Here is a 60948-nt window from a genome sequence, read left to right as displayed (position 1 = left end):
CCCCCTCACTGTTCGGGAGGGGGAGATTGTTGGCTTTATCCCTCACATGAGAAGAGAAAATGATTTCATTCTGCGTTGAGATGTCAGAGTGCGACCCGCGCCTATGCTGTAGAAAACCTCCAATACTTTCAGCGCGACCCGTGCTCAGATTGCTCTTGCCCGAGGCGCGACCTGCGCCACCAAGCCTATTTTTCGTGGGCTTCGCTACAGTAACCGCGAAATTTGTTTTTTCTTATAAAAACAAAATCAAGGTTTTGGAAAACAAGGACTAATGCAAGCAAGCAACAAGAGAGAGAAAACCCAATCTTGAAAGCTATCAAGATTGAGAGATAACATTTACAAAAAGACAACCCTGTAAAGAGATAAGAGTGATCGAGTAAGGTGAGAGACTGAAAGGAAAGATTGTAATCTTCCTTCCCACTTTATAAAGAACTAGCTCTTGTGGAAGTAGACACCATTGGCCGAACCACAGTATATCTTTGTGTTGTGGTTTGCTTTTACTGCTTTACATTATTATCTGTTGTTAATAGTGTTTAGCGAGTTGGGCATGTTAGTATATGTTGTAGTTGATATTTAGAATTTGTCTGGAGTTGAATTGTGTTCATACAAATTATCTGTGTAGTGGGGGAATCGATTGGTATTGGTATAAACCCCAACACATCATATATGACAACACAAAAGGATATAACAGAAAGCCTTGATGAAATATCACTAGTCTAAAAGGCACTTCAAGTTTTAGTTAACAGTTTGGCTAAGCCAGAATGTAAACACCAAAGCTCAAAAAATTGTGAAAATGCGGAAGCTGGACAATCATGTTGATTGTTGAAGTCTCAAATGATCATCTATGATGTCATGACTTTATGGACCCTCTGTTATATTCTGCATAGCGGTTTCCACTAGTTAACATCCTTACTTCCCGCGGCTTGAACACGGTGCATCTCCAAGTAGCTAAGAAAACTAGCCTCGACTCCTAATAATATAGCGAAGAAGTGACCATAAATCCTAGACTTTTGAGATTCAGAGGCAAAAGCAAGAACAGCGCGCACCAAAAAGACTGCCAATGGAAGTATTTTGCACAATCATTGGCACACAACCAACCATAAAAGGTAGCAGAAAACCACTAAATTAAAGAACTCAATTCTGAAAGCTGCTGAGGCATAGTTGATCAAGTATGTAACAGGGTGTTACCGTGCAATGAAGATAAACATCCAGCCGTATCTTTTAATACCTTCGGAAAGGGTGTTGAAGTTCTTAGTCTTCTGGACCAGCTCCATCAAGCTTGGACGCCTCAACAGTTCAAGAACACAGACAGGCGAATTACATTTTACAACAATCATAGATCAACACTTGATATAGTAAAAGCATCCTAATAACTCAGTTATTGAATAAAACAAGAAGGTAGGAAATGCATAGTTGCGACATTCCATGTAATCACTTTCTGGTCAATGAAAGTTTCATTCCCAAATAACTAACAGTACAGATAATAAAAAAAACTCCCAGCCCAAAACATATGGTTGCTATTATAAAGAGCCCGGCTATCACAAATATCCTCATAAGGACGTCCTACTAGGGCCATTAGATCTACTCGTATCCCGAGGGCAAAAATGACATCACAGATTTTAATATTTGACCAGAAAAATGAGAGAACAAAAGTATGGACTGTAGAAACAGAGTTTGTTCTTCTCGCCCCCAAAACTCCTCCTCCACCCAAAAGTACTATTAATAATATGTTTTCGACATTTTCATTATTTGCTTCTCATAGAGTTTGTTCTTCTCGCCCCAAAACTCCTCCTCCACCCAAAAATACTATTAATAATATGTTTTTGACATTTTCATTATTTGCTTCTCATAGTCAAATTATTTGCTGCAAAAAACTACCAAAAAAAAAATTAGAGGAAAAACCAAATTGAATTTACATCTCATGGAAAACATTATTGCAAATTCATACCATTATAACCTAAGTTTAGATTAGGTCATAGCAAGAGAAATACAAAATAAAAAAAATGAAAATTTGAAGTAACTAATTTTCTTTAGACACTTTTGAGAAAATAAGTCATTTTTAAGCTTTACTGAAACAAAAGAAGGAATTTTCACAGTAACATAGAAAACACTTTGATCAATATTTCTCAACAATGGGAGAAATCAGATGGAGTCATGAAAACCCGGTGCCGTTTAGGGGATAAAGAGAATTAGATAGAGAAGTCAACAGGTGGAAATGTGGAATTGGGAAGAAGACAAGCACACAAGCATGTATTATTTCGTCACTTTACTATCTTTTTCTGGCCGGTTATTGAATTGCTTATGTTTCTCTATTGCTCTCGGGATACGAATAGATCTAATTGCCTCAGTAGGACGTCCTTATGAGGATATCCCTGGGATAGCCGGGCTCTATTATAAATTACAAATATATGATGATGTCCCCATTCAAATAGGGTACCTATGATGCTAATAATTACTTTTGCAAATATATATATATATATATATATATATATATATATATATATATATATATATATATATACACACACTTTTGTTGGGGTTTAACACCGATACCAATCGATCCCCACTACACAGATAATTTGTATTTGAACCAACAACAATTTTCAGACAATTCTAAATATCAACTACAACCTAACTAACATGTTCAACTCTCTAAACAACAATTAACAACAAATAATAATGTAAATAAGTAAAACGCATACCACAACACAAAGATATACCGTGGTTCAGCCAATGGTACCTACTTCTACGAGAGCTAATCATTTTTATAAAGTGGGAAGGACGATTACAATCACTCCTTTTCAGTCTCTCACCTTACTAGATCACTCCACTCTCTTTACAGGCTTGTCTCTTTGTAAATGTTATCTCTCAATCTTGATTCAAGATTGGTTTCTCTCTGTGTTCTGTGTGTTAGGTTTTACCAAAAAACCCAACATATATTGCAAACTCGCGGTTTCACAAAAATAGAATTCATTTAAAAAATAGGCATGGGCGGGTGCTTCTTGCAAAGGCCAATGTCGGCCAGCTATCAAAACATTGTAAGTTGTCCACGTGCGCGCTTAGGCTTCTCCACGCAAATTGAACTCCTTTTCCTCCTCATGTGAGGGATAACTCCAACAATATCCCCCTCCCGAACAGTGAGGGGGATACCTCCATGCAATTTCCAAATCAATAGGAGGAGTCTTCTACCATTCCGGCGATAGCACAGCAAATATCAAATTTATCTTTCGGTAAGACTTTGGTCATCATATCTGACCCATTCTTGTTGGTACGGATCTTCTCAATACACAAATACTTGTCTTCGAGCACTTCTCTAATCTAATGATAACGCACATGTATATGCTTAGATTTAGAATGAAAACTTGGATTCTTGCTCAAATGGATGGCGCTCTGACTGTAATATAGAACTACAAACTATTTCTGTTTTAGCCCTAGTTCGTCAAAGAATCTCTTCATCCATAGCATCTCTTTGCAACACTCAGTGGCTGCAATATACTCGACTTCTGTAGTGGAGAGGGCAACACACTTTTGCAACTTAGATTGCCAAGAAACTGCTCCCCATGCAAAAGTAACCAGATAATCGGAAGTGGACTTCATCGAGTCAATATCACCTGCCATATCTGCATCAGTGTAGCCTTCAAGTAAGGGCTTACTTCACCAAAACACAAACACGATTTGGAAGTGCCCTTGAGATATCTCAATATCTACTTAACACCTTCCCAATGCTCTTTACCCGTATTTGACAGAAATCGGCTTACAACACCAATGGTAAAAGCAATATCCGGTCTTGTACACACCATTGCATACATCAAGCTCCCCACTGCGAATGCATAAAGAATATTTTCCATCTGACTCTGCTCATGCTCACCCTTTGGACACATTTCTTTGGTCATGCGGAACCGCCACTGGCGGATAACTGACCGGGCCCGGCTTGATCCATGTTGAATCTTTTCAACACCTTCTCAATGTAGCTTTCTTGAGAAAGCCATAACTTCCCACTCTTTCTGTCACGAGTTATCCGCATCCCAAGTATCTGCTTTGCCCGGACCCAAATCCTTCATCTCAAAGGACTTACTCAAGTCTTTCTTCAACTTGGATATCTTGTTGATGTTTGGGCCAACTACCAACATATCATCCACATACAACAAGAGCACTATGAAATCCCCATCTGGAAATTTTTGAACAAACACCCAATAATCAGAAGCAGACTTCTTGTATCCTTACTTTGCCATAAATGAATCAAACTTTATGTACCACTGTCTCGGTGCTTGCTTCAACCCATACAAGCTCTTTATCAGCTTGCATACTAGGTGCTCCTTGCCTTTGACCTCAAACCCCTCTGGCTGGTCCATGTAGACATCTTGTTCAAGGTCTCCATGAAGAAAAGTTGTCTTGACATCTAGTTGCTCAACCTCTAGGTTCATACTTGTGGTCATACCCAATACCACCCGGATAGAAGTCATCTTGACTACAGGAGAGAAAATCTCATCAAAGTCAATACCTTTCCTTTGACCGAATCCTTTCACAACAAAGCGAGCTTTGTGCCCTAGGTGTGGATTATTCTCCTCATGTTTGACTTTGTAAATCCACTTATTCTTGAGAATTTTTCTTCGTTTCAGTTTCTCAACTAAGTCATAAGTGTGATTCTTATGCAAAGAATACATCTCATCATGTATGGCCTTTAACCACTTTTCTTTGTTTGTACCTTCAAGAGCCTCTTGATAGTACATATGTTCTCCACTATCCGATAGTAGAACATACGTATGTGGTGGATACCTGGTTGAAGCTTGTCTTTCTCTGTCTGACCTCCTTGCCCCATCTGCTGGTGCCTCAGGAGGATGCACTTTTGCTTGCTCTGGTGGTGGTTCATGCACTTCATTTGCATCTTCTATATCAATAGGTTCTATCCCATCATGAGAAATAGGATTCTCATCATGAGCTTCAAGCCCATGGTTCTCTGCATTCGCAATGCCTTCTACACGTTCCACAGTAGGAACTTCGAGTTTTGAATCAACAAGATAATTAGTAAAAGCTTGTAGCTTCTCACTCTCCTCGAAATCTGTTATGGTTTGGTCTTCCAAGAATACAACATCTTGACTTCGGATTACCTTCTTGTTAATCGGATCATAGAGTTCGTAGCCAAACTTCTCATCTCCATAACCCAGAAAAATGCACTGCTTGGCTTTGTCGTCAAGCTTGGACCTCTCAACTTTCAGAATATGCACATATGCCCTGCAGCCAAATACCCTCAAGTATCCATACTCAACATCTCTGTCTGACCATACTCTCTCTGGATAATTACTATTCAGAGGTTTCGACGACGATAGGTTGATCACATGTACGGCTATGCGCATTGCTTCTACCCAGTAACTTCTAGGTAGCTTGTACTATTCATCATCTTGGCTATACCATTTTGCTGCGGAGTTTTGGGAACGGTCTGCTCATGACGAATCCCATGACTCTGGCAATACTCTTCAAATTACGGCCCAATGTACTCACCCTCATTATCTGAGTGAATACACTTCAAAAGCTTCTTTGTCTCTCTTTCCACCATACTATGGAATTTCTCAAACACGTCAAGTACTTCATCCTTGGTCTTCATAATATATGCCCATACCTTTCTTGACACATCATCAATGAAGGTCACGAAGTATAAAGCTCCCCCGTGGGACTTTACTTTTATAGGACCACATAAATCTGTGTACATTAGTTCAATGATGTTGTCCTTTTTGTGAGACGGGAATCTTTGGAAAGACACCCTGTGTTGCTTTCCTACCAAACAGTGAGTACATCTATTTAAATGTGTACATTTGATGTCTGGCAAAGCCTTTTGCTTGGCAAGAACTTCCATGCTTTTTTCGCCCATATGACACAGTCTCTTGTGCCATAGTTCGGAGAAAACTTCTTCTTCTGCCGCATTTACTTCTGCTTTACACAAACTTGCCTGTGTTTTGTAAAGAGAACAAGTTTTCTTCCCTCTGACTGCTACAATGGAACCTCTGCTCAGTTTCCATACCCCGTTACCAAACTAGTTTACAAAGCCATCATCATCTAACTTCTCAACAAAAATTAGGATTAGTCGAATGTCAGGGACATGTCTTACATCCTTGAGTGTCAAGGTGTATCCGACATTGGTTTCTATGCGAACATCCCCAATGCCTGCAATCTTAGAGACTCCACTGTTGCCCATCTTCATTTTACTATATTTACTACAGCTGTAGGTAGTGAAGAATCCCATGTGCGGTGTGACGTGATAGGATGCTCTTGTATCTATCACCCACTCTGTATCCTGATATAAGGTACTAAGACAACACTCACCACAATCTGACATAATTCCCACTAGACTATCATCGACTAGTGCGGTAGTATCTCTGCTTAAGTTTCCATTCCTCTTTACCATGTCTTCATGTACACAGTTATTCTTCTCATCCCTCTTCAAAGTTCTGCACTCATACCTGAAGTGACCCTTGATGGCACAGTAGTAACATTGCCTCTCTGCCTTAGGAGTTCTAGCTTCACCCCTAGATTTGCTTCTGTCATCACCTCTAGAATGAGATGGTTTTCTGCTTTTACCTCTCCTCCGTTTCTCTGTGACAAGGATCTCTGAGTAAAAGGAGCTGCTTCTTGAACTCCTTCTAGTCTGACGCGGTAGCCATCTCCATGGAAATGATTCCATCCTTAGCTGATCTGTGCAAAGAAATTGCTAACGTCTACCAACTTTCGGGTAGAGAGTTTAATAGAAACAAAGCCTCAACTTCGTCTCCCATATTAATCTTCATCAAATGCAAGTGATTGATGGTATTATGTACTTCATTAAGATGCTCAGATATTGAAGAACCTTCTTGGTACTTCGTGTTGGCAAACTTCTTAATGAGTAGCACTTTGTTTCCGCCCGATTTCCTCTCATAGAGGCCTTCGAGTTTCTTCCACAAGCCAAAAGATGTAGTCTCTTGAGATACATGGTGAAAGACACTGTCGTCAATCCACTATCGAATGTACCCAATTACTTTTCTGTCAAGCTTGCTCCGCTCAGCTGTAGCAACTGATTATGGTTTTTCTCCTCTATTTTCAATGGGCTGTGCTAAGTCATTGCAGTAGAGCAAGTTTTCCATCTTGGCTTTCTAAATGGTGTAGTTCTTCCTATTCAGACTCGTCATGCAAGTGTTCACGGATTGGTCCATCTCTACAAATTATTTTCAACTCAAACCTCCTCTCAGGAATTTGTTCAAACATCTTCTGGGCTAAGTTTGGATAACACCCTAGGTTAATTTAACCAAGGCTCTGATACCACTTGTTGGGGTTTAACACCGATACCAATCAATCCCCACTACACAGATAACTTGTATTTGAACCGACAACAATCTCTAGACAATTCTAAATATCAACTACAACCTAGCTAACATGCCTAACTCTCTAAACAACTATTAACAACATATAATAATGTAAAGAAGTAAAATGCATACCACAACACAAAGATATATCGTGGCATATCACAAAGATATATCGTGGTTCAATCAATGGTGTCTATTTCCACAAGAGCTAATCATTTTATAAAGTGAGAAGGACGATTACAATCACTCCTTTTCAGTCTCTCACCTTACTATATCACTCCACTCTCTTTACAGGTTTGTCTCTCTATAAAAGTTATCTTTCAATCCTAATTGCTTTCAAGATTGGTTTCTCTCTGTGTTCTGTATGTTAGGTTTTGCCAAAAACCCCAATATATATTGCAAATTCGCGATTTCACAAAAATAGAATTCTGCTGAAAATAGGTATGGGCGTGGACACTCTCTCGGCAAGGCCAATATCAAGCACGCACCCTCAAAACATTGTAAGTTGTCCACGATACGCCTTGAACAAGACTAATATTAGCGCGTGCACGCTCAGGCTTTTTCACGCAAATTAAACTCCCTTTTCTCCACATTAACTCCAACACCTTTTTCATAAGTAACACTACTATAAAAGGAAAAAAAGAGTAAAAAACAAGTTCATGCATACCCTATTTCTACGGAGTTGCAAATGACCGCAAAAAGACATGCTCGCAAAAAGATAAGACAACACCAAACATAGACTCCATAAAGCAATATTGAATATTACGCCAAGCATCGTGTAATCAGACATAACTGTCCAAAGCGATTGATTTAATCGTCTTTTGTTATTTGACCACTTCCACCTCTCTAGTCTCTCTTAATGCACTAGCATTGTTCATAATTTCATATAGTCCATGAGAAAACAGCATCCATCCATTTCCCATTCAATAACTGCATTTTTTGCCAGGGATGTTCTCATATTGCCCCATTCCAATCCAACCAATACTTTTGGTTTTTATCACTGTGGTGAACATTTTAGAAGCAGAGGCGGATCACCATCTGTCCATCCACACACACACAAAAGGAGATCCCCTCCACATCACCCAAGAAAATGCCTTTGTATAAGCCAAGTCCATAAAGATGGTGTCCCTTATTTTTCATACATCCCTCAAATTTCTCTTTTAAGAAATCAACACATATTATCTATTATGTTAAACAAACTTCAATTTTATGATCTACCCAATTACTTATTGTGTATCATGTATGTTACTTAATTAAGCTTTCAAGCAGATATAGAAGCATCGAAAGCCTCCATCAGACTGCAATCACCTTCCAATTCAATTAGACGACTGCAACACATCATCTATATTATTCTTAAACTGTTTTTCAATCAAGAAAGAAAGTACAGCACCACGTATTTTTGCACAATAAACGAGAATCATAATAGGAACCAGGTCCAATAACAGCAAAGAGTGATTGCAATTGTTTGAACCAAGAAGAAACTAGCCTTTGCCTTAAACCCTAACTGATTAGTTAAATCTTCAAATTTTTCAAGAAATTGACCTGTAGTGAAATTTGTGGTGGTCTCGGTTAGAGTTAGTAAAAATGCTATGATGGTAATGAGAATTGTGACCGTACATATTTTCCTCGAGATTCTCATTGAGAGATGGTGCATGAAAATGTGATGGTGGGAAACTTGAGAAGAAAGAAAAAAGCGTGGGTTTTTGTACAGAGAAATTGTGGGCTTTGACATGGGTCTCAACCATAAAATATGGGTCGGGTATGTATTTGATTCGTTTCAACTTTGTTTGGATCGTGATAACGTATCGTGTGGAGTCCGTGAGTAAAAATTGAGTCAAATTTCTTTAGTCTCCAAAACTTCTTCCCTACAACATTTTGATAACTAATGTTCCACAATACTGTTGATTACGCAGGTATGGGAGCACAAATTTGGGTCTATCTACCAAAATCAAACAAAATTAGTCTATGCATGCATGGTGGAATGAGGACATAATTAGTCAAGTCACCAGTGAAGACAAAAATTAGGTTGGCTAGAGAAGAAGAGGGTTCCATGTGCCCCAACACCAAAAGTCTTAATTTCAATTCAATTATAGAATATGAGTCTACCTTATTCACATTCACTAAGCCCGCTTGTCGGGGTTCGTGTTCTCAGCCGATCTTGAAAGTGATATGTTTTCTAATGCGTCATTCGTTCATCACGATTACCAAACAATTAGTTATAGTCACCTCCCAAAAGTTGGAAAAATCACTGGGCTTAGTCATATTTGGTTTCCAATTGCAATCCTTAATCCCAGCAATGAAAAAATATACATTTGATTTCTTAAAGACAAAAATTGTAAAAAAGAAATAGACTGGCTTACCAGCCAAGCAACGAGGTATCAAACAATACTTTCACTGGTTTTTTAAGGTCAGAAATAATATGCAATTGCAAAACAGACACAAAACAAAGCAAACATTAACAATAAACTTGCAAGTTTAATGCAAACATTTGCAATAGTGCTAAAATGAATAATAGATCAATTTAGACTCATTAGTCATATTGTAATGAAAAAAATAAGTAAACACTGTTCTCACTTTCAACCGAATAGATGACAAGGACATGTCCACTGTTGGTTTCCTCCCCCGAATCACTCCTTTTAGTCCACATAGAATCTATCAAATTAAGAAAGAGAAAGCATAAAAGATTTAAAATGATAATGGGAATACAACAAATCCGGCCTAATTTTTCAATGTGAATGGATCTATATTCGTTTTAATATTCTTTTGACAATTAAAAACAATAGGACTGTTCCCCGTCAAGTGGTTTAAATACTTCACTTTCCTCACTTCTAGTCTCCTGCATAGTCATTGTATAAGTGAAAGCATATCTAGCCCTTATGGTGTTTTAGATTTCAACAAAAAGTTTTCTAGCACTAAAGCAGATATGGGTAATTGCATGGAAGCCTATACATTGAAGGAACAAGGAGTAGTTAACGAACAAGAACAAGAAAATGAAAAAAAACCAAGTCATTCCCCAAGGGAAGACAATCATGGAAAAGGTGGCACTAGGCTTAAGATAGTGTTGAGAAAGGAGGATCTAGAGTGGTTGATGTATCAATTGAACGAGAAAGGAGGGAAAAGTTTGGAAGATCTATTGAGGGAAATGGAGAAAGGAAGAGGGAATGTAGAAGAAGTTAAAATTTGGAAACCTTCTTTAGAGAGTATCATGGAGAGTCCTGAAGTCCATGAGATGGATAAAACATAGATTTGTATTGCATCAAGGTTTCAACACTAATCTCCTTTTCCCTCTGATCCTCGACTTGAGTTTTAATTTGCCTTGTTAACATGTTGATTTCATGGCTTAGCCACACTAGCTTGTAATTAAAAGTTTTCCTCACTGGATTAGGTGACAATTTAATCATCTTTCTTTACTGTTTGCTGTTGTACATTTTTTTATGATCCTAGTACAGGCTTATCTCTTCTTGTTCTGACCAACTGATTCATCTTTACTTGTATGCATGTGTGTTTAATTTGTTTACTCATTAATTTGTTCTGTTTTCTGTAATCAAGCAAAGATAAAGTTAGGACTATACGATGATATATGTTGTGATTAGCTCAATTAAGAACCTTGATGCTAAGGAGAAAATTAAATTGGTTAATCGTCGAAAACTCATAAGAATTTCAGTGGGTAAAATTCATTGGGAGTACTGATGATCCAGGATACGTGTTTTATATGTTTATAGTTACGCATAAATCCTCCAAAGGCATTCTAACCTAGCTTTATGGTAAAAAAAAATGGTTTGCACAGCCATTGCGTGTATATACAGACATTTTGCTCTAAAGAACGCATCTAGCCAGTCCAGACATCTAGGAGAGAAACAAAGTATTTTTTGAAGTTCCAAAACAGACACCTCCTCAGTCGAGATTCAAGAGTCTTTAATCGCTGATATGTTCAATTCGCCTCCTTGTTGCCCCTAAGCCTGCATAGCAACGGTCTTGTAAACGCTAAACACAAGAATCAAGAAGACTGTTGAGTATTGCCAGGATAGTTTTTCCAAGCTTCCTTAATCCTTAGTAAGAAGATTGTTGCGGAAGTGATTGATTTTCTCATTTTCTGAAATCCATACAATTTTCTTTCTCTTGGTCAGTATAATAACAAATCTTTGTTATTTATTTTTTCTCGATAATTAGTCATCATTACTTGTTGTTATGTGCAGGTGTAAAGTGTAAACCAAATACCAATAATTCTGAGACTGTTAGAGATATAGTGTTTGCTATCCTATTAATTAACTTTCAACATTTTATCTGATCTCTTGAAATTTCACCAGTAAGAGTGGGGACCTCAATTTATATATATATATATGGGTGTATTTCTATTATGAGCCTAGCTATTATGATAATAGAAAACGGAAAACAGATTTAAAACATAAAAATCGCAATAAAAACAGGAAAAAAAAATTAACGATAGACATGGAAAATTTTGTTTGACTATGATTATAATTGAAAGAAATAACAAATGAAAATGTAACAAACTATAAAACCCACACTCTGAGCATAGGGAGGAAGCAAGGATACAAAATGAACAAGGTGCTAACTCTTCCGCCACTGAAGTTGAACTTGAGCAAATAGGTAATAGTACCTCACATGTACTTGAGCATCATGTAAGTCACGAAGTGGAGGTGGAACTCGTATCCCCTCCAATGGAGTTACTTGCTGCCAATAAAGAGGTGGATATTGTTGTAGTTACAAATGCTTCCCATTACCTGATTCGTGAGCAGGCTTAGCTCGTGCTCCCATGCAACAACAGACGAGATATAAAGTTCCATACATCTTATCTCTCCATCTTGTACAAGGTCGAGAGTTTAGAAGGAAGCTCAAGATGAGGAATGGACTACAGTTAGGTCAAAGAGATACCAAAGAACCCTCTCCAAGTGTGGTCAAGGGGAATTTACCTGGTGAAATTAGTCTTACTTTAGCTATGATTAAGCAAGCTTCTAAGAAAAAATATAAAAGTAAAAATCTTGATGGATATATCAAAGAGATTTCGGATGATACTCTTGGTTTAATATATTCTTGTTGTGAATAATGTGGATCCGTTTTTTTTATAGCTTTGAGAAAGCACATAAACATCTGAGGAATATATAATTATCCAGTCTTGAGGGATAAATTAAAATTATGTTTGGTGGTAGACATATATTTGATGTACATGTTTTATGTTGTGTTATCTCTGTGTGTGTTTGTGTTTCCGAGTGCATTGTTCATGAGTTTTTCATGATTGTAAGGCGTAGAGCCTAGTGATGTTGTAGTGAGGATTCTCCCTCTAATGATCATACTCTTAGAGAGATATGTAACTCTTTGAAGTTAAATCAACAGGTAGGGCTGGGTCTGCCTAAAACCCATAACCTTTTCCAAAATAAATAAATAAATAAAAAATGTCATTCTACAAATGATATTTAAAAATTTCTTGCCTCAGCACTACAAGACAATTTGACAAGTACCACTAGAAACAATTTTAGAGGTTGCAATTTTGTAAAGAATGTAGAGAATAAGAATATGGAAGTTTTAGATAATAAATTAAGTAAATTTTCAACATAGAATTATATAAATTTAAAACGGGATACTTTGAAAATATGTAATAAACGCATTTAAACCCTTTAAAACACATTTAAACGCGTTTTAATCATTAAAGACGGATTTTAAACGAGTCTTTTTCAAAAAAAAAAATGGAATACTTGGTGACAATGGTTGTCGGTGGAACCCCAAAAAATCCCCAAACCTCAACTGTAATATATATCTCTACTACTAGTATAGCCTATAATGATCGTGGCCTCTTAAATTCATCCGGGACTTTTTCTGACGCATAATACCCTTGATGAATAATAAAATCATATGCCTACCTATTTATTAATGAGGACTACTTTGTCTTTTGATGTGTTTATAAATTTTCAGTACCAATATTGTCCTTAAATAAAATATTTGCTTAACACCTTTAAATAGGGCCAATTAGTCTTTTCATGTGGGAATATATTCTAAAACCAAATCCACGCCTATTTTGAATTGTACGCCCCACCCCAGAATATAAATATGCCTATTTAATTAATTTACCTTTACGTCTTCCCTCAAAACAATAAATATGCCCATTTAATTAATTTACCTTTACATCTCCCCTCAAAATAAGTTTTGCAACAAAAGTAAACCGACCTATCATTCTCTCTCGCTCTTGCTTCAAATTGAGTTCTCTCATTGCAACAAATTCCAGCCATTCAATTCAATCGAGGTAAAAAATATGAATTTTCTCTTTATATCAATGTTATTCTTTTACCTTTTTGAAGTTTAATGCAAACTCCATCTCAAGCTTACTTTTCCATCCAACTCGATCTAATGGCCAACCAAGAGAAAAAAACTAGAGCTAATGAGTGGTAAGAACTGGTTAGCGAAACTGATGTGGACGACAAACCAAATGTGGAAAAACTGGTTAGCAGAAGAGGATGATGATGAGAAGGTGCAGGATGTTGCTTTGGCACCAAAAAGGAAGAGGTTCAAGAAGAAGAAGTTCAAAGATATCAACCACAAGAAAAAAGTCATTGGATTAGAAACCGATGCCCCTCCCATCAAGCCGAGAACCAAAGCTCTCCTAGCACTGAAAATATGGTAGAAAAGAAGAAAGAAAAAGTGGGAATAGATTTGAAGCCGTCATTCCCTTTGCCTGATCTTAATGTTAAAGATGAAAATGTTACTAAGAAAGGAAAAGGAAAGATGGATCATGCTTGGAACCTTCAGTGGTGATTGGGTGGCTATCCGTTGTGGCAAGTTCTTCCCCTTTCGACGACGAGTTCTTCATTGCTATATTCAATTTGTTAATCAAGTTTTGTGTTTTTGACTAACACTACTTTTACTTGATCAATAAATTAATTCGAGTAACCAGGGAACCCTTTCACGATCATTAGGCAATCCGACAGGTTCTTTTATTTTAGGTCATTTCATCAGTAGCTAAAATTTATTAGAGATGGAGCTTATGAAGTATTGACTTTTAAAACTGACGTGTAAAAATATGTAATTGGGGAGTCATTGAAGCAGCACAATTTACTCCGATTATGATTACTTTGGTTGCAAGACCCTTGAGAGATCCTATCTATTGAAGATGGAGGGGAAGGTTGTGGAAAGACCACAGCACATGTTGATGAGGGTTTCAGTTGGTATCCACAAGGATGACATCGAATCTGTTTTGAAAGCATACCATTTGATGTCCCAGCGTTGGTTCACCCATGCTTCTCCCACACTTTTTAATGCGGGCATGCCGAGGCCCCAAGTGTCCTCTTGTGTATACATTATTTTATTTTTTTTTAAATTCTCTTCAATATGACGTCTCTCTTTTAATGTGTGTTCTAACTGGGTGAATTGTTTGTATTGGGTAGCTGAGCAGTTGCTTCTTAGTTTGCATGAAAGATGATAGCATTGAAGGGATATATGATACTTTGAACGAGTGTGCAGTCATCAGCAAATCTGCTGGAGGGATTGGTGTTTCTGTTCATAACATTCGTGCTACAAGTAGTTATATTCGTGGCACAAATGGAACATCCAATGGCATTGTTCCAATGCTAAGGGTGTTCAATGACACTGCCCGCTATGTCGATCAAGGAGGTGGCAAGAGGAAAGGTGAATGTCACATACCCTATTCTATCCTGCTTAGACCATCTCATTGTGCCTTTTACGAGTTCCTGAATTGTCAAGTATATGCATGTGGATGTTTGCTATACATTATGTGTGATACATTTAGGTGCCATTTGTTATACATTCAATTGTTTTCTGAATAAGTTTTGACAGTTCCTTTTCTTTTATATTTTGATTGTGATTCATTTAGGTGCATTTCATGTGTATTTGGAGCCATGGCATGCTGATGTTTTTGAGTTTCTTGACCTTAGGAAGAATCATGGAAAGGTATACTATTGGTGCTACTTAAGTTCATATCTCAAAAAAAGTATTTATTTTTTATTAATTTTTGGTGGGTATTAATTCAACTGTTAATTGCATATTTGCAGGAAGAACAGCGAGCTCGGGATTTATTTTATGCTCTATGGATTCCTGAGTTATTAGTGTTGGCTATAAATTCAAGACATAATAAGATGATTAATTCTATCTCTCGAGAAAGTGCATCTTTGGTTCCTACATCTAGATAGGAGGGGCACATACTATCTGTTTGGTGGACTTGCAAAAGAGCTTCCTGATCTTCAAGTTCTTTCTCTAGGTTTTGTTACTACACAGGTGTGAAAAGCAATACATGTTTACTTTCCTCTATGAACATATTGTGGTCCGTCTTTCAAGTAACAGGTTGTTTCCCCCTTCTTGAATATAGGTACTACCAATACCTGTGAACATGACTGAATTCAGCCATCTGAAAGAACTCAAGTTGATCCTCATTTTATCATCAAATTTCGATCTCCTCTATGTTGCTTCCATTTTAAATGCTTCTCCATGTCTGCTGAAGTTTCATTTGTCGGTGAGTCAATACATGTTCTCTTTGATACGTTCTGTTGGTGTGGACTGCTCAATTATCAATATTTTATTTCTCATCATTTTCATATAGGGGACTGTTTTGTTTTAGATTTCTAGAGGTCCTGAGTCCTTGGGAGTCTGTTATTTTGGCAAGAATTGAAATGCTTTTAGATACCATTGTCATCCTTCTTGGTCTATCGAGGGATTATGATTTTCTAAGATACAACTATTCTGTGACAGAAAAACTCTTTTCGTTGCGTCAACCTGCAGTTATGCATGGAATTAACCAGTAATCATTTAAGTGGAACTCTGAAGTTACTCGAATTAGTGTTATTAATGATTAGATTCTGCAATGTATAGCAAATCGCAGTTGTTATCGTCAGGAGAGCGTCATAGAGACTATTTTCTCCCTAAGCCTTTCAGTCCCATGCGGATGCTCATTTGGAGCTTTGTAGCTATGTTTTATTTTCTTCCAATCACATATTAGATCAATGTCGTTCCTGTGATTTTTAAATCTATGTAAATAAACGATGTATATGCTTGGATCGCATCAAAGCTATATCCGATGCAGCAAAGCAATATCCAATGCATTTGTTTAAAATTTGCTTTTAAACACTGTTTCACTCGACCTTCCTTTGGTTTACCAGGCGTCTTAGCAACTGCAGCTTGCAAGGACCAGTTCAAGACATAAGCAGATTACCAAGTCTTGGCTACTTGTAAGTTTGTGCGTTTCGCTGGTAACTTCTTCAGTTTCTTATCGTAGAATGAATCAATGGTAAATCTCACCACTTCCACGGGTGGAGATATGCTGCATTTTAGTTATTGATGATGGGAATGTTTACTTTGGTTATGACATTCAATTTCCAGAGATCTCAGCTGGAACCAGCTCAATGGACTATATAGTTTGAAGGCTGCACCTACTCTTATAGTATTGTTATATAACCCCAATTAGAAATCCATCCTACTTTTGTTGCTATGGTAAATGTGAAGAATGAATGTGATTTAATGTAATCGTATTTGGTTACTTTCACAAGTTGTACATTAATTTTTAAGCTCTGCAATTTGTTTGCAGTGTCACTATGTGTCTCACTATATCCTCTGCTTTATTGTGTTTATAATCAATGGCCCTGAAATTCTCTTTTGAATTCTCACTTTCTGGAGTGGTTTTCAAAGCATTCAAAAATGTTGTATTAGCATTTCAGTCAATGGGCAAGACATGTTATCTGTTTTTCATCTTCATATGGTGCTTGATGCTTTGACATTTATGCTCTTTGAGTCCTTTTCTTACACACCCTTCTATCTAGGGCACCAGAGTTTTTTCTGAACTGATTCTTTTGCATATGCAGAACTTTGGATCAAGGACGGACCACGCCTTCGGGGGTTTTGATGGCCATGGTCCCTGCGGCCACATGGTTGCTAAGAGAGTGAGGGACTCTCTTCCTCTGAAGCTCAGCGCGCATTGGCATATAAATACAGGTGCCGAAGGTGGGTTTAAAGAGAACATGAGTGCGATGGGAAGCATGAACTCAGAAGAAACTGCTTCTTTATGTGCTGATGAGGAATCTGGTGCCCGCATGGACCTTGAAGAAAAGGAGAAGCATCCGGAAATCTTCCGCATTAATCGAAAGAGTCATTTCTAAAGGCATTTAAAGTTATAGATAATGAGCTGAGAATGCACCGCAACATCGACCGTCTGCGAAGTGGGGACAACCGCAGCTACACCGGTCAAACAGTAATATATATTGTTTTTCTTTTCGTGGCTCCTCCAAATAATTTTTTTGTAACATTAAAGATTTTGGTTGATTTCATTAATTTATTTGTATTTTTTTCCCCTTCCTTAATTTTATTTAGGGTCAAGATCTTGTAATTGGAAATATCGGGGACTCAAGAGCCATACCGAACTAGAGATCAAGATGGCTCTCTTATTGCGCTTCAGGTTGATCACGATCTTAAACCAAATCTCCCCGGTTTGTCTCCAGCCTTTCTCCTTCTCTTGAGGCAATTTTGTATTGAATGTGCTCTAACTATTGTTATTCTATTTTATAGCGAAGCAGAGAGAATCGAGATGTAGGGGGGGTTTCGCCTCCGATGAGCCGGTTGCTCGAAGTCCGGCTACCAAACAATGACTCTCCGGTCTAGCGATGGCCAGAGCGCTTTGGAGACTTTTGCCTCAAGGATTTTGGTTTGATCTCTGTGGCCTGAAATTTCATATCGGGCGCCTCAATCGAGAAGGATTAATTTGTTGTCTTTGGCCAATCGATGGGGTAAGGATTTTTTCTCCGTTCTCTATAAGGGGTCGATCTTTTTAGGATCATTATTTATATTTGGAACTTTTTGAAATTACTTGTGATTGAGACCGCTTTTACTAAAAACTACACATGGTATCTACTTGAAGAAATTTCGTTTACACAAATACAGTGTCTCAGAGATAGGGACATGTGTGAACGCATCTATCTATGTACGGGCACGAACATGGTATCACTGAAGAAAATTCGCTTTACACACAACTACATGTGTCTCTATGTATGCCCGTAGAGTGGATAATTACTTGAATACAAAAAGTTGCAAAATTATGTTTGTGTGCAGTTAAGCATTTTATGCGGTCGGTGCCCATTTGGACACATGATAGGGTCCTAACGCTAGAGATGTGCTCTCTCGATAGGCAATGAAACACCGGAAAGTCGTCCGAAAGTGACTCCATGTACCGCAGTAGAGATGGTTGGTTATTCTAACCTAGCAGAACTGAACCGAAGTCAATGAGTGCTGAAACAGGTCCACTACTAGGTTGACACAATCTTAAGGTAGTAGAAGGTGTCTAGAAACTAGAATCTCCGACTTATTCCTCATCGACCAGGCTCTCAATGGAAGTCTAGCAGCTCAAGTAGGCAATTAGGTCCCTTCCTATATTTTCTTTGAAAGAAACTTCTTGATTTGTAGTGATCCTCAACTAAATAGGAAGGAGGATCACTGCCTATATTAAAGGTCAAGGCTCTACCACTGAACTACGAACAAGAGGATAGGTAGTGATTCCTCCCCAGTTTGTTCCCAACGTATTTAGCCATTCATTATATAGGGGTCCATAAGAAATACGGAAATGAAAAAATTGGGGTGATGTCAGTTCCACTTGTGGTTCTGAATGAAAACTGAATAGCAAATTTCAAGACTTCAATATGGCCAGCATCCCATGTTAGTATGACATGTCATGAGCATGGTGAGATACATTGGGTGGGTGAAAAAACAATAATTCACCTAATCTACTATATAAGACCCAAAGAATGATTTCTTAGTGAAAGACACCATTGTTGACGAGGCAGAGGTTACTGTCCTGGCTTAGTTACCAGTTGAAAATGTCGTCAATTCAATTTTTCTTTCTATTGATTACTGTATATTGTAATCATAGTATGACGTTAAGCGGGGGTGACATGAAATGCAAATCATTATAGCATATCTCTTCGCCTTTTTTCAGAGTCCATGTAGCATATATAGACTACTTTTCCACTCTATTGATATTTGATTTACTGCTTCATTAGCTAATTTGTACAAATAATTTATATGTCATCCTCTTATCCGCAGGAGTTGGCGCTTTGATTTGTTTGGGGTTGGTTAACAAAAAAAAAAGATTTGTTTGGGGGTCCGACAACAAGTCTGAAGATGGTGTTCATATCAGAGGTAATATTTGAAGGAGATTGTAAACATGTCTTCTCTTTTTGGTATGTTAACCCAAAATTATTGTTTATCATTTTGTGTACCTCGCAAGATCGTTGGAAAACTATATTGGCATTGAGTCACTTGTGTGCTTAAAGCATGAAGTTTTTCCAAGCTATTTATCAATGTTTTTCGAGATTGGTTCGTTATAACAAGATTTTGTCGACAACGCCGCGTACGCTGAACTCTTAAGTGAAAATGAAATAAGTGAGGTATCTATCATATCTTTTTGTTATACTTGAATGCAAAGAATGGGCGTTAACAACAAGTAATATACACAATTTGGATTATCATATTATTCTTTTTCCAATAATACATGTGAACTGGAAACATTATTTCTTAGAGAAATTCTTATCACATAATAGCGTTATGGCTTATTATGTAATACTGCAAACTAGATGTTGTTTCTTATGTCAACCAATTACTTGATTAGTAGATATCGATGGTTAGATGATCTCTTGAAATCCTTGCTTCTGTACCAGATCCTGGAGCCATGGCTGTGGCAAAGATGGTATGTAGAGCCGACTCTGGCGGTCAAAGAGCAAGCATCGCATATATACATATATATTCTTATGCTACACACCATTTTCCTTCCACCCTTACATTTTGTCACTGTGACAATGTTACAAAGTCAAATTAGCACATAATTTCACAAATTCGGGTTCTCCGCTTTCTTGCTTATGCATTGTGTGTAAACCGAGAGAGCAAGCTCCTAAGAATAATTTGTACATTTAATAAAAGATTTATAATGAATTTATTACATATTAATGCTATATAGTTTCCTCGATAAGTGGGTTGGCTAATTTTTCTGCATGGTTTAGAAAAGTTGCTAAATATTCTCGCTTCTTGCTTTTAGATGCAATAGGTCGATGCTTCGCCTCCAGATTGTCATTAAAATGTGTTCAACCGAACTCAATTGTCCGATCTTTGCATGACATTATGGCGAAAATGGAAGGTACCCGATAGGGGCGTGGTCATGGCCAAGTTAAAGGGCGGTCCGAGGTCGAAGATCAAAATCAGCCTTCGAAACATTGTTTTTGCTTTGTTTGTGAGGCAGATAGCGAGCGCTCTTCTTTGTAGCATTGCATTGTCATCGTGGCTCTTAGGTGAAATTATTTGTTAGTGGTAGACGTTAAAAGAATATGAAAACGAAGGGTTGGAAATCCAAATATTATTTCTTCTCGCCTGTTAAAGCCAAAATCTCCCCTCTCTCGGCTCCTCAATCTCTCCATTGCCGATTTTATTGCCATTTTTATTTTTTTCAAAAGGTAAAGTATTTTCCTCCTAAGCTTTTTTCTATTCTTTTTCAGTTTTCTTTCATGATTCAATATATTACTAATTCGAACAACCCATTTTTCATTCTTTTTATATTACTTTGACGCATTTGGCTTTATTTTGTCGTCGCTCGAACAGTAACATCTTAACCAATTCACTATCTGTTGTGGCAAGTTCTTCCAATTCAACAGATTTTGTACCCATAAAATGTAAGTTATTTCTCGCATCAGCAACTCATATTCGTTGAAGTGCTTTGTGGTTTGAATTGTGATGATTAGTCCCTTCTTGACTATTACGAACAAGAGCAAGTTAACTCTAGAGGGCCCTCATCAAAATCTCTCAAATTCTTGAAAAGTTCTAGGGTACAAAATTCACATGTGAATATCAGTATGGCGGTGAACATGCTCAAATACAGGAAGATGGTTATGTTGAGATATATAGTCGGAATGGTGAACGAAATACAAGAAGTTTCCAGACATGGTAAATTCAGTTAAAAGATGAAAAAATCCTCCATAAGGTCTTCTGTCTGCTGTTGCCTTCGATGTGAAGAAGCATTAAATTATGCATTTTCAGATCCTCACGTATAACTGTTAGCATCAGTGACATAACCTTCGCTAGAGCCATGTGACAGACTATAAAATTATTTCAGTGGTGGTCACCCACTCTGTAAATGTAAACAAAATCTCTTACAAAATTTATATATCCAGGTTATATTTTGTTATCAGTTATTACAATGTCCTTATCAATTCGTAAAGTTGTGATAGTTCACAAGTTCGCCATAATCACATACACTTCAATGTTTTTTTTTAAAACATTATCACATACCCTCCAATATATGTATTCCTTATCATCATCGTGCAAAGCACGTGCAACTTGCTAGTATATATAATAGACTTCGGTTCACCTTAGGGGCGATCCAAAAGGTAAGGCCGCTACTCCTCTTGTAGCCCCTTGTCCAGCAAATGTACCACATTTAAATCCTGAAGGCAACGTACTCATCATATAAACAGTCATGTGGATTGTTATCTGCATAGGCCTCCTCATCAACAGGTTTAATTTAAACACAGCCACATACTGTTCACATTCATAACCCTTTATGAAATAGGTTCCCGAACTACCAACTTCACTTGGGTAAGGTTCGTTCCCCTTCGTCAATCCCTCAAGAGTGCAACAAATCATGTGTAGTATCTCAAGCAGTGGTAGAGCTAGGAGGACCAGGGTATGCCCCGGCACACTCTCACTTTCCAAGAAAAAAATATACTATTCACCTCAAGTACTCTCTCTCTCCCTGTATTTTAGCCCAAAAATTAGTGTTGTTTACTTGTTTTTGAAAAGAGTAATAAATTTACTTTACTCCTTATCTAATTCAACCGCGAGATGAAAACTAAAGGTTAACCCTCCGCAAATTCCCTCACTTATCGTCTCATTTTATTTTGGTAACTTCTCATTAATAGTTTAATATATTTGTATTTATTATTTCCATCTTATTCATCTCTTTGTCCAATTTTTTTGAATAATGGTGATATTTTAATTGATTAAAAAAATGTCGTCTTTGAAATTGAGAAATTTGACCAACCTTTATATCTTTATGTGGTCATATTTTTCAGGGTTAATTGAATTAATCAAATAAGTAGATATTTAAATGTAAATTTGAAAATTTGATTTAGAAGCAACTTGAAAACAAAATAATTTTTTTTAGAACAAAAAACAATGATACAATGGAGAGACGCAACAGATCGATGCAGTCTATTATTTTTGTACGTATTCTTGTCCGGCTTTTAGATGCAGTCTCTACAATCTACATAGATCTAACTAGCCAATCGCACAATGCTCGTCATCAGACTCTAAAATGATATAACTAATAGTTGTATACGTGTCTATTAATTGTGATCCTACTTTCGTACACACTAGCAATATGATTGTAAAGGAGCGTTTTGGTCTTCTCCTAATTACAACTAGGATGAACGGGAAGGGTTAGGATTTTGGATGTGACCGAGGTCGCCAGTGAAATTAAACCTGCCACGATCTTCTCTTTTGCTTTTCCTTTTTCCGGGAGAGAAGAATCGTCCGGACGTAGTTCCAAGAGGGTGGTATTTATAGAGTTTTGAGAGAGGAGATCCTTCCCGACACGTGTATTCTTTTTACAAATGTAGGGTGGAGATCGCGGATGAGTGTTGAATTGGATCTCGTTATGATTGGGGGTAGATCACGGTAGTCCCTATTTCCGGTGTTGAGATTACCACTAAGATTTTGGCAATCATTACCCAGGTGGGGCGTGTTTCTATTCGGCCGCTTACGATTTGGCGAAGTGTTCGTGATCGGGAGATATCTCCGTTCGCACCACCTACTCGAGCTGCTTTCGCAGTCGGTCTTAGAGGTCGATATCTTCGGTTAAACTTATGCTCCTCGCGAGTCACGATGCCCTATGATGATATCGCTCCCCTCACCCTCCCGGTTAGGGCGTTGGTGTAGGGAAACGCTTCTTTGAGAAATAGTCCGACGGCGTGGTGGAGCGTGAGCGAAACAAGTAGTGGATGAACCGACCGGTAGAAGCCCACTTTTGAATGTTGTGGCCCTCGTGAATTGGCGGGGAAAGGTAGTTTTAACTTACGTGCGCGACGTAATCATCGTAGCGGTTTAAGCGAAACGTGTCGCCGCGTTATCGCGGAATCGCTTGGAAAGGATGGTGCCTTGGAACACGCAATGCGGGCTATAAGCGTGGGCTGTAATGATTACACCTTGGTAACCGAACGGGCGGCTTTTATACAAAATCAGATTTGGAATCTGAAAAAGTTACTTCGTGTTTTTTCCGCAAAAAACGCCAAACTAGGGTTTCCCGGTGAGTGCTCCCGCTTGTTATCTTTCCCATTTCCATTTGCTTTCCTCTCTGTCCGCTCGTTATTTTAAGTAGGTTATTGTAAGGCTATAGGTTTTAAATGAATATTTGATAGAAAAGGGGTTGTTAGAATGTCCGATTCGATGATACTCGGTCGGAGGAGGTCCGAGATATCTTTGAGTTGTGGAGTAATACGAGGATGAAGAATCGATAAGTGTCGGCGCGGGGGTTGAGTTAGAAGAAGAAGATAGGATAGGGGGGGTAATGCCCGATCTCGGTCGAGGTGACGTGGGCCGATCGCGTCGGTCGAGGGGAGAGGTCGGCATCAAGCGATATGCCCCTAGAAGTGTGAACCGTCGTCTTTGCTAACTCTTTCCCCGAAATGAGGGCAGCGTGATGGGATTAATGTCCCCGACACGGAGATATCTGAACCACGACCGAAAGTGAAAATGTTCAGTAGTGAGGAGTATAACCCGCCCGAACGGTGGAGTTATAATCTGTGAGGGCCGGGAGGCCTGGAGATGCACATACCGTTCTCGAAACGGTATCGACTTCTTGGCTTTGTTGTAAAGTGCGGACTTTGAATATAGCGAGCCACATCTTCACCGAGGCGGTCTTTGCCGTCGCATATGGGAAAGCGTGGGTGGATGAAGTCGTGTGGAGAGGATTTTTCGAGGACCTCTGCGGTAAACGGAGATCGCGATACGTCTTAAGCATCTTGTGTACAATCTGTGTCGAGTCCTTCTTCGCAGAGGTCTGGCCAATCCTTTGGGACAACTTCGTTAAAAGGCTGGCGATTAACGCTATTGATCCGTGTTCGGCTCCATTGCCGACTTGCTGTTGCTGGTAACTATCCACCTGAGCGCGTAAGGTAGCATTTTCCTCCCTGAGCAAGGAAATGCTCTCATTCGTTACTCCCAACTGGTGAGCAAGGTTCTGAACTTGTGCTTCTATGCTAACCATGCTTCGTGGGCTGGAGAATTAGAGATGATCTCAAGTGGTTCTCCAGTAATCGAAACCACAGACGGCGCCAATGTAAAGGAGCGTTTTGGTCTTCTCCTAATTACAACTAGGATGAACGGGAAGGGTTAGGATTTTGGATGTGACCGAGGTCGCTGTGAGCGAACTGCCTACGTATCTTCTCTCGTTTTTCCTTTTTCTGGGGAGAGAAGAATCAGGTCTGACGTAGTTCCAGTAGGTGGTATTTATAGAGTTTTGAGAGAGGAGATCCTTCTGACACGTGTATTCTTTTGTACAAATGTAGGGTGGAGATCGCGGATGAGTGTTGAATTGGATCTGTTATGATTGGGGGTAGATGCGGTAGTCCCTATTTCCCGGTGTTGAGATTACCACTAAGATTTTGGCAATCATTACCCCAGGTGGGACGTGTTTCTATTCGAAGCGTTCTGTATTTGGCGAAGTGTTCGTACTGAGATATCTCCGTTCGCACCACCTACTCGAGCTGCTCGCAGGTCGGTCTTAGAGGTCGATATCTTCAGTTCGCTTATGCTCCTCGCGAGTGCGATGCCCTATGATGATATCGCTCCCCTACAATGATTTCGTTTAAGAACTGCATGTACCATTGGCTCAACCTAGAACAAAATCATGGCTTCGCCACTCCTCACAAGACAATTTGTCTTTGGCATCCGGTAGTACAGATTCGACAATGATGTTTTGGTCTATGATCCGACACATCTTTAATTTTTTTTCTCCATCAACATATCTTCACTCCTCTTCTTCGAATTATGCTATAAATAGACAAATCCTCTGGAATATCGATCAATACCTAAAGATGATGAGCTGAAGCGAATGGAAAGGAGAACTAAACCCAATATTGGATAATAAAAAAACATTCAATATTGGATTGCAACTACAAACCAATCAAGATAGATGAAAGCTACATGTACGAAAAACATTGTTTAGAAAGAAACCCCCACATAAACAAATTAAACCAGCCAGAAATTCACACACTAAGATTCGTGAGTATTCGGGTGATCGAATATATATTTTGATTCTGCTTCTGTCATCTTGACAAGTCAATGGAACTCATAGGTTCCTTAATGAGGAATGCAACTATGTCTAGATCTAGTGAAGCAACTCAAGCAACACCTTGAACTTCAAATCTGAAGCTCTTAGCTTAGGTGCAATTCACTAAATGCACTAGTTCATCGAATGCACTTTGATGGTCTAACTTCCCTCAAATTGAGATACATATTCTACCTTGAAACAGATTGTGCTTGTGTAATTATCTTCATTATTCTTGTTAGGTTTGTTAATAGGTTTTCTCTTAAACGGACATATTATATAGTGTCTTGAGTAGTTTATATAGTGTCTTTCACAACTTATATAGTGTCGTCCGTTAAACAAATTAATAAGCGTAAATTAAAAAATTGTTCAAGGCATTATATAAGATGTCCACAAACATGTCCGTTTAAGAGAAAACATGCATGTGCTTGTTAATTAATTACTACCAACTTATCATTAAGATACAAGCATGAATAACAGTGAAAATCATTTTTTTAGAGATTAAAATGAATATCAATGAAGAAAGTGCGCAAAAGTATACTAAATCCATGTATAGCTCATTAGCAAAAATATAATTTGCAGAGCAAAAGGACATCAACATTGACAAATGACATAGTTCCAGTATAATATCCATCTAAAATACAGAAATGAGCGCCTACTATGTTAGTAGCATATAATATTTAATACGAAAAACCCGGACTAAAGATAAAGGGAACATGAGAAACTGGACAAGATCAGATGCAAATGTCAATAGCTACACTTGTCTTCAAATCCAAATTTAAGCAACAATGAGAATACAAGAACAGGCCTCAAAATTGAAATTTCGCTGTAGAGATTATAAGAGAAAATTGAAGAAGGCCTATTATTGTAAAAAAAACCAATTACACCATAAAATCCCAAAATTATTCAATTTTTGGCATAAACAAGAACTATAAAGAAATCCCCAATTCTCAAAATTCAAAGAAAACCCTCATTCAAACAAGAAAAATTAGGGGACCCATTTTCAAGAATGAAAAAGCAAAACACCCTTACATCCAAAACAACGAACAACCCAGATTAACATATCAACAATCTATCAAAAGAATCCAATAAAGATTCTAGTGGACAAACATTGTAGTTGATAAAAAAATATACAATAAACGATATGTTCCAATAGTAATGTAAAGAAAGAAATGTGTCTTAACCAGATCTACACCTCTGATCTTACTAGTCTTCCAGGAATATAGATTTTTGATTGACCTCTCTCTCTCTCTCTCTCTCTCGGGTTTTTTCTTCCTCTCTTCTCTGCTCTCTCTCTCTTTTCTCTTTATATTGCGGCCCATCTCTTTCTTCTCTCTCTCTCTCTCTCTTTTCTCTTTATATCGCGGCCCATCTCCTCTTCTCGTACGTTAATGGGGTTTTCCATTGCATCTAATGGCCACTCTACTCTCACATGTCACTATGTGCACCAAATAACTTTGGGGCTCCGCGGATGTGCTACCCTGCTATCCGTTGTTCCATTCTTATCTTGTATCAGGGTTAGGTGACATGTAAACTTACAGGTCATGAATTGGCCTATACCTGAAGTTGCTCAACAGGTAAAATGACCATGTGGTTGTTTTTGGCGCTGCAAATTCTCCAACTTCTTGTTGTTCTTCTGTACGTAGTCAGATTATTAGGTCGAAATTTCTGCTCCATGACCATAGATAGACTTAGAATGAGAGAAAGGTTATAAAATTTTAGGTTTTTTGTTTTCTTTAGAAATGAGTTTTTAGCTCAAGGCGCCAAGAACACTTGTTTTGGTAGAAATAAAGCTTGGGCTAAAAGTTTTGTGTAACTTGCTGAATCGGTTCATTCGGTTGGGGGGGTCTTGTTTTTGGTTTTGAGTGGATGTGGGTGTAACTTGGGCGGGCCAACCCGAGTCCAGTCCAAAATTTGTTGGCCTGCGATCATGTTTTTTGAGTTTTGCCTTGTTAACAAGTTGACTTCAATTCAGGTTTCGCACACTAGCTAGCTTGGAATTATAAGTTTTCCTGGCTGGATTAGGTGACGATCGATCATCTTTTTTTACTGTTTGTTGTACATATTTTTATGATGCTAGTACAGGACTTATCTCTTCTTGTTCTGGCCAACACATTCATCTGTACTTGTATGCATGTGTGTTTAATTTGTTTATACATTAATTTCTTCTGGTTCTTGTATGCTTGTCTAGACATCGAGTAGAGAAACAAAGTATTTTTTGAAGTTCCAAAATAGACACCTCCTTAGTCGAGATTCAAGAAATCAAGAGTCATATGTTCAATTCGCCTCCTTGTTGCCCGTAGCCTGCATAGCAACGCTCTTGTAAACGCTAAACACAAGAATCAAGAAGACTGTTGAGTATTTCCAGCAGGATAGTTTTTCCATGCTTCCTTAATCCTTAGTAAGAAAATTGTTGCCAAAGTGATTGATTTTCTCATTTATGAAGTACATACAATTGTCTTTCTCTTGGTCAATAATTAATAGAAGTCAGAGCGCGCACGCCCTCTATTCTAGTACAACAAGAGGCCAGCCTTCCATTCCATTAGACAGCTCTCACTGCTTGTACAGTTTGTTTCCTATTTGTTTTAGGATCTCTACTAACGTAGAAAGCAACAATATGTACGGATTATGAACTTGTAAACTCTATATAAACAACTGTGTAAATAGTAAAAATTAATAAAGTAAATATTCTCTCAAATCTATCTCTTTCTAATTTATCATGGTATCAGACTAATTTCGATCCTAACCCTAACCCTAGCCACTCTAAGCTTCCGCCTCCTCTCAATTCTCAATGGCTGACGACTCAAACACCAATAATGACTCTCCTCCAGGCTCCGATGATCATTTCTTTGTACACCACTCAGATAGCCCCACGGCTGTTCTCGTATCTCCTCTGTTATCCGGTTACAATTATCCGACATGATTACGATCTATCTCTAGAGCACTTTGAGCAAAGAATAAGTTTGGTTTTGTCGATGGCTCCGTCACACCTCTCATTACTCCCAAAGAGAAAGCCAAGTGGTCGCGATGTGATGATCTCGTTGCTTTATGGATTCTTAATTTTGTTACTCCAGATATCCGTGGAACCATCATCTATGCCAACTCTGCATCCAAAATCTGGAAAGATTTAGGTGACCATTTTTCACAAACTAACGCACCCAAGGTCTTTCAACTCAAGGATTCCATCACTCTTCTCAAACAAGACAACCGTCCGATATCTGCTTACTTCACTTTGCTTAAATCTTTATGGGATGAATTAAGTTTTTTGTCTACTATGCTTGTTTGTACTTGTGGTCATGCATCTACTTTTACCAAAGAGATTGAAGATGGTCGTTCTATGAAATTCATGCAAGGCCTCGATGATCATTTTACATCCATTTAATTCGCAATCAAATTCTCTTAATGTATCCTTTTCCTCGTATGCCCAAGATTTATTCTTTAATCCGACAGAAAGAAAAACAACAAGATATTCATGCACTATCTCTTCCTTCTGCTCCATACGCTGCTGCCCTGAGTACCCACTTTAAAAAGCCCAATTGGGCTTCTTTTTCGAAACCAGGCCCGTTCAAACCTCAGCAGAGCAACAGTGGTTTGCAACAGCCTAGAGGGCGCGCACCTTCAGATCCAGGGCAAACAGAGGGCGCACGCCCCTTCTCCTCGCGTTCGTTTTGCAATCATTGTAACATAGTTGGACATCATATTGGTATATGTTATAAACTGCATGGTTATCCCCCCAAGCCTGCTTAAGCTAATTTGATTGCTACAGACTCCAATCCTCCTGTTTTCTCCATAGAACAATACAACGAACTTCTTAGTTTGCTTGATTCAGGTAGCACCACTTCACAAGCCAACCTGACAGGTATTTCTCTCTTATATTTCTGTAAATCCATATGGATCATCGACTCTGGTGCTACCAATCATGTTTGTTCATCGTTAAATCTGTTTTCTCATTATCATACATGTTTAACACATTCCACTCTTAAACTTCCGAATGGAACATACCATTTAATCACTCATGTTGGTAGTGTTATTCTCTCTCCTCTATTGCGTCTTGACAACGTTATGTTTGTTCCCACTTATCATTTTAACTTGTTTTCCATTAGTGAACTAGTCAAGTCTCACCCTATCTCTGTCATATTTACTAATGATTCTTGCCTTTTTCAGGACCAGTTATCGAAGAAGAAGATTGGATTGGGACCGCTTAATAGGGAACTCTACCATCTTCAACTAGCTTCCGTTTGCTCATCCTATAACTCCACCACCACTAATTTATGGCACTATCGCTTAGGATATTTCTCTTCCACTCCTTTGCATATTTTAGCTAAGCAGTTTCCTTTTATTTCTAGTTCCAATAATGCTACTTGCCATGTATGTCCGCAAGCTAAGCAAACACATTTATCTTTTTTCTATAGTTCAATAAAAACTATTAGACCTTTTCAAATGATTCATTGTGATATTTGGGGTCATTTTCATTTACCATCCTATTCCAATGCTCGTTTTTTCTTAACTATTGTCGATGATTTTAGTCGTGCTACATGGATTTATCTTATGACTGTTAAATCTGAAACTGCAATGCATTTACAATCTTTTTTTGCCATGGTTCATACTCAATTTTATTCTAAAATGCATTCACTCATATCTGGCCATGGCAACATTGATGACCATTTTCATGAAATCCAAGTCTTTCAATCTGACAATGGATCCGAATTTATATCCCATACCATGTAACAATTTTTTTCCAAACATGGGGTTATCCACCAACGTAGTTATGTTGCTACTCCCCAACAAAACGCTGGGGATTGACCAATCAGTTGACCAATGCCATTGTCAATGGAATCAGGGTTGATGAAAGTTTCATTTTCGCCTTGTTCAACAGCAGTTATAAGGTTGTCAACTTCGTAAAGTCGTAGATCCTTATCAACCTCACCACTCATTGGGTATTGATCCTCTAAGAATTGGACGTTACGTGCTTCTATTTTTGTGACATGCCCTTGAGTATCCTCCCCTAGGAAGATATACCCCTTAGAAGTCTCACTGTATCTTATAAAGACACACTTCTTTCCAAAAGCACTAAACTTCCCAAATTCTCGATTTTGAGAAGTGACAAAGGCTGCACACCCCCATGGTCTAAGGTAGTTCAAAATGGGTTGTCTGCCAGTCCATAGTTTATAGGGTGTTTTGTCAACAGATTTTGAAGGAACTAGGTTAAGTGTGTGCGCAACCGTTAACAATGCATCACCCCAAAATGAGATAGGCAAGTTAGCCTGAGCCATCATAGACCTAACCATGTCCAGAAGGGTTCTATTCCTTCTCTCAGAGACACCATTCTGCTGAGGGGTATAAGGAATAGTTAGCTGTCTAGCTATACCCTTATTTTCACAAAGTTCCTTAAACTCATTAGAAAGATACTCACGTCCGCGGTCAGTTCTTAAGGTCTTTATTACCCTATCAAGTTGATTCCCAACAAGGTTCTTGTACTTTTTAAAATAGTCCAAGGCGTCTGATTTGTGAGACATCAAGTACACGGTCCCATAACATGTATAGTCATCTGTGAAGGTAATGAAATACAAGCCCCATGCCTTGCTGTTACATTCATTGGTCCACAGATGTCTGAGTGAATAAGTTGTAAAGGATAAGTTGCCCTTTGGGCTTTCCCAAAAGGTTTCTTGGTGGCCTTTCCAAAGAAGACAACTTTCACAGTTTCCATTTTAACAGGGTTAAGTTACCTAACAACCCTCCCCTTGCTAAGCGGTCTATCCTACTATGTCCAATATATCCTAGTCTAGCATGCCACAATTGGCAACCAACCATTTTATACATAAAAACTTCAGTTTCTGCTAAGTGTAATGTCATAAAAGAATCCATTAAATAAGCATGACCTATCAAACCGTTATTCGAAAATATCTCAAGCGAGTTCTGGAAAAAATTAAACACATAAGATTCTTGAAGTAATTTCAAAACTAATAAAAGATTTCTCCTAATTGAGGGTACAAAGAGTACTTCTAAAATAAGGATGGATCTCCCACTCGCAAAATCCAACCTAGAAGTGCCTGTGCCCAAAACATCAGCTACATTTTGGTTTCCCATGTGGACTCTCCGAGTTCCTTGTGGAAGTTTTCGGAAATCTTCAAACAGGGACCTATCCCGGCTTATGTGGTATGTCGCTACTGAATCTACAATCCAATATTGTGATGAATCAGACAGCATGACAGTACTTAACATATTGATAGTACTTAAAGTAAAACTTACCTCAGGAGAAGGACATGCCCTAGCATAGTGTCCCATCTGATGATAACGGAAGCATTTAACACTAGTCATGTCTATCGACTTCCTAGGTTTCTTTTGCTGTGGGTCAGACTTGGCCTTTTCCTTGCCTTTCCCTTTTCTGCTTTTCTTGTTCCAAGGAGCCTTTCTCTTTTTGGAGTTGACAACATTTGCTTCAGTTTGAATAACAGGCTTTTCATTGAGAAGCCTTTGTTCCTCAAGCTCACATTTCCTTTACACTTGTGCAAAGTTTGTGATACTGTCATCATGCATCAAGATAAGACAAAATTGTTCCCAAGTTTTAGGTAAAGACCTAATGACATCTTGAATTTGCTGTTCATTTGACAGGACCTGTCCTGCTTGGGCTAACTCAGCAACCATGTTCCTCATCACCGTGCAATGTTGTATCATAGAGGTATGAGGAAGCTTGATAAATTTGTCAAAGCTCATTTGTAGCCTCCTGCTTCCAAGGCCATCATACCGCATCATGAAGTCATTCCTCATGGTGCCAAGTATGGCAATTCGGGCAACATTGTCTCTACTTGTATACTCATTATACTTCCTAAGTGCAACAATATAAGCAGCTTGTGTTAATCCTTCGGCGGTAGGTTCTGCTTCTGTCTCAGTTATTACGTCAATGACCTTCCTATCTACCAGAAATAACCTAACTTTTCTAGACCAAAGTTCGTAATTCTTATCGTTTAACAAGTCCTTTTCAGGTAGCATGGTAAACGGGGATTTTCCATCGGGTGCCATTCTATCAAGTTTGAATTCCAAAAAAAGTAAGATACTACAAAGAAGAATCATCTCTTAAAATAATCTAAGTAATCCACATTTTTACATATGAGATTATCATGATAATCTACTAGCATGATTCTAGCCATTAAATAAAATCAATGCATTTGACTATCAATAACATAGAATATGCAAAAAATCTACGACTTAAATTTCCATTTAATAAAATTGTTTTAGACAAAAAGAGTTTTCTATCTTTCAAAAACAATGTGGAACTAAAAGAGAGCCGGTCAACCATGAACATAGAAGCGTCCCCGGGTGCCTAGGGGTCATCATCATCCTCCAGATCACTATCGGCTATTTGAAAAATACTAGCCACTTCCTCTTTTTCCCCCCGAGGGTGGGAAGATAAACCCTAATGACACATAATATGGATTTGGTTCCTTAGCATCGTCCATAACCGATGTAGGAGAGATTTAAGTTTATGGTCGAGCCTCATTCCTATCTTGAATAGACCGGGGCTCTTCGGTGTATATATTCGGTGATGGTGGCTCTATCTTTATCCTATCGCATTTCAAGACAATACCCTTCAAAGCTCTCTATATTACTTTGCGGTCATCGTTTCTTGGAAGCCGTCTCCCAAGATCCGTTCGATTTTTCCTACAAGTCTCCGAAGATTCATGCGACTTAGGCATTGTGCCTTAGTTTTCATATGATCGTTGATAGAAAACAAACAATTTTATTTACATACAATAGTAAAAATCCAGATTTAAATAATTACTGCATGGTAAAAATAAACATCCTAATGTCAATTTTTAATCGTGAAAAAATACATGTGAAAAATCCTAAAATTTCTAGAGAAATAATCTCAGAAAATAAATTTCCATGTAAAAATTTCTAAGGAAAAAAAAAATTCCTAAAAAAAAAATTCCACTAAAATTTTAATTAAAAATAGCCAAATTATTTCCCATAAATAATTTATTTTGCAAAAAAAATTTAAGCAATTTCTAATTAATTTTAAACAACCTGATTATTTAAAAATTAATTAAAAGATTTTGAAAAAAAAAAAACACAATTTTTCAAAAAAAAAATAGTAGATCACAAGATCAAAACTACAAACAAAAGCATGCAAACCATAGAAAACCTAGCTCGATGCAATATACTCAGCATCCAAACCGATATCAACATGTATAATGGATATCATGTAGTTATAGGTATTGCATCAGTATAATGCATTTGACTATCAACCAGATATTGCATCGGTCTAATGGATGACAACATCGGTAAACTAACATCCAAAAAAAAACCTTCCTCTTCTACCGGATATCAACATGTATAATGTATAATGAGATCATCAGCTTCTACTATGGATCATACATGAGTCAGGTTTTCCATAGTTTGCATGCTTTTGTTTGTAGTTTTGATCTTGTGATCTACTAATTTTTTGTGAAAAACTGTGTTTTTTTTCAAAATCTTTTAATTAATTTTTAAATAATCAGGTTGTTTAAAATTAATTAGAAATTACTTAAAAACTTTTTGCAAAATAAATTATTTATGGAAAATAATTTGGCAATTTTAATTAAAATTTTAGTGGTAATTTTTTCTAGAAAATTTTTTTTTTTAGAAATTTTTACATGGAAATTTATTTTTGAGATTATTTCTCTAGAAATTTTATGATTTTTCACATGTATTTTTCACGATTAAAAATGACATTATGATGTTTATTTTTACCATCGCAATTACTTAAATCTGAATTTTTTACTATTGCATGTAAATAAAATTGTCTTTTTCTATCAACGGTCATATGAAAACTAAGGCACAATGCCTAAGTCACATAGACCGAGACTTGTAGGAAAATTGAACCGTGATCTTGGGAGACGGGCTTCCAAGAACGCATGATGATAAAGCAATATAGGAGAGTTTTGAAGCGTACTATCTTGAAATCGATAGGATAAAGACAGAGCCACCATCACCGTAATATACATCGAAGAGCCCCAAATTCTATTCGTGATAGGAATGAGGCTCACCACTTAAATCTCTCCTACATCGGGTTATGGGATCTATGCTAAGGAACCAAATCCATATGACGCGTCATCGTGGTTTATTTTCCCACCTTTCGTGGAAAAAAAGAGGAAGTGGCTAGTATTTTTCAAATAGCCGATAGTGACTCGTGGAGGATGAGGATGACCCCCTAGGCACCCGTGACGCTTCTATGTTCATGGTTGACTTGCTCTTTTTAGTTCCACATTGTTTTTGAAAGATAGAAAACTCTTTTTTGTCGAAACAATTTTATTAAATGGAAATTTAAGTAGTAGATTTTTTTGCATATTCTATGTTATTGATAGCCAAATGCATTGATTTTATTTAATGGCTAGAATCATGCTAATAGATTATCATGATCATCTCATATGTAAAAATGTGGATTACTTAGATTTATTTTAAGAGATGATTCTTCTTCGTAGTATCTTATTTTTTTTGGAATTCAAACTTGATAGAATGGCACCCGATGGAAAATCCCCGTTTACCATGCTACCTGAAAAGGACTTGTTAAACGATAAGAATTACAAACTTTGGTCTAGGAAAGTTAGGCTAATTCTGGCAGATAGGAAGGTCATTGACGTAATAACTGAGACGGCGAAACTAACCTACCAAGGATTAACACAAGCCGCTTATACCGCCGCACTTAGGAAAGTACAATGAGTATACAAGCTGGCAGACAATGTTGCCCTAATTGCCATACTTGGCACCATAAGGAATGACTTCATGATGTGGTATGATAGCATTGATCGGCTAAAAAGCTATGGGGAAGCGAAGAAGGCGGACCTTGGGGGTATGACTACTGCATAGCTGAAGAGGCTACTGTTTCGACCAAATATGATCAAAACACCAAGTGTTGATGAAAAAGACGAAGAACGTAGAAAAGTAATTAGAAAAATGATGGTGATCGGGGAATGATGAGATCAGACCTTTGCGGTTGCCTACGCACCCAAATTATCGATGGGATCAAGTCTCAAGAACGTAGTTCTAAATGAAAAATAGTTTTGTATTTATATAGGTAGAGTAGAGAATCCTTGTAGCTCAAGTATTCTTGTAGCTTGAGTCATTGTGATATAATATAACTCTCAACCGATAATTATCTCTTTGATAAGAAATGAATTGACATAAATCAATGTACATTAGTGGCAAGCCATGTGGCTAAGGTTCACCCTTAGACACATGAGTTAATGGCCCCATACATTGATCCATGGTATTGCAAATCGGGCTTTAGCCCCGCCGATTAAATGAATAAAATAGAGACTCCTACCAATGGACGCTCACACGTAGGTGGGGTCGAACATCGCCCCTCTTTGTCATGCGAACAAAGTTCACATGGCAAAGAAGAAAACTTGAAGAAAAATCAAGCAGAATGAAAACTTGGAATAAGAAAAGAGCGGAAAAATTCGCGGAATGTATAACAAAGTGTCGTGTGGGCGAACGAAAATGATAGGAAAATGACAATCGGAAAAATTCGTGAATTTATCGGAAACGAAATAAATGTCAAATTAACGATATATAAAACGCAATGTAATAAAAAAAGGCCGAAAAGGCATAGAAAAAAAAAAAGAAAATATGCACATAAATAAAATTGCAAAAGAAATCGATTGCCGAAAAAATCAGATCAACGATTACGAAAAATAATTTAAATTTGAATTGACGACGCCGGTACCGAATAGCGATACGCCGGATTATATCGCTAAAAATTAAATAGAGGGGCAGTTTAGTAATAATATTAATAAAAGGAATTTAAAACGAATTGGACTCAAAGTGTTCGAAAAGATAAGAATTGAGTGTAGAGATGAAGTCGAGTTGGAGAAGAATCCCACCAAAGATTGAAAACCTCGAAACCTATATAAGTGCTGTAGCCGCACATCCCATCCATAAAAATTGTATTCTCATCCAACGTAATAGACGCGAAGAGAAGTTTTGAAGCTTGTTCCGCCTATGCTTTGACTAGCCGTATGTTCTTCTCACCATCATAGTCAAGCTCGTCATCGCGCTTCCATTCATATAGTTTTTCCAAAGGCATGTCTGGCTCCCAAAGAACAAAACCAACATCTTAGAAATAGCTCTTAGTTGCACTTCTATTATGCCAAAATTGAAAAACGCCAATGATGTTGGAGGTCGCCGATCAATTCAATATATCCACTCTAGGAATCACATCACCGATTATTTTCCAAAAAGAAGGAGAATTTTCCTCCTCTCACGCATTCATCTTCAAAAACAGATGCTTGGAAGTTCATCCTTTATCGCACTATTTAAAATCCCAATCTCGTGATTCTCATTTGAAGATCATATGGTTATTGCCCATTGTAAAAACCTGCCGCTTTGAATTATGTGGAACCTCCGACTGAAAAGAATGAGGAAGAAGACGCAAGTGTTTGTAGCTGTGATTCTTATCCATATGAGTCCATTGGGTGGGGTTGATTTTGTCTTTGTGATTCACACCACCGGCAGAGGAGCCATTAATGGCGTCGACCTCGATTTTGTCAGTATAACAAAATCGCGTTTTGAGGGTATCGGTGGATAGGGGTTTTTACAGAGAACCAAACCGCTGGGTTTTTTTTGTGTAAAGGTTGCCGGTGGTGGCTGTAGTGGTGGCCGGATTGTTAGTGGCTGATGGAGCTAGAGAAGATGAACAGTAACAAACCGAACTTGGGCTTGGGCTTGGGTCAAGACTAAGTGGGTCGGTTGGGTTTGGGCCCGGATTCTATTTTAAGTTGTGTGGGTCGTAATTTAAATGTTTTGTTTGGGCCCAACTTAATTAAGTTTTGGGACCAGTTCTATTTTGTTTTGTTGGGCCGGTTTCGAAGCCATTCCGATTTTCGACCTATCTGACCCGATGCTATGTGTTTTTTTTTCCAGGTAGAAACTACCGTAATATACGGATGAAATATAATCGAGAAGAAAAAAACTCGATGACGAACGCAGACTTGGTGAGGTGGAAAGAAGGTGATGATACAAATAATTATCCGAACCGCCCGATGGTCGCTTTTAAGGAAATACGTAAAATACTAGGACTCGAAATTTGAGATGGATGAAGTACGAAGTTTGAAACGAAGTCGAAGAAGATGAAGTAGTAATGGCTTACACAATAATTAAATTGCGTGAACGCAATTCCGCTGAAAGCAAAGAAATAGCGCAATTATCGGAGTGGTGGCAAATTGCACCGACAACCGCCAATATCGCTCGCTAATCTTTACGAGCACCGCTTACAAAATGAATTTAACGTAAGGTTCGGGGCTCAAGAAATTTTCGCTGATACGACCGAAAAGCCATAATCGACGAAAAGGGTACATAAAATTTGAAATTGAATTCAAGGATTCAAATAGAAGTTTTAAAGGGTTTCCAAAAGTATACCGGATGGGATAGATTTCTGCATCGCTTATGCGAGGAAGTGGAACTGGCAGAGTTTAAAGTGCCGAACAAATTTCGAGGTAAGCCAAAACATAAGTATTGAAAACTATACTACGATTAAACCGCTGACTAACACGAAGTTATTTTGTGTCTAACGTAAAACGCGAAAGTATACTACCGCATATTGAATTGACAAGGAAGTGGAGAGCAATCTTCGGTTCTTCATGAATGCTCGATGAAAGATTGGTAGATCCGAGCTACTTTGATGATATCGCCGATTCAAAATTATGGGGTATCGAACAACGTCCGATAGGTCCAAGGAGACACAAAGCTTAAATGGCAAAGAAGAATAAGAGTCTCGTAAATGCAATATTCGGCAGCGACAGTGATAGTGAAAAAGAAGATGGAACGGAGTTAACACGGCGAGAATTAGTGCTGAGTTTGCCAAGCAAAAAAAGTGAACTGTACAAAAGAAGATGTGCCACAAGAAAACGGGCGAACGGAGACCAAGAGAGACAACCAACGGTACAATGTATGATGCCTCGAGGGACGAGACTACAATGCACCAAAACATCCCGCATTTAAAATATAATACATAATGAACACCAAGAGGAAAAGGTATGCACCGTGAGAAAAACATAGATATGTAAAAGTGTGGTGAAATGTAATATCTCGTTCTGGTTTGGTATATACAGGAAAAGAATGAAACAGTGATACGGACAAAAGATAGTGCAATGAACACAAAGTCGGTGAAAGAAAATAAACGGCAAAGCAAAATGCAGGAGCAACGAATCCAACAACCACCGCAAGTGGCGCCGTGGGTAATACTACGCGATGGAGGAAAACCACGTAATCTGTTAATGGTAAGTTGATCGCTGATTTTATTATTGCGCTAGGACGGTAAAGAAATGAGTGTCCAACACTAATCCGATGAAATTGGTAGTTGAAGCGAGATGTTCAAGTCCGAAAAAGGCGAAGGAGTCGCCCGATTACGCCAATGAAAGGGCTCAAAAATATCAAAAATGTGACCAGAATACGAGAACATCGGAGAATATGACAGAGCAATGTCAATGATCTTCGATAGTATAAACCAGGTATGATAGTATTATTTTTATCGCTTATTGCAAACTTGTGTTTAAGTCAAAAAATGATGAACTCAGATATATATATATATATTTTTTTCCGCAGTTAAAACGGGCGTAGTAATGGGCCAAAGAAATTCATGAAAAAGTCGCGAAAAAAATATCGCTCAATGAAGTCAATGCCTTAGAAGAAATAAAGAAAGCGAAGATACTCAACCAAAAATTGGAAGAGGCAAACAAAGCCGCTAAGCCGAACCATCAAAAGTTAGAAGACGAAAACAAAAACTTAACCGAAACGGAAGAAGAAGAGGAGGAGATGGCGCACGGAAGAAGAATTTGGGAAAGCCCGTGAGATAACGGAGGAACACAAACACTTAAAAGCAGATGTGATAGAATTGAAGTCACCGTGGCTACCAAAGATCGAAACTTAAACGCGGCGCAAAAAGAGGTTGAGAAAAATAACAAGCTTAATGACAGATTTAAACGAGCTGCTCGGCCAAGATCATGTGCAAATGGCACATCGTGAATCGTCCGTAAGACAACCGACGAGACTTTAATAGAAAACGGAGATGAACTAGAACGCGAGAAGATGAATTACAAAGATTTGTAATGAAGTTGTATATGCTAAAAGTTTGAAGAAACCATTGATTTTCCCAAACCAATGAACATGTGATTTTAGTATGTAATACCATAGAGCTAAAAATTATTTTTATGAAAATAAAGTATGTGTTGGCTATTGAATATCATGGAAAACAGTGATGTCAAATAACATACCTATGGAAAACCGACAATGTTGTTGAATTATATAGATGACACGAAAATAAATGAAACGCCCCAATGCTAACTTTAAGCTTGCAAAATTAGATTGAGCTTAAAAAATGTTCGATGCGTAACCGACGAAAACGAAACGGGCACTTCATCGATGATGTGACATAGCGAAAACCCACTAAGCGAAAGCCGTAAAATCGCTCAATTTAGACGGACGAAAATTAAATGTGGTAAGTTCGCCGATTTTGTCGTATAGCGATAATAATGACTAAGCGAAATTAAAAGCTGCTCATCTTAGACCCAACGAAATTAAACGCGGTAATTTCGCCGATTTTATCATTAATAACGACTAAAAGCTTAAATAAAAGCGCTCAAACTTAGATCGAACAAAGCTAAACGCGGTAACTTCGCCGATTTTGGTGTAATTTCGATTTTGTAATGAACTAATGAACTAAGCGAAATTAAAAGCCGCTCTCATCTTAGACCGATCAAATTAAACGCGGTAATTTCGCCGATTTTGTTGTAGTAGCGATAGTAATGAACTAAGCGAAGTTTAAAGCTGCTCAAACTTTAGACCGACGAAATTAAACGCGGGTAATTTCGCCCGATTTTGTTGTAGCGATAGTAACGAACTAAGCGAAATTGTAGCTGCGAACTTAAACTTAGACCGAAAAAATTAAACGCGGTAATTTCGCCGATTTTGTTGTAGCGATAGTAACGAACTAAGCTTTGAAAAGCTGCTTTTAGACCGACGAAATTAAACGCGGTAATTTTCGCCAGATTTTGTTGTAGCGATAGTAACGACTAAGCGAAAAAAAGCTGCTTCGACTTAGACCGACGAAATTAAACGCGGTAATTTCGCCGATTTTGTTGTAGCGATAGTAACGAACTAAGCGAAATGTAAAAAGCTGCTTCGAACTTAGACCGAAAATTAAACGCGGTAATTTCGCCGATTTTGTTGTAGCGATAGTAATGAACTAAGCGAAGCGTAAAAGCTGCTCTCAACTTAGACCGACGAAATTAAACGCGGTAATTTCGCCAGATTTTGTTGTAGCGATAGTAATAGTAATAAGGCGAAAAAAAGCTCTCAACTTAAACCAAAATTAAACGCGGTAATTTCGCCGATTTTGTCGTGAAATGCATTATAAGGTTCGCTAAAACCAAAATCATACCATTGAACCGGCGAAATAACCGCTTCTTTATTGATTACCGAAGTCTTAAAAAATGCAAAGATAACAACGGAAAATACATGCCCGAACGGGTAACAAACTAAATATTGTATTATTTTATTTCTCCGTGATAACGGAAAACACAACTAAAATCTACTTATAGAACTTGGCGCAGATGAAACGATTCCACGGCTTATCGAGAACATTCCCATCTAAATCTCGAGAAAATAAGATCCTTTGGTGGTGGCGATCTATGATGTATGGACTGGTCCAATTTTCTCCAAATTTACCGAATCTATCAACCTCGCCTTCGACAGAGTACCCACCATCTTTCTCAAACACTTTAAGTCGAACTTTCTTGTCATATTTTCGCTTCATATCAGCTTGATAACTAATTAACCGCTGAAGACCAACATCTCTTTGTCTCATCTATCAAGGCTTTGGCTTGAGCAAGTGCTTGATCATTCGACTCCAATTCCACGCTAGAAGTTCGTGGTGGTTGGTGTCATCAACTCTCAGAGGGCAAGACCGCCCGCATCGTAAGCAAGATTAAACGGAGAAAATCCAAATTGAATGCTTAGGTGTGGTTCGATAAGCCCACATAACCGCTAGGAAGTTCCTTAACCCAATTTCCTTTGGCCCGCTGAAGTCGCCGCTGAGCATTGCAAGAATGGATTTGTTAGTAGCTTCAAATTGTCCATTAGCTTGAGGATGGTATGGTGCCGAAATTGTGATTAATCTTCAAGTCGAACAAAATTGTCGAATTTCTTCAAAGATCAAATTGTTTGCCATTGTCGGAAGTCAATGATGTTGAATACCGAAAACGACAAAACAATGTCTCGCCATAAGAATTTTTAACATCCGGCATGGATCCGGGCTAAGGGCATAGCTTCAGCCCAACTTGGTAAAATAATCGGGCCATGACGAGTAAGAAAAACTAACACCGCCAGAGCTTTCGAAGAGGACCGACGATGTCAAGACCCCACTTTGCAAACGCCAAGGGCTCAAAATTGATGAAGTTCCGCTGTCGAAGATTTCCCATGTTAGCATATTTCCGACAAGGAACACACTTCTCGAAAACGCTTAGCATCCTTTTGCATGTACGCCACCAAGATCCTTGTGTCATTGCTCTATGAGCTGGTGACTTCGCCCTCGAGTGGTTCCCATATAGGCCGAATGAATTTCCGCCAGACGAGCAAACCTTCACTTTGGAGACAACGGCTATTGGGTTAAGACTTGTGCCTTTGGCGATAAAGTTGCAAAATGCATCGCTCAAGTCGATATGAGACAATATTTCCAAGCATCGCTTTTTTACACGATCACCCACTTTATGATCGGAGGCAAGATGTGATCATGTAAATATGTGATATAAGGAAGACGCCAATCATCTTCGCCACAAGGTGTAAGTGGAAAACTTAGCTCTATATCGTGAACCTCGAGCATTGTCACTTCATGATCGCCGCCGGTATGAACCGACAATATCATTGATGTGATCATTGTGGTCATCCGATAGCATAAGTCAGGGATCGCTGCCTTTTCTCGCGAATGATAAATTTTGATTATCAAGATCACGCTTTGCGCTTCCGAAGTCGCCACAGAGATATCAAATTGGCATAACGCGATTCCTCGAAAATGTCTTGATGAAAACAACTCGAAAGTGATGTACATATCGCGCACATCCTCGATGGACGATCGATACTCGGTTCCTTTTGAAATTCAATGGTTATCCGGGCGAGGCTTATCCGACTTAACCGCCGCTGATAAATAAGCAAGAGAATCCGCGATGTCGCGACGCCATGACGCTGACGCCGCATTAATACCGATAGAATCAAAATTTCGAAAGCAATCCGATGAATTAAGTCCACATAAGCCGCCATTCTATCGCCACGAAGCCGCATACGATCCACCAAACCGCTAGCTTAATTAACTTAGAATCTGTGGAATAATTGTAGCTTAGTCGCCTCTGCGAAGAAGAGCAAGGCGCTAAGCCGCGAAATGACAGCCTTCAGACTCGGCCTCATTATTTGAAGCGCCAAAACCCAAACGACCGACTTCTCAATTTTTTCTCCATTCGTTGCAAGATTACACACCCAATACCGAGCCATATTTATTATGCGCGAACCATCGCTGTAAACAATCCAACAATCGCCAGATACATCCGATAAGTTTGGCAAATCATCATCCCCGAGAGGTAATGGCGTTGTTGTCGACGACATTCTTCTTCGCCTAGTAACGCCGACATAAGAATATCCTCAATTGAAAATCAGCCATTAGCTTAAGCCAAAGCTTGTCCTTTCTCACCGCGGCGAAGTTTCAAACACAATGCTATAAGCTTAAGGTAACTTTCCCATTCTCATGAGGCTTAATTTGATTCCCGAAAGCATTACTTAAAAGCTTTCGCAGGATATTCCAGATAAACTTTGACGACTCGGCCCCTCGAAATAAGGTTTAAGACGCCGGGCAAATGAACCAAAGCCAATGCAATTTTCCCACTCGAGAATATCTTGTTTCAAAGAATTTGTAAGAGTCTTGCTAACAAAGAATATAGGACGACTTCCATCGCCACCGCTGACAAATAAGACGCACTTACGCATGATCGCTGGCGCTAAATACAGACCTATAGGCTGCCCCGCTGTCGGATCGGGTAAGAACCGAGGTTGACTAAGTATGCTTTCAAATGACGAAATGCAACTTCACAAATCCTCCGCCCAAATTGATGCTGGCTTTCAATGTTTGGAAAAAGGACGCATCGATCGTAATACCGAGAGATAAAGCGATTTAGGGCAGCCAAGCCGCCCCGTAAGTCGCTGAATTTCTTTCTTTGACGCCGGAGAAGGCATTTCAAGGACAAATAATCTGATCCGATTTGCTTCAATTCCGCCTAGTCATCATGTATCCTAAGAATTTACCGATGATAAACCGAAAGAACACTTAGCCGGATTCAAACGCGATGTTGACATTGAGAGAGTCCGGTTTAAAAACACAAATTTTGCAAATCAAGAAGATGATCAGTGCTTTTGTAGATTTGACAACCATGTCATCGATGTATGCTTCGAATCGCCTTTCCAAGTAGGTCGAAAAATAGTGTTGACTAGCTTTTGATATGTGGCTCCAGCTGCTTTTCAGACCGAAAGGCATTACCGGTAACAAGAAATGCCTTGGTCTCAGAATGAATGCAAAGAACTCTTGGTCCTCAATGAATAACGGAATCGATGATAACCGTATAAGCATCCAAAAAGACAAACGCTGAAAACCGATGTCAGATCGACCATTTCGTGATATAATGAGGCAATGGATATGGATGAACCGACAAGCCTTATTGAGATTTGTGAAATCGATACAAACACGCAATTTGTCGCTTTTTTTAGGCAATCGCGACAACATTTGACATCCATGTTGATAAGTCACGCCCTTATAAAGTTAATGACAAGAGACGGTCGATTTCGCCTTTTCACTTTCATCTTTCTATCGGGGCCATCCTTCGGGCTTTTGTCGAACCGGGTTTTGCATTAGGATCAATGTCGAAGTTTATGACAAGCCACCGGCGATCTATACCAGCATTTGCTCTATTCGCCAAGCAAACACATGATTATTCTTCCGCAATAACAAAATAAGCTCTTTGTCTCTCCTCTTCCTCGAAGTTCGGCCGAAATAAAAGTAGTCTCTTCTTCGGAGTCAGCCAATTTGAACTTCTAAAAGTGGATCGACCGTCGGGGTCCTTCAACATTTCTATTGGCAGAGTAAACCGAAGGTCCCGGATGTCGAATTGCTATTTGACGGCGCTGAACTCGTAATAGTTCGGCCCAACAACTTCGACTTTTTATAATCATCGAGAACATTGTCGCGGGCAATTAGAGATGCCACTTGATCGCCAAGACCTTTACATACTTTTTTATTGAATGGGAACTTGATGGCTTGATGATATGTTGAGACGACAAAATTTCCATATAATGAATCCAATCTCTACCAAGGATGACATTGTGCGGGATTTATTTAAATCCATCAATAAGAAATCAATATTGACTTCCTTCCGCATATAAGAGTGACCGGAGAGACACCTTTCCAACGCAATGAGTAGCGGTACCATCAAAACCAACGATAGGCGATTTTCGTGGGTGACCAAGTTATCAATAAAAGGAATACCGCGATAACACCCGTAAAACATGACGCTTAGCTGAACTACCAAGTTGTCGATCATTATATCGCTGTACACGATACAACCGATATATACGCAGCTTATCACGACAAAGATCATAATGAGGAACATGCACGCCCATTAGATCTTGGTCGTGAAACATAATGGTTCATCTTCAATAGTCTCCGTATAAAAACCTTCCACTAAATTGATCCCGCTAACTTCGCATAAATTAGATGATATTTGACTTTAGAACGGGCGAAAGCGCAGTTTTCCACGAGTATCGACAATGAATCAATAATGGCATGTCCAACCTTAATGACATTGTGATCGCTGATAGTTAAAGCTTGAGTTGTTACTTTTCCCGCACATATTGATCAAGTTTTCCATTCTCGCACAAGCTTTTCAATTCTTCCCCGCAAAAGATCGACAATTCTCCGCCTTCATGACCATAATCATTATGAAATTTGCACCATAACGATTTATCGCGAAGTCGCTTTAGTGTCGTCGCCGCTAAGGGAAATGGCGGAGTGAGCAGACTCTTATCCTTGATTTTGTCGTGAACTACCGCGATATTTGGTATTAAGCGGAGTTAATTCAAAATCAGTAAAAGGCTTTCCAAATTCCGCCGCGGAGTCTTTCTTTCTTATACCTGAGGCTTCGACCGGGTTGTTGTTGATCAAAAGTCGGATTCTTCGCTTATTTCACCGATCATTGAAATCCTTTCCTTTATTATCTTTGTCACGAAGTTCGAGCACCGCGGTCGCCTTCAACATTGATAAATTGTTGAACTCGGCCGGTATAACGACGCCGGAAGATGGAATATCCCTAACAAGAGAGTTGTATAACCCATCTTTATCAAACAAGATAGCTTTTTAAAAGCCGTAAAACCACCATTAGATCGATTGTTCGAAATCTCACCGCAGCTTTGGCGGAAACGCCGATAAAACTACGGAGAGTTTCCTCACGCTGTTGCTTGATGTTGAAAAGAACTCGACTCCATTTGACGCTTTGAGATTATGATGAAAACGCCTTGAAAACTTTTCGTTAAGTCCTTGAATCGACGAATAGAGCTGGAGGTAATTCGCTAAACCATACCAACGCTTCCCCTTTAATGTAGAAGGAAAAGTTTGCATTTTAAAGCATCATCACCTCCGATAAAACCAGTTTTGTTTGTGAAATTAATCACATGAAGCATAGGGCACCCCTCGACATCATCATCATATTGATCAAACTCGTTGTTTGAAGTCTTTGTTATGAGTAGCCCTTTGACGGCGAGAAAAATTTGTCCAAAATACCATCTTCAACCGCCAGATTTTCTAGTGTCGATTCAAAAGGATCGCCGGCCCGTAAGAGCTTTTTAATCATTTCTCCGACACGCTGAGGAGTCATCGATCCGTGATCTGTTTGATCATGATCATAGTCACGATGACGCTTCTATGGGAGCCGTAATCAGAACGAAGAAGAAAACGACGAAGATTCATCGCTTCCGTGTCGAGATGATTGTGGATGGTACGCTGGGCTTTCAAGACGATAATGTTCTAATGATAAGAACCGCTGCTTGAAGTTTTTCACCATACCGATGGTTACGATCATGAGTGCGATCATTATTCGTTTTCACCATTTGAATTCCTGACTTGCCGAAAATTTGTAGGACCGTGGGTGCAGATCGGACGATTATGAGCAAGACCTTTGCCTACCGAGAACGCGACCAAGTGGGTGGAGATTTCTCGGCGGAGGTCGGGAATTCGTCCCCATTACTCTTAACTTGTTGATGGTCGTTGCGAATATTGCGATCTCATCCTCACCACTTAAACGATCCCACACACTATTATGTCGCTGGGCGCGGTGTGACGCCAGGTGGTGTGACAGATACAACATCATCTACGAGTGGAGCCGCCGCTTAAGATGACGCTTTAGTAATTATTCTGCTTTGGACGTCTTTAACTTTTGAAGAAGTGCTTCTCGAGACATATGACTTACATTATCCGCATCGATAATCGAGAATCGCCGTAGGCAATAACCTCACGCTGAATAATTTGGCGATTGGTGGAACGACAATATTTGAAGGTATTATGCCGTCAAGTCGCCAAGTTGTTCTTGACCATCATGTTCGATGATCGCCAAGAATCACATCGGGACCTTGAGCTCTTCGAAAGTATGCGCCATAACTTTCGCAGACGGATCGAGGGTGTAGTATAAGAACCGCAGACGGCGCCAATTATGTTTCACCAAATATGATCAAAACACCAAGTGTTGATGAAAAAGACGAAGAACGAGAAAAGTAATTAGAAAAATGATGGTGATCGGGGAATGATGAGATCAGACTTTGCGGTTGCCTACGCACTCCAAATTATCGTGGATCAAGTCTCAAGAACGTAGTTCTAAATGAAAATAGTTTTGTATTTATATAGGTAGAGTAGAGAATCCTTGTAGCTCAAGTATTCTTGTAGCTTGAGTCATTGTGATATAATATAACTCTCAACCGATAATTATCTCTTTGATAAGAAATGAATCGACATAAATCAATGTACATTAGTGGCAAGCCATGTGGCTAAGGTTCAGCCTTTAGACACACGAGTTAATGGGCCTGTATTGATCCATGGTATTGCAAATTGGGCTTTAGCCCTGCCGATTAAATGAATAAAATAGAGACTCCTACCAATGGAATTAGTGCTGGTTATCTGACGTCTTAAAGGTTCAGACAAACCAAGCTTTCAAGGAATTATCAATGCCTCGATGTGTACACCTAATTGTCAATCATATATCCCTAATTGTGTGAAAAAAGAAAAAAAAAACCCAATACATCATTAACAGAAGATAAGATACCAATATTTCTTACTTGCTTAAAGTTTTCAAACTACGTACCATTGAGAACCTCCACTGAACTGTAGCATCCAAGCCTCCATCCTAGCTTGAACGGCCAAAACCTCTTCCAATTTAGTTCTTTGGGATACCATTTCAGCGAAGAGCTTCGTCATTACGTTTTTCAGCTTCCTCAGCCCTCGTCCTTTGTACTTCCTCTTCAAAGACCGCTCCTTTGCACTTCCTCCTCTAAGTGAATGGATCTCATCCTTCTAGCTGATGGTGGCATGACACCATGCCCAAGGCCTTTACAATATCCAGATCTTACACCCAATACTGTACTAAAAATTTCATCCTCAGTCTTTGGCTCACCACCTTCCTCGCCTCAACTTTAACTTTAAGTTGTCGATCCGGTTCTCGTAAGTTTAAACTAGGGATAAATATATGAAATTAAAGTGCAATGGTAAAAGCAAGTAAGAGTCATTTAACTTACATAATTTTCCTGAGCTACTGACTAGTCCATCCCTTACTACTAAAGTGGGTTCGACGGTAGAATTCAATCTTTCCCACGCTTTGTTGGGTTTCGTCGTCAAAAAAATATTTGAAAACGATAATTTATTTTAAATAATAGTACACAACTCCAAAGCAACATAAATTATGTAAATAAAAATATACCGATTCCTCGAAGAAATGTAGAAATGACTTTGAACCAGCACAATGGTTTGTTGAGAGCTTTTGCCGATTACTTGAATTCTGCTCGCTAATTTTCTGAAGTAAAATGAATATTGTATTACAAGTTGTATTTGAATAATATAATCATATAATCAGTGGCTCATTGGACTCAACTTTGAACTAAGATGGGATAAATGTAAAGAGCTGCATTATTGCCTAATCTCAAGTCAAGAGGAAAACAAAGGGTCTCAGCCTTAAAAAAAAAAATTAGAACAATCATTTCCTTGGAACATAGCCAGACTAGCACTTCAACCTCAAAAATATAATTATATCCTCTTCTAGATTTCCTTAATTTCCTCAAAACACATGAAACCAATCACAACAATAACCAGCCAACAATAACCATTTAAAGGAGACTAATAAGTAAACTATCATACCTTGAAATCTTCCCTTCGAAACCAATCACAGCAAGCATCCCATTTATCTTGCGCCACGCCACTATAAGGATTTCGTCGTGCCACTGCATCATTTCCAAAACGTTTATAGTGCAAGTGAAGAAGACACCTATATCCTCTTAAGCGCTCCCCTAATATCTTGTCCACGACGTACTTCACATGTGGAAGTTGCATATCCACATCAAACTTGTCCTACAAGAAATGCATTACAAAGTTACAAGGAATCATTCTGATATGCCATGCAACTAGAATAAAAACTTTATTACCTTAATGCGATCACGTAATGGTCCTCTCACATCCTCTTCCACTTTATCCCAATCACTGCCTGTAAGAGGTCCATGTTGTCGCGCTACTACTCCAATCTCCCTCACGAATTGAGTACTCCACCTTCCCACAGGTCTTGCATGATCTTTGTGGATCTCTATCCTAGGTTTTTGACCAGTAGCAGCTTTGTAATCAATGAGTTTCTTATTCATAGCCTTGCCTCTTTTTTTCTTAGTTGGAGCTGTTAACAAAAACATTCATAAAAAGAAGAAAAAAAAAGATGCCTAGTCTTTTATTATTGAACTATCCAATGCATTAAACAAATCAAAATATAATTTTATTACCAATACTTGATGTGTTCACTTCGCTAACCGGGCTGACATTGGTTGTGCTCTCACTTTCGTCGAAAGTTACACCTCAAGGCCATAGCTATACACGCATAAAACTTAAATTTGATAAAAAAACAATTGATATCAAATGGCACATAATCTAAATACAATAATAAAGCACATTAAAAGTCATATATAAAAAAATTAATATAGCATTAAAATGGAGAGTTTCAATTCTTAATATATAAGCATGTACCTGACTTAGCACGAAATAGATCCAACAACAAAACTATCACTTAATGTAATGCAATCCAAACAACCTGTCCTAGCTAGAATATGCTTTAACGCTTAATGTATATATATATATATATATATATATAGATTACCAACATACAAAATAGATAATGAAGTTTTTCATTAACATTTAGTCAATGTCTCAGATCATCATCAATCGGATACCTACATGCTCCTCTTCGAACAATACTCTATTAATGTGTCATCTATTTCATCATCTTCCTCGTCAATAATGAAATTGTTATCGGTTTGATGACTTTCCATAGCAGCCACGACCACATTAGCATCAACTTCGTTTGGGTCCAAATCCTCCCTATCTAGACGTATGGGTGTGAATGGTGCATTTTGAATCCCACTGCTGCTTGCTTCATGAGTTTGATCAAGTTGGACATTGTCGATATTCACCCCAACTTGCTCTTCCTGTTGATATGCTACATCACTACCTGCTTCTTCTTTCTTTCTGAACATCAAACACGCTTTGAGGCTTTGTCTTTTGCACAACTTTCCAACCGACACCTAATTTGGTATCATCGACGTAAAAGACTTGACATGCTTGCGTGGCTAAGACAAACTGGTCTTCTTTATACCACATCTTGGAGCCATTAATACTAGTAAAGTGACCATCCGTTTGAATCCCCGTCCTTCTATTACCAACATCATACCAATCACATTTGAAAAGATAAACTTCGATTCCCAAATAGATAACTAACCTCAAAACATCGTTAACACACCATAAAAGTCAATCTCTTCTCCTTGGTGTTCCCCTTTTACTTCAACACCACTATTTTGGGTTCGGAGATTTTTTTCTCGATCCTTGGTGTGAAACCTAATCCCATTAACAATGCATCCGCTATACCGTTTCACACGTTTATCAGGCCCACATGCCAATGAATATAATTCATCCGTAAGCCCGGGAGGAGTTCTCACTGCTGCAATACTTGCATCTATTCATAAAATTAGTACACCAAGTTAGGAAAACATAATTAGCATATTATCCAAGTTCATAACCATTGTATAAAAAAGTAGCAATACGAGCTCTTACATGTTTTTGAAACCAACTAGGAAACAACATTTCTTGTTTCTCATGTAAGTTGTGTGAGCTTTGCATTTCAAGCTCTGTCATGTGTTGACTGCATGCATATCAAATATATATAAACTTAATAACTCAGAGTAGTTGATGATGATAAAAAGACTTCGGTAAGCTAAATGCAATAAAACTTACTCTAAATATGTTGAAATTTCTTCTCGAATTATTCAACACATAGTAATGAGCCTTGGCATAGTCTTTTGGATCAAGAATGGAACTTGTATAGGCTCCTAAAGGCCTAACATTTTGTCTTAAAAACACGAAATCCAACCTGTTGATTCTCATTACCACCATCATAGTTTCGTTCTTCACGATTGAACCGAAGTTTCAACTCCTTGAAGATACATGGAGCAAAACGTGAGACATTCGTGTCTACATACGCTTCAAAGAATTGAACCTTCGGGGCGAGCTTTATTTCGAACATATTGTTTTAGCGTGTGTAGATACCTGTTTGCATATAACACACACATGTAATATATATATAGTAAATAAAAACTTGAACATGCTAATTTCAAATTAAATAAATTACTAACAGTAAACCTCACCTTTCAATAGGATACATCCACCTATACTGCACTGGTCCTCCAAGTATCGCCTCACGTGGCAAGTGGATAGCCAAATGGACCATTACATCAAAGAATGCAGGAGGAAATATTTGTTCGAGCTTACAAAGTATCACCGCAATGTCCTTTTCCATTTTCTCTAATACTTCCAATTTTAAAGTCTTGCAACATAACTCTTTAAAGAACATTCCCAACTCAACCAATGCAATGGCTACATCATTGGGCACAAAACCACGTATTGCAATTGGGAGAAGTTGTTGCAAGAGCACATGATACATGACTTTTCATTCCTCGTATTTTACCATCTTTAGCATTTGCACATCTAGAAATGTTAGATGCATAGCCATCGGAAACTTCACCGACTTCAACCACTTTCGCCAAAAAGATTTTTCTCTCAAGATGACAATGTGTAGCATGTTTGGCATTACAAACTTATCACCTCTTGGGATTATATGCAACTCTTTTCTTATACCCAATCTTTGCCAAATCTAATCGAAGCTTTTACTGAATCTTTTGTTTTGCTATCTATATCTAACAATGTCCCCACTACATTGTCACAGATGTTCTTCTCAACATGCATAACATCCAAGTTGTGTCGTAGCTTAAGAGTGTCCCAATCACGGTAACTCAAAAATATGCTTTTCTTTGTCCAATTCAACTCCATCTCAATGCGACGCTTCTTCTTGTTAGGCGGTTGGCTTTCCAAATTTCTGAAGAGGTTCTACATAGTTCACTGTGATAACAATTCATCCCTAGACAACTCTGTAGGTGGCAACCTGCTCTCCCTATTTCCATCAAATAAGTGTTTGCCACGAAGTTCTCCAAGGATGCCTTGGTTGCAGAAAACGACGATTGGCCATATAACACAACTTTTCCATTCTTTAAATACATGGAAACCGTATATCCTTGTTACAATTAGGGCAAAGCCGGTTTCCCTTCCGTTCTCCAACGGATAAATTACCTAGTCTTTGAAAAATCATTTATAGTCCATAACACTGCAGCATGCAACCGAAATGTTTCCTTTGCTACTGCATCATACGTCTCCACCCCATCATTCCATAACTCTTTTAGTTCATCAATCAAAGGTCGTAAATAGACATCGATATCATTCCCAGGCGATGTAGGCCCTGGGATCAGTAGGCACATGAAGGTGAATGGTTCTTTCATACACTTCCACGGTGGTAAATTATATGGCATAACCAGTACCGGCCACATACTATATTGGCTGCTCATATTACCAAACGGGTTAAATCCATCGCTTGCGAGACCAAAGGCTTAACATTATGGATCATTGGCAAACCACTCATGTTCCTTGTCAAAATCACCCCAAGCTTTAGAATCTGCTGGGTGTCTAAGTACGTTCTCCTCATGCTCAAGTTTTTCTTTATGCCATCTCATATCTGCAGCATTAACCCTCGACATGAATAGCCTCTTGAGCCTTGGTTTAAGTGGAAAGTAACGAACACCTTCTCGTGGTATTTTTTAGTCTTGCCTTCAAGACTTGATACCTCGCTCATTACATTCGACAATTTTGAAGATTTTCATTTTCTTTCCAAAACAACACACAATCATACTTGCATGCATGGATTGAGATATAACCAAGTCCCAAGTTACGATTAATGCCTTCGGCCTCGTAATGGGACTTTGGGAGTGTCTCACCTTCAGTAATATTGCTTTTTAATCAACCGAGAATCATAGTGAATGATTTGTTACTCCAAATGATTAATTATCTTCAAATGAAGCAACTTCACGACACAATCTAACTTTGAAGATTTACAGCCCGGATACAAAGGTTGACGTGCTTCACTCAAAAGTTCATCAAATGGATCTATATTACCTCCTCGATTCCCTATGTTCCACATTAGGCACCGATTATCAATGTGTATTGGAGCCCGCAAATCTTCAAACATGTCATCCAGTCCATCAAACCTGCCCTTCACCAACATCATCGTCATCATCGTCACTTTGTTCCTCATAGTCTTCTCCATGAAAACCCAACGGGTGTAATTCTTGTCCATGCCGTAAAGGTCTAGATCGTCTTTTACCTCGTCGATGTGCTTGTAATTCCTATTTTTGCATTGTTTGCATGGACATCTAGTCCTTCCCATTAAATGCGTATGACCACGAGCAATCTCAACAAAATCTATAATTCCTTTTTATAGTCAGGGCCTAAACCTATTCGGGCGATTGCATCCAACTCTTATCCATTTCTAGTAATCAAAGAAGAAAACATGAATCAAGTATGTTGCACCTTTAATAAATATGGCAAAGGAAACATATCTTACCAAAGGAAAAAAAAAAATACTTGTACACGTCACATGGTAGAACAAAACAACACTACTAGATTAAAATGAGGAAAAATATCGCGATCACTTTCGATCTATTATCATACTTAAAGCTGATATGAATAATTGAAACTATCAGATAAGGACAATTTGACTTGTCGCATCCACAATATAACTTATATTTGACTTGTCGCATCCAAATTTAATCATAAAAGATAAAAAATGTATATATCTTATTTATATAGTAGCTCTTCATGACTACTTCTCAAGCTAATCCCTAATTCCTTTTTTGATACACTGGGCAAAACCTATTTGGCAATTGCATCCAACTCTTATCCATTTCCGTGTTCCTACTACTTAGATAATAATTGTACATCACAAAATAAGAAAACCCAAACATTTAAACTAACCAATTAAGGACAGTCCATTAACAATCCAACTTCCTACACCACTATTGATAGAAATTAACTTAGGCATGCATATAAGAATATACGAACAATTACCAGAAACAATGTGTAATTTAACTTCACAAAGTGGTCTTGTATTCAAGATTGCATTCAACCATACTTCTACTGTCCTTAAAATGCATACACATGATAGAAAGATTGAAAAGTAACCAAAATCGAGAAAAAGGGCCAATCATCATCACCGTAACTTCGGTTCTAATACATAAGTCATCTTAGCAAACATGCACACACGCTACGGAAAAACCAGCAAAGCACATAATTCACCCATAAGCTCATTGTATATAACTATGGCAGTTCACGAAAACCAGTTTTTCCAATAGTTATGGCAGTTTATTAGATTTACAATTTTTTCAATCAAAATAGAAATAGTTAAATTAAATACACTACAATGAGAGGAAATCTCATTGTATATAACTAAACCAAGTGCCTAATAAGAGCCATTGTTATGGTGGAGATGCAAGTGCAAGTGCAAATGGGGATTTAGTGACGTTATGTTCAAATTTCACTCCTTAGGTTCTTATAAGAACAAAACCGAGAGGACGATGATCCTACAAGCAACAAATGCTTGTAGCTGATGTTCCCATCAGCTCAAAAAAAAAAAAAAATCCATCAAGTTAATATGATACATAATAACGTAATTACAAATACTAAAAATGCTAGCAAGATGATTTAGAATAACAAGATAGATCGAAACAACCGAGGTGACGAGGATATACCTTTAGCTGAATCTAAAGATGTGTAAAGGTATGCTCTAATTCACTAGTGTTCAATATACTTTCCATCTTTTGTATCTAACATGTGTTTAGGTGTTGTGTGCATGTATTGGATTTTTGTCGCTTTCTTTATTGGTTACGTGCAAATTTAATCTGCGAAGGCTTTTACTATTATATTTGACACGTTCCTCGATATTGAATATATGAAATATATATCTCTCAGTTCAAAGGGCATGATATCTTTGGCTTTATTCATATCGGGTTAGCGAGTAGTGATAATCGATCCCCAAGTAATCCATAGGTCCGAGGTAATTACCTTAGTCTATTCCACTTGTTTACCAAAGATAATCACTTCAAAATAGAAAGTGGCACAAGAACTTCAACTAGTGAATGAACCGCGAGATCCGTAGAGTTGATCTTTTAGCTTAGATAGTTGACAGACTTTAAGAATGTTTTATGTCAGGCAAAAATATCACCCAAAATAGTACCACCAAAAAGTCGGGGAACCATATGCTTTTACCCCCATTAGGTAAGTCAAAGTAGTCGTCCATCTGACGTGCCACGGGACGGAACTCGTGTGCTTTATCCAATCCAGCCCAGGGACAAGGAAGAATCGAGCTAACGAATTCTCTTTCCTAAGCCCGGCAGAGAGAAAAAGGGATTCTAGGCAATGCCTGCCTCAAAGCATCCACGATTTCTCCGTCGCGAATCCGTCCGATATTCCCTTGTGGATCAATTTCTGCTAATCTTTCGTGTACGGCTCTCATTATTTCAGTCTTCCAAAAGCTTTAAAACATGAGTGAGAAAGACCTATTTGAATAGATGCCCCTTTTACCCCTTACCTACTTAATAAAGGCTGGTTGCACTCACCAGAGATTTGAGGATCGGATCCAGAAAACAAGGCCGACAAGGCCGACAACAACAACCAAAAAATGCCGGGAAAAGCAAAGAAAAAAGACCACGAAATGATGCCCATTTCTCTTACAGCTAAGGCATGATACCTAAAATAGGTATAATCACTAATTAGAGTACTTTTACTCGGGTTTGTCTGTAGAAACGAGCAAGTGAAGTTCAAACTTCCTGGTGTTCTTTCCTTGCCCTTGTCCCTGACCTGACCTATACCTCCGGTCGGGGGATATTTTTAACCGAACGAAAGCCTCTTCAAAAGGCCGTTAGACCCGGCCCGCCCCCTTATCCACAATGATTTAGCAAGATTTTCAGAACTGAGAGTGACCTTTCTGTACCGATTTCTCCTGCACTAGGTATTGAAAAGGGAAAGAGGAAGAACTTCAAGCGAAGGCATAAGTAAGTGCCTCACTGGATGGATTGTAAGCAAGCGGAATCTAAGCCTGGTTTTGAGAAATCAATTAGGTCACTGAAAGCGGTTGAAGTCCTAGGCTTTTCCTAGCCCCCGCTGAGAAAGTCCGGAAAGTCAGGCTATCAGCAAGCATGAAACTCCTTCAATCGCCGGCAGCATCTCGGCCAATTCCAGGGTTCACGGCATTCCTACCTTTGGGTGGAGTTCTTCGCCAGTAGTTGAGCGAAATCCGCGATTCGATTCCATTTGAACGAGCATTCCTACCAATTCCATTTTTAGGGGTAGCAGTAGATCCTGCCCATTGGGGTGATCCTAATATAATTGCTACTTTTCTAGGTGCAATTCACCGATAAAGAAGGAGGCAGCGGGGAGGAGAGCAAATGGTCTCATGGATTTTATGGCCATAAGCGTTTAGTAGTTGTAGGGATAGGTAGCAAGTAGCTTTGATTTGGGAATAAGCTGGGGACAAAGAGATTGATTCGGGTTAAGTGCGAAGGAGCTGTCAATAACAAGCGTGCTAGGGGAGGCGTAATAGAACTCCATCGATCGGGTCTCAAAAGATAACTTTATGCGGCGAGCCCCAAAGATACTTCAAGGGGGCTACAACCATGGGCGTTATGATTCTAGAGTCGACTAAGTGTGAAAGATGTTCGAGTAGACAAGCTAAATACTTGCAAAGATAAGCTACCCATAGCTCAAACCGACAGAGCTTAAGTGATCCAGCGCCAACAACAAAAACAACAAAGTGACAAAAACTTCTACCGGTTCAAGACACAAGTTAATACGAATATTAAATAGGGTAAACAACTAAACTCCCCGCAAGTTTGAGGATATAATGGTTAAGATATTTCTTATGACTCATGTGACGGCATGCTACTGAAATTCAGACCGGGCCACGGGTTCGGTCTTCGATTCAATTCAAAATTTATAATATCATATTGATTCAATAAAGTATCCGAAAATTTTCCGTCGAGAGTACATGATGTATTAACAAGTGTAAAGTATCCTTACTAGATTTTTTTAGCAATAAATAATTGTGTTATGTACTTCACAATATGTATCACTGTCAGTAGTCTATTAGTTATTACGGATCATTTGTTTAATTCATCGATCTAAAAGCGCACTCTTGAGCTGAGAGAACTCTTAAGAACATTAAGAAATTTGGAGTATTTGGTAATTTAACGCGACCGCAAGTGCAAGGTGATAAACATGCAACAGATACACACATTGTGCCCCCCTCCATAAGCACAACTAGAATTGCTTTTCAGTCTATACTTGTTTCATCTCAATGAGATAAACATGCAACTTCTTGGCATATTCTTTAGCCTATATATGGACCAGCCATATTCAGTTAGGAATTTCAGTCTATAAGTCTTCAAACTGTGAAATGGTGTCTTACAACAACGAACATATCAATGCACCAGAGCAATTTAAGGAAACCTCTATAAAGTTAAACTTTATATATATTCATTTGTCCTACTTTTTATTCTGTTAATCACCATTTAATTGTAAAGCAACACAAGAGGATATCACCAACTAGGAATACAACACAAACAACTAAACTCCGCTTTTATACCAACTTCACGACTTACCAACTATCATGAAAATCATAATCTCTCAACTAATACAACAGTTTTTTCAACTCAAAGCCTACACTCCACAATTCCGTATTAATACATATACAGCTTGTTTATCCTTATTCACACACATAAACACACCAACACACATATAAAAACATATTTGCATTCTGTAATAATAATTACCTCAGGCTCACTACCATCCGAGTTAAAAATTCTCATACTATAATGAGAGCCATGGGTAAAAATTCTCATACTATAATGAGAGCCAAACTATTGAAAGATTGATATTGAAATAGAATACACGCCAAAATTCCTTCAAATTGAAATATAAAGATTTGTTCTTTATATCACAAATCAAAAACAAAAACAAAATACCCAAAATCAAAAGCAAAGCAATATATCTTACCGACTGTAGAAAACCCCAATTCGAGCAGTTCTACCTGGCTCCACAAATCACTGCAAAGAACACCAAAAACCCCACTTTAAAGTTAAAACAATCAATCAAGACAAGAAAAAAAAACGATTTCAACTAGGGCAGGGAACAAAAAAAACAAATCTTTTGATTTTGTCAATGACTTTTCAATTCTTCTCACCTTGAGGTTGAGGGTGGAGGAGAGATAAGCTTTGAAGATGTGGAGAGGATGAGTTTTAGAGATCGATAGAGGAAAGAAGTTTAGATTTAGTTGGAGAGAGACGGCAATCTAGGGTTTTAACATGTTTTTTTTTTTTTTAGTATTCCTAATTTTGTTATGACTTCCAGCGGGAACACGAAAACTGGAGCGCTGGAGCGCGAAAAATATTTGCAAAAAAAAGGATTATTTTCGCCCAAACCAAAGCCCATTTGCAACACCGAAAACGTCGCAACAAGGGCATACACAAATCTATCCCATCCCGATTACCGGTGACGGCAAGGGGTTGCAATAGATATTTAATCTATAGCAAAGACCACACTCGTTGCCAACAATAAACATTTTCAATTTAATTATTTTTCTTATTTTTCGTAAATTTAAGTGAACAGTTTTGCAACGCTCAAGGCGTCGCTCTAGGTATTTCCCAAAATCAAAATTCTATTAAGACGGATGACCTTTAGCAACGCCACACGGTGTTGTAAAAGATGACTTGTTGCAACAAATTTTAGGCGTGGCGAAAGAGTGCGTTGCAACAGACCCCTTTTGTTGTAGTGAAACCGACTTTGCATTCTCCATACCAAATCGAGAAATTACTTTCTGAATGTATTTCTTCTGAGATACAACTATCCGTTAAACTTCTTCCTATCTGTCAATCTCCATGCCCAATATCTTCTTGGCTCCACCTAAGTCTTTCATCTCAAACTTCGAGCTAAGTTGAGATTTCAACTTGTCTATCTCCACCATGCTTTTGGAAGCAATAAGCATGTCATCCACATAAAGCGGAGATAGATGAAGTCATTACCACGGCCTTCTAAAGTAGACCACAGCCGATCATACTTACTTGGTGTACTCATGTTGCATCATGAATGTGTCAAAGCGGTTGTACCATTGCACGGGCGATTGCTTTAACCCGCATGGTGACCTATTCAATTTGCATACATAATCTTCTTTCAAGAACGACAAACCCTTCAGGTTGTCTCATATAGATCTCTTCTTCCAAGTCCCCATGCAAGAAAGCAGTTTTCACATCAAGTTGCTCTAACTCCCAATTGAAGTGAGCAACTAAACTTAATAACACACGAATGGACGTATGTTTGACCACCGGGGAAAATACCTCATTGTAGTCAACTCCTTCCTTCTGTGAAAAACCCTTTGCTACCACTCTTGCCTTGTACCCAGTACTGTCGGACTCAGGAAGGACCTCTTTCTTTCTGAACACCCATTTACTGCCGATAGTCCTTTTGCCCTTTGGCAATAAAACTAGGTCCCATGTGTGATTTTTATCAAGAGATTCCATCTCTGCTTGCATAGCTACTAACCAATCTTTGTAATGAGCATCTCTAACAGCTTCCTTGAAGCTATCTGGCTCATCATCTTCAATATTCAGTGCATATGCCACTAAATCCACCTGACCATAGTGTTTCACCGGCTTCTCGTGCCCATACTTGTGCACTTCTTTAACTTGTCTCTGTGGCCTAGGGTCAGCCACCACAAGTTGCGGATGCTCTTGCTCTTCTTCCTGTTGCTGTGTGGTTCCATGATTTGGTACCTCATCATGATCTAACCCAAATATCTGCATGATCGACAACTCAAGCTCATTAGCTTGAACTTCTATAGACTCACCATTCTGCCCAGCTACTTCCGGCTTACTGAAAGATAACACGGAAGTCTCATCAAAAGTAACATCTCTGCTGACCAGGAACTTGTGGGCTTCTAGACACCACAATCTGTATCCCTTTACCCCATTTGCGAAGCCCTAAGAATATGGCCTTCTTAGCTCTCTGGGATCTAGCTTGCGTCCCTCACATGGTAGTAAGTCACGATCCAAACACTCGCAAGATACTATAATCACCGGGTTACGACCACACCTCATAAGGTGTCCTGCAATCTATAGGCTTTGATGCGGTGACCTATTGTACAGGTAACACGCCATGGACACTGCATCTGCCCAATACTCTTTGCCTAGACTGGCATTAGACAATAAACATCTTGCTCTTTCAAGCAAAGTTCTATTCATCCTCTCTGCCATTCCATTCTCTGGTGTGGCTCCCGACCGATTAATGTCCGGCGCAATTTCCCGTTTGCGCACAGAACTCTTGGAAAGGTCCATAGGTATACTCAGTACCATTGTCAGACCGTAATGTCTTTACCTTCCTATCTGTGCGATTCTCAACCCTTGCCTTCCACTTCTTAAATGTCTCAAACACTTCATCTTTCGATTTCATCATATACACCCACACATAGCGAGTATGATCATCAATGAATGAGACATAATAGCGGTTACCTCCCTTGGAAG

The 60948-nt window shown here is 38.6% G+C and overlaps 3 protein-coding genes and 1 pseudogene across 4 annotated transcripts; 3 read left to right on the top strand and 1 right to left on the bottom strand.

The window, feature by feature from the left end:
- Nucleotides 1-10254: 10254 nt before the first annotated feature.
- On the top strand, nucleotides 10255-10575 carry LOC147501627 (uncharacterized). The gene has a single exon (XM_086604352.1). It carries the CDS (start codon nucleotides 10255-10257, stop codon nucleotides 10573-10575), a length of 321 nt encoding a protein of 106 aa, XP_086460478.1.
- Nucleotides 10576-13929: 3354 nt separating this feature from the next.
- Nucleotides 13930-17170, top strand: LOC147501626 (ribonucleoside-diphosphate reductase large subunit-like). 2 transcript variants are annotated; one of them, XM_086603815.1, is made up of 7 exons: nucleotides 13930-14619; nucleotides 14726-14966; nucleotides 15172-15248; nucleotides 15350-15572; nucleotides 15664-15807; nucleotides 16451-16519; nucleotides 17150-17170. In XM_086603815.1, exons 1-4 carry the CDS (start codon nucleotides 14452-14454, stop codon nucleotides 15485-15487), a joined length of 624 nt encoding a protein of 207 aa, XP_086459941.1. In that variant the 5' UTR covers nucleotides 13930-14451; the 3' UTR covers nucleotides 15488-15572; nucleotides 15664-15807; nucleotides 16451-16519; nucleotides 17150-17170. The 2 variants fall into 2 exon arrangements, with proteins under 2 accessions (XP_086459941.1, XP_086459940.1); XM_086603814.1 differs by lacking the exon at nucleotides 17150-17170 and adding an exon at nucleotides 16671-16714.
- On the top strand, nucleotides 15685-21277 carry LOC147501625 (putative protein phosphatase 2C 33; annotated as a pseudogene).
- Nucleotides 21278-48611: 27334 nt separating this feature from the next.
- Nucleotides 48612-49755, bottom strand: LOC147501624 (uncharacterized). Its single transcript, XM_086604351.1, has 4 exons — nucleotides 49732-49755; nucleotides 49390-49628; nucleotides 49106-49315; nucleotides 48612-48764 (listed from the first exon to the last, which is right to left on the bottom strand). The coding sequence occupies exons 2-4, from the start codon at nucleotides 49597-49599 to the stop codon at nucleotides 48612-48614; spliced, it is 573 nt and encodes a 190-aa protein (XP_086460477.1). The 5' UTR covers nucleotides 49600-49628; nucleotides 49732-49755.
- Nucleotides 49756-60948: the final 11193 nt, after the last annotated feature.

Source organism: Coptis chinensis, chromosome 4 (genome assembly GCF_015680905.1).
Source record: "Coptis chinensis isolate HL-2020 chromosome 4, ASM1568090v1, whole genome shotgun sequence".
NCBI classification, from domain to species: Eukaryota; Viridiplantae; Streptophyta; class Magnoliopsida; order Ranunculales; family Ranunculaceae; genus Coptis; species Coptis chinensis.
Note: the sequence above shows the minus strand (reverse complement) of the source record. Positions and strands in the feature narration are given on the sequence as shown.

What these genes read in the sequence shown, in the direction of transcription:
- LOC147501626 (XM_086603815.1), top strand. Translation starts at nt 14,452, where the DNA reads ATGGAGGGGAAGGTTGTGGAAAGACCACAGCACATGTTGATGAGGGTT. An exon ending in AGGAGGTGGCAAGAGGAAAG is followed by an intron (nt 14,967 to 15,171) that starts GTGAATGTCACA and finishes TGATTCATTTAG; the next exon opens with GTGCATTTCATGTGTATTTG. An exon ending in TTAGGAAGAATCATGGAAAG is followed by an intron (nt 15,249 to 15,349) that starts GTATACTATTGG and finishes GCATATTTGCAG; the next exon opens with GAAGAACAGCGAGCTCGGGA.
- LOC147501624 (XM_086604351.1), bottom strand. Translation starts at nt 49,599, where the DNA reads ATGAATAAGAAACTCATTGATTACAAAGCTGCTACTGGTCAAAAACCT. An exon ending in CATTACGTGATCGCATTAAG is followed by an intron (nt 49,316 to 49,389) that starts GTAATAAAGTTT and finishes CATTTCTTGTAG; the next exon opens with GACAAGTTTGATGTGGATAT. An exon ending in TTCGAAGGGAAGATTTCAAG is followed by an intron (nt 48,765 to 49,105) that starts GTATGATAGTTT and finishes ATTTTACTTCAG; the next exon opens with AAAATTAGCGAGCAGAATTC.
- LOC147501627 (XM_086604352.1), top strand. Translation starts at nt 10,255, where the DNA reads ATGGGTAATTGCATGGAAGCCTATACATTGAAGGAACAAGGAGTAGTT.